This window comes from Vicia villosa, linkage group LG6 (assembly GCF_029867415.1).
Source record: "Vicia villosa cultivar HV-30 ecotype Madison, WI linkage group LG6, Vvil1.0, whole genome shotgun sequence".
In the NCBI taxonomy this organism is placed as follows: Eukaryota; Viridiplantae; Streptophyta; class Magnoliopsida; order Fabales; family Fabaceae; genus Vicia; species Vicia villosa.
The window spans coordinates 51,993,777-52,065,865 of NC_081185.1; the positions used below are offsets into that span (position 1 = coordinate 51,993,777).

General features: G+C 37.3%; 2 protein-coding genes across 2 annotated transcripts; both read right to left on the reverse strand.

The window, feature by feature from the left end:
• Positions 1-5,538: 5,538 nt before the first annotated feature.
• On the reverse strand, positions 5,539-16,376 carry LOC131613662 (uncharacterized; the record flags this gene model as incomplete). The annotated part of the gene is made up of 3 exons (XM_058885310.1): positions 16,083-16,376; positions 15,781-15,987; positions 5,539-6,450 (listed from the first exon to the last, which is right to left on the reverse strand). Coding segments are annotated over exons 1-3 (1,413 nt in total), but the record flags the coding sequence as incomplete, so codon positions are not given.
• A 257-nt stretch (positions 16,377-16,633) lies between these two features.
• LOC131613663 (uncharacterized) lies at positions 16,634-18,151 on the reverse strand. Its single transcript, XM_058885312.1, has 2 exons — positions 17,007-18,151; positions 16,634-16,754 (listed from the first exon to the last, which is right to left on the reverse strand). Exons 1-2 carry the CDS (start codon positions 18,149-18,151, stop codon positions 16,634-16,636), a joined length of 1,266 nt encoding a protein of 421 aa, XP_058741295.1.
• Between the last annotated feature and the right edge of the window lie 53,938 nt (positions 18,152-72,089).

Consider the following 72,089-nt stretch of genomic DNA (forward strand, 5'->3'; position numbering starts at 1 on the left):
TGTGCTTTGAAGGTGTCTCTTTCCTCTTTTAGCTGAACCCAAGATTTCTGCAGCTCTTCCAGGTCAGTTGGCATGTCCGGATGTAGAATAACTCGAGGTTCGTCTCCCTCGACTTCTGGCTCGATAGTCACAGGTAGAATAGAGGGATATGGTATGATGAACTTCTGAGCATGAGCACGCACCCATCTGAGGTATGGCTCCATATGAATAGAATTCCATTGCCCTAAAGTTTTTCTTTCTACTCTATAGACACTGCCCCACGCATGTATAAACCTTCGTCGATGTCTGTGGGAATCATCCTCGTAATCAAACACAATGCCACGGATAATCATGTTGTGAGGACCGTTTCTTCGTGCATATCCGAATTGGCTCAAAGCTAAAGAGGGGTTGTAGGTGATGCCTCCTTTGATGCCAAGGAGTGGCACATTAGGGTACTCTCCACAATGGTCAATGATAGTAATGTCTCTCTGAAAGAAGTTGTTCCACCGTATATCTGAATGAGACAAAGACATAATCCTACGAGACCATTGCATCCTTTGTTCATTTCTCAACACCGATCGGGGAAGGTGTAATGTGTAACACCCCTTTTCTAACCCCAAATATATCATACAATCAAACAGAGTAAGCATGCATAAAGGAAAAGGGCGTCACATGTTATTTTCAACCCAATGAAAACCTAAAACAAAACATCCAACATTCTTAATATGCAAAGATCATAATTGTAACACAATGTAAATCTCATACTTTCATACATATGCATAAACGCTTGCGGAAAAACAATTTAATTGCTATTAAAATTTCAATGAATATATCCCATACTATATTCATCTACCAAATTCGAATTAACATCAAATCCACAATTTTGGCTACATAGCCTTAAACAGCATATCCGAGATCTCAAACAAATACATCCGAAATATCCAACAAAACATAGAGAATAGCAATATCCAAACATAAGCATAAGTCTACATAAAATTCCCCCCAAGTGTTACATGATCAGAGCATATGACTCGCTACCTAATCCAATAACAAACTCAGGAGCTCCTCGGCTAAATCCTCGGACAAGCTACTACTTGTCGGAACCTGCACGTTATCAACGAAGGATAACATTCAAACAGAAGGGTGAGAATTCAACTTCTTATAGAAAACATAATAATGGGAAATGTAAACATAAACAAGCATACATTTTACTATTCATCACACTTCTCAATTAAGCAATTCACATATCATATACCAATCATCACTCCAAAATAAATCACATGTATACAAGACAATCACATAACACGCAATGTGACTCGAAATGCAACAAATGTGACTCAATGCATGTGGTACCCAATGTGAATCCAATGTTTCACCGCTTTCCGATTCAATGTTTAGAATCCAAGCCACGCTTCCGATCCGGACAAGATCAAAGCCAATACGCCTATCTCCAATTAAGGATCACGTCTTCTACGCCTATTTCCATTCAAGGATCAACGTCTCTTACCATGTGAACCCAAGTTTCACCGCTTCCACCATAAAGCCGACCATGCTATGAATGTATGTACAAATACCAACAATTTATGCAATTAAGATTATCTCATCAATCTTAACTTACCGCATATCACCATAATCCAACTCTATGAATTATCCTTCCATTGTACACAACATTCACAACACAAATAACAAATTCAACAAGGCATACAACCATCATGTATCCAATCACACACATCTTGATTACATCTACACAAAGTATTCCAACAATGGATATACATCACATACTAACATAACGCACATAAGATAATTACACATCATTCCATATAATAACGTCACAATTAATCACTCAAGTGCAATTAAATCCTATACTATCATATAGAATATCTCGGTAGCTTTCTAACGCTTCGAACGGCGCATAAAACGGAGCTACGGATCAAAAGTTATGGTCTTTCAAAGTTTGGAAAAAGTTATGTAAAACAGAGTTCGCGGCGCCAACAGGGATCGCGGCGCGAACTGAGCGAGTTCAAAAATCCCTGACTTTCTGCCAAGCAGTTCGCGGCGCGTACAAGGGGTCGCGGCGCGAACTGAGCAGATCCAGTTTTGCCCAAGTTTCTGCCAAGAGGTTCGCGGCGCGCACAAGGGATCGCGGCGCGAACTGGCGATTTCAGAAAACCCCAAAACCCAAAAACAGCATACGAAACTCATTCAAAACCTCTAAACTTAACCCAAATCAAATTGGAAACTTCACACATCACGAACAACTACAGATTACAGGATTTAAACACAAACACAACACATTTTATGGGTCTTATAACATCATACCATCATCAAACATCAACTAAGCACATTTCAAATCCTCAATTCATGTATTTGTTCATAAAACCTAACTTTTCTATGTTTCCATGAGATTGCAAAGATGAAGAGAAAATCACAATCAAACACATTACCCAATCATATAGCCTATAAGAACTTGTATTCAAACCCTTACCTCTTGAATTTCTCCTTCTAACTTCAAGAGATCTACAATCCTCTTCTCTTCTCTCTTCTACTCTTTTGCCTCTTTTCTCTCCTCTACTTTTCTTTCTATCTTTCTATCTAATTTAGGTTAACTCATAAAATTACCTTCTAACTCTCATTATCTCATTTGGGCTTAACCCACCTAATACTCTTTCTCACTCAACTAGGCCCATTTGGCTAATTCCAAATAAAATTCTACCATTTATTTAATTAGGTAAATAACATATTACCACAAAATCAAATAATTATTATTCAAACAATAATTAAATAAACACACAAACAATACCAATTATCAAATAATCCTAATTAATTAAAATATAATAAAAATAGGATGTTACAACTCTCCCCCACTTAAAAGATTTTCGGCCTCGAAAATTACCTCAAACAAACAACTCCGGATACGATTCCTTCATCTTATCCTCGAGTTCCCAAGTGATATTACCATTGGCGACTCCACCCCATACCACTTTCACCAAAGCAATCTCTTCACCTCTCGATCTTCAATTCGCATAGGTGATGTATCAACCGTCAAATTATCTCACACTTGAACATCATCTAATTGAACAACATGCGATGGATCCGGAATGTACCTCCTCAATTGAGACACATGGAACACATCGTGAAGATTAGAAAGAGACGGTGGCAATGCAATCCGATATGCCACTTCACCTACTCTCTCTGAAATCTGATAAGGACCAATGAAACGCGGCGTCAACTTACGCGACTTCAATGCTCTACCAACACCCGTTATTGGCGTAACTCGAAGAAATACATGATCATCTTTCTCAAACTCAAGAGCCTTCCTCCTCTTATCATGGTAACTCTTCTGACGACTTTGAGAAGTCTTCATCTTCTCTTGAATCATCTTAATCTTATCCGTAGTCTCTTGAATTAACTCGGGTCCAACCACAGCACTCTCTCCCGATTCATACCAACACAAAGGAGTTCTACACCTTCTGCCATAAAGAGCCTCAAAAGGTGCCATTCCAATACTCGAATGGAAACTGTTGTTATACGTAAACTCAACCAAAGGTAAGAAACTATCCCAATTTCCTCCTTGTTCCAAAACACAAGACCTCAAAAGATCTTCAAGCGACTGAATAGTTCTCTCTGATTGACCATCAGTTTGAGGATGATACGCCGAACTCAAACGCAACTTCGTACCCAAAGCACTTTGCAAACCCTCCCAAAATCTAGAAGTGAACCTTGGATCTCTATCCGAAACGATACTTGAAGGAATACCATGTAAGCACACAATCTTCTCAATGTATAACTTAGCAAGTCTCTCCATCGAATAGTCCATCCTCATCGGAATAAAATGAGCACATTTCGTCAATCTATCCACAACGACCCAAATTGCCTCGCAATTACTCGATGTCCTTGGCAAACCCGAAACAAAATCCATAGAGATACTATCCCATTTCCACTCGGGAATAGATAACGGTCGCATCAACCCAGACGGTTTTGATGTTCAATCTCCGACTTTTGACAAGTCAAACACGAATAAACATACTCCGCTATATCCTTCTTCATACCTTGCCACCAAAACATTTTCCTCAAGTCTTGATACATTTTAGTAGCACCGGGATGAATACTCAAACCACTTCTATGCCCTTCCTCAAGAATTCTCTTTCTCAAATCCATAATATCCGGAATACAAACTCGATCACGACATCTCACAATGCCATTCTCGTCAACCCGAAAATCACTACCTTTACCTTGGTTAATCAATGTAATAATGTCAACCAATCTTAAATCTGATTTCTGACCTTCTCTAATCTCATCAAGAACACCACTCGTAAGCTTTAACATACCAAGCTTAACACACGTAGTCGTCGCTTCACAAACCAAACTCAAATCCCTAAATTGCTCCAACAATTCCAATTCTCGAATCATCAACATAGACATGTGTAATGATTTCCTACTCAATGCATCGGCTACAACATTCGCTTTTCCAGGATGGTAGTTCAAACTAAAATCGTAATCCTTCAGGAATTCCAACCATCTTCGTTGCCTCATATTCAACTCTTTCTGATCAAACAAATACTTTAAACTCTTGTGATCACTGAAAGCGTCAAACCTTGAACCAAACAAATAATGCCTCCAAAGTTTCAACACAAACACAACGGCGGCCAACTCTAAATCATGTGTCGGATAATTCCTCTCATGAACTTTAGGTTGCCTTGAAGCATAAGCTACCACTTGCCCTTTTTGCATCAGAACGCCTCCCAAACCCAACAATGAAGCATCACAATACACCACAAACGGTTCAAACGGATCTGGCAAAATCAAAATAGAAGCAGAAGTCAACCTTCTCTTAAGCTCTTGAAAATTCGATTCACATTGCGAAGTCCAAATGAAAGCTTGTCCTTTCCTAGTCAACAACGTCAACGGCAAAGATAACTTAGAAAATCCTTCAATGAACTTCCTATAATAACTAGCCAAACCAAGAAAACTTCTAATCTCAGAAACAGACTTAGGAGCTTCCCATTGAGATATAGCCTCAATCTTCGACGGGTCAACAGAAATACCTCCACTAGAGATCACATGGCCAAGAAAACTCACTTCCTTTAACCAAAATTCGCACTTAGAAAGCTTAGCAAACAACTTCTTCTCCTTCAACACTGATAACACAATTCTCAAATGCTCAGCATGATCATCTTCACTCTTGGAATAGATTAAAATATCATCAATGAACACAACCACAAACTTATCCAGATAATCATGAAAAATCCTATTCATATACTCCATGAATACACCAGGTGCATTAGTCACACCAAACGGCATAACAGAATACTCATAATGACCATACCTTGTCCTAAAAGCAGTCTTCTGAATATCCTCCGCCTTCACACGAATCTGATGATACCCAGACCTCAAATCAATCTTGCTAAACACACAAGCTCCAACCAACTGATCCATCAAATCATCAATCCTTGGAAGTGGATACTTGTTCTTAATCGTCACTTTGTTCAATTGCCTATAATCAACACAAAGTCTCATAGAACCTTCCTTCTTCTTAACCAACAAAACAGGTGCACCCCACGGCGATACACTAGGACGAATAAACTTCTTCTCTAACAAATCCTCAAGTTGACTCTTCAACTCTTTCAACTCAAAAGCAGACATCCTATAAGGAGCCATCGATACAGGACTAGTTCCAGGAACTAAATCAATCGAAAACTCAACTTCACGTTCCGGCGGTAAATCACTTACATCTTCAGGAAATACCTCCGCAAAATCACAAACTATTGGCAATTCCTCAATGGTCCTTCTCTCATGCACATCTAAGGTTGCCAACAACATAAACAACTCAGCCCCATCTTGAACAGATTCACCAACTTGCTTCGCAGACAAAAACAAATCTTCCTTAACACTAATCTCACGAAAGATAACCGTCTTGTCAAAACAGTTGATATACACACGATTAAATTCCAACCAGTTCATACCCAAAATCACATCAAGTTGCTCTAACGGAAGACAGACCAAATCAATCCCAAAATCTCTACCAAAAATACTCAAAGGACAATTCAAACACACAAAAGAGGTAGAAACAGAACCCATAGCAGGTGTATCAATAACCATACTTCTACGCATATCAGATAACACAAGATTCAATCTCTTAGCACAATCCAAAGAAATGAAAGAATGTGTCGCACCGGTATCAATAATAGCAATCAAAGGTGTACCATTAATGAAGCACGTACCTTGGATTAGCCTATCATCGGTAGAAGCCTCCGCTCCAGACAATGCAAACACTTTCCCTTTCGCTTGTTCCTTCTTTGGCTTATCACATTTGGTGCTAATGTGACCTTGTTCACCACAATTGTAACAAGTCACACTCGAACCAACTCCACACTTGTTTGCCTTGTGACCAATCTTGCCACACTTGAAGCATGTCACAGAATCCTTACCACAATCAACAGCACGATGACCTTCACCACCACATTTGAAGCACTTAAGTGGAGTAGAAGTTCCTCCCCCACTTGACTTCTTGCCAAAACCAAATTGTTTCTTCTTATCATCATACGGTTTCCCACGAAATTGACCTTTCTTCTCATTCATAGTCTTGTAGTGAGAAGCACTCTCCCTACTATCCTCATCATAGATACGACTCTTGTTAACCAACTCCGTAAAACGAGTAATTTGTTGGTAACCAATCGCCTTCTTAATATCATGCCTCAAACCATTCACAAACTTCAAACACTTAGATCTCTCTGCATTCATAGTATTGTAGTGAGGACAATACTTGATAAGCTCTTGAAATCTAGCAGCATATACAGCAACAGTACCATTTCCTTGCTTCAACTCAAGGAATTCCACTTCTTTCTTTCCACGGCAATCTTCCGGAAAATAGTTTTCCAAAAGTGCATCGCGGAAAAGATCCCAAGTAACTTGAGTACCCTCCTCATCAAATCTCTGAGCCATATTGCCCCACCAATCTTCAGCTTCCTTTTCCAGCATGTGAGTACCAAACTGCACTCTCTGAGCATCGGTGCAATTCATGACCCGAAAAATCTTCTCAATCGCCTTCAACCAAGCTTGAGCTTTATCCGGTTCATGCTCTCCTTCAAAGGTAGGAGGATTGTTCCTCTGGAACTTCCCCAAAGCACGATACTCATCATCATCACCATTCCGATTTCCAGCATTAGCTTGAGGAATTTGACCAAGAGATCCATCCAACATCCTCAATGCATCAGCAATGGCATCATCGTTCCTTCCAGCAACCATCGTCCTACGACAACCAACAACCCAAACAAACAAAACAGTATCGATCGTGTCAGATACACAAATCTAATACAACGGAATTAAAGACATTAACGACTCTGACCAACTGGTCGACCATGCTCTGATACCACTAATGTAACACCCCTTTTCTAACCCCAAATATATCATACAATCAAACAGAGTAAGCATGCATAAAGGAAAAGGGCGTCACATGTTATTTTCAACACAATGAAAACCTAAAACAAAACATCCAACATTCTTAATATACAAAGATCATAATTGTAACACAATGTAAATCTCATACTTTCATACATATGCATAAACGCTTGCGGAAAAACAATTTAATTGCTATTAAAATTTCAATGAATATATCCCATACTATATTCATCTACCAAATTCGAATTAACATCAAATCCACAATTTTGGCTACATAGCCTTAAACAGCATATCCGAGATCTCAAACAAATACATCCGAAATATCCAACAAAACATAGAGAATAGCAATATCCAAACATAAGCATAAGTCTACATAAAATTCCCCCCAAGTGTTACATGATCAGAGCATATGACTCGCTACCTAATCCAATAACAAACTCAGGAGCTCCTCGGCTAAATCCTCGGACAAGCTACTACTTGTCGGAACCTGCACGTTATCAACGAAGGATAACATTCAAACAGAAGGGTGAGAATTCAACTTCTTATAGAAAACATAATAATGGGAAATGTAAACATAAACAAGCATACATTTTACTATTCATCACACTTCTCAATTAAGCAATTCACATATCATATACCAATCATCACTCCAAAATAAATCACATGTATACAAGACAATCACATAACACGCAATGTGACTCGAAATGCAACAAATGTGACTCAATGCATGTGGTACCCAATGTGAATCCAATGTTTCACCGCTTTCCGATTCAATGTTTAGAATCCAAGCCACGCTTCCGATCCGGACAAGATCAAAGCCAATACGCCTATCTCCAATTAAGGATCACGTCTTCTACGCCTATTTCCATTCAAGGATCAACGTCTCTTACCATGTGAACCCAAGTTTCACCGCTTCCACCATAAAGCCGACCATGCTATGAATGTATGTACAAATACCAACAATTTATGCAATTAAGATTATCTCATCAATCTTAACTTACCGCATATCACCATAATCCAACTCTATGAATTATCCTTCCATTGTACACAACATTCACAACACAAATAACAAATTCAACAAGGCATACAACCATCATGTATCCAATCACACACATCTTGATTACATCTACACAAAGTATTCCAACAATGGATATACATCACATACTAACATAACGCACATAAGATAATTACACATCATTCCATATAATAACGTCACAATTAATCACTCAAGTGCAATTAAATCCTATACTATCATATAGAATATCTCGGTAGCTTTCTAACGCTTCGAACGGCGCATAAAACGGAGCTACGGATCAAAAGTTATGGTCTTTCAAAGTTTGGAAAAAGTTATGTAAAACAGAGTTCGCGGCGCCAACAGGGATCGCGGCGCGAACTGAGCGAGTTCAAAAATCCCTGACTTTCTGCCAAGCAGTTCGCGGCGCGTACAAGGGGTCGCGGCGCGAACTGAGCAGATCCAGTTTTGCCCAAGTTTCTGCCAAGAGGTTCGCGGCGCGCACAAGGGATCGCGGCGCGAACTGGCGATTTCAGAAAACCCCAAAACCCAAAAACAGCATACGAAACTCATTCAAAACCTCTAAACTTAACCCAAATCAAATTGGAAACTTCACACATCACGAACAACTACAGATTACATGATTTAAACACAAACACAACACATTTTATGGGTCTTATAACATCATACCATCATCAAACATCAACTAAGCACATTTCAAATCCTCAATTCATGTATTTGTTCATAAAACCTAACTTTTCTATGTTTCCATGAGATTGCAAAGATGAAGAGAAAATCACAATCAAACACATTACCCAATCATATAGCCTATAAGAACTTGTATTCAAACCCTTACCTCTTGAATTTCTCCTTCTAACTTCAAGAAATCTACAATCCTCTTCTCTTCTCTCTTCTACTCTTTTGCCTCTTTTCTCTCCTCTACTTTTCTTTCTATCTTTCTATCTAATTTAGGTTAACTCATAAAATTACCTTCTAACTCTCATTATCTCATTTGGGCTTAACCCACCTAATACTCTTTCTTACTTAACTAGGCCCATTTGGCTAATTCCAAATAAAATTCTACCATTTATTTAATTAGGTAAATAACATATTACCACAAAATCAAATAATTATTATTCAAACAATAATTAAATAAACACACAAACAATACCAATTATCAAATAATCCTAATTAATTAAAATATAATAAAAATAGGATGTTACATAATGTAAACTATCTAGCCAGTAGTGGTACACAGCACATAAAAGTTCCTCGTTTCTTCATGGTACGAGTGTGTAAAGAATGTAGAATGTCTCCCAGTAATGTAGGTACCGGGTTACGGGTTATGAAAATGTTGATAATGTGCACACTTATGAACTGGTCGGGATTTGGGAATAAAACCAACCCATAAATCAAAAGAGCCACAACTTCCCCAAAAGCTAGGTAACTTCTGTTTTTCAGTAGTAATCGAGCCTTTTCCATTAAGAACTTAGCAAGCAAACCCTCAATTCCACTCTTTGTTTCCCAATTGGACTCAATTTCTGACTTTCGCAAATGTAAGGCACCAGCAATGATTTCAGGTTTTGGAATCTTTTCTAAACCAGTGAAAGGTAATTGATCTCGAACAGGTAATTCAATTAGTTCAGAAAACTCTTCCAAAGTGGGTACTAACTGGTAATCAGGAAATGTAAAACAATGATGTTCGGGATCAAAGAACTGGAACAGGACCCGTATCATGTCTTCTTCAAATTTTGAGGTAACCAAATGGAGTAGGTGACCGTGCTTTTCAGTGAATTGAGCATTCCTGGGAAATTCTGATATTAAGTCCTTAAGTTCAGATGGTACTGTTGAGATGTTGATTCGGATGTAATCTCTGGTAGCGGGAGCCATTACCTGTAACAACAGAACAAAGGTAAACTCTTCGATCCTTGAAATGATTAGTAAGAAAATGATATGCTTATGATGCTTATGATGTCAAACATGTGGCAAACACAAACAAATCAAACAAATAGCCTTAGGTTTAAAGGCTTGCATGAGGTTGATAGGTGATACCCTCCCCACTGAAGTTGAGTTGGTTAAAACCTGTCCTAGAATAGTATTTGGGTTCTATGATCCTTGGAGACAACATCTCAATATGGCGCTCGGATGGCCGATCAAAATATTTCTCGAGGATAACTAACTTCGATCAATTTCAAAGCTAGCCACTTAATAGGCCACAAGTCAAGTTCAACTAAAGGGTTCTAAGACAAATTAGTGTTTAATGACATTTCGGAAGCCTAACATACTCCTTGATCGTTTTCAAGGGACATCAGTATAAACCAAAGTGTCGCACTAACGGTGACTACTAGATCAACCGTATCGGTACATGCCGTACAGTTTCCTTGGTATATTGTCACATACTTAAGGTATCTCGAGATTCGGGTTAGAATCTTTCACACAAGCAAATACCCAAACAAACCTTTGAAAAAAATAGAACAATCAAGACAAGCAATTGAAAACATCGAAGTGATCTAAACTCTAAGGTAACCCCTTTTGAAAACATTTTGTTTTTAGAAAGTATTCTTTCCCAGCAGAGTCGCCAGTTCTGTCGCCCTCGGTTTTTTACCGTACCTCTCGGGGAGAGATACACGAACTGACTATTCTCTTTTTGCTTTTGTGTTTTTGAAAATCAGAGAGTCGCCACCGACTTTTATCTTATCCAATTAAGGAAAGGTTTATAAAAGAAACAGAAAAAGACCTTTAAGAAATTCTGGGTAAGTGGGTTGGTTATACAAAGGGAAGGTATTAGCACCCTTTGTATCCATGGTTATCCATGGGCTCTTAATTTGCTTAGCTCACTTGTTTTGAATTACTTTTCTCTTGCCTTGACATGCTTGTATGTGGTTTCAAATACTTTTTGCAAATTGACTTTGTAATGATCCTTGTGCGGATGTATACAAAGTGTATTATCTTTCGAAAGATGTTTTGAAAAAAAGAACGTTAACTTCGTAATGATCCTTGTTTGGATATATACCAAGTATTGTCTTTTTTTCTTGAAAGTTTTATTTTGAAAAACAACGGTATATGAGACATTTGTTTGTTTTGATTTGAGCAAGCAAATTAGGAGGTCTACCCTAAGTTATAAGGTCTTTTCCTATTTCCTTTAGAAAATTCTCCTTTCACCGGATGTAAACGAAAGTTCGATTTTGCATTTGAAACAGTAGAATTTGATTTTCATTTTGAAAAGAGTAAAAGAGGGATTACCCTAAGAGGTGCAAGTGTGATTGTGTTTTGATTCAGATATTTTATTTTTGAAGTTAGTGATCTAACGCTTCGGTTTTTATCTTTGACATACACGCAGTTTTATATGTACAGAAATTAAAATGCGGGAATGTAAAATGCGAAAAGTAAATCTACGCTATTACATCGTTTGTGCGGGAAATGTAAAATACGCTATTTACATGAGTTTGACAACCTATACACTTGATCTAGGAATTTAAATTGCAAGAAAATAAAAGAAATATTTTTGGATTTTTTGATGATTGATTTTAATTAGAATTAATGCATGATTAATTTAATTAAAATGAGGAAAAAAGGTAGAAATAAAATTTAAACCTAAAAATTAAATTTGAAATATGTTCAAAATGCTTGTCAATTAATTTTAAAAATAAAACTAATTTTTTTTGGATTTTTTGAAATTGATTTTGAAATTATTAAGTTAAATAATCATATAATTATACAAATAATTACACAAATAATTAAAACTTAAAGAGAAAATTATCCTAAATATGTACAAAATTAGCCTATAATATATAAACTATATTTAATATAAAGAACAATTTTTTATGATTTTTTGATTGGTTGAAATAATTAAAAAGCAAATATATAAATATATACTAATTAATTAAACAAAATATTTTAATATTTAAGAAAAAATAAAATATTTTATGTCAAAAAAAGTAATAGATTATTTTAGAAACCTAAAATTATTTTTGTTATATTTTTTGGATTTTTTAAACTATTTTTAATTAATTATTGAAAGAAAATTAAATAAAAATAGAAAAATATATTAATAGTAATCCTGTGTGGTAATTAAATGAGGTTTATGATATAGTGGCGCGTTTTGATGCGTTAAATGTGTAGCTGGCATGATCTGATGGTTCAGAATTTGAGGAACATGGCATGTACAGAACCTGCAAAGCACTGAATCAAAGGTCATTTTAAAAAACACGCGCGCGCCCTCCAGCCAATGGGAAGGAGCCACGCATCATCTTCTTCATCAGAACTACCCTTTTACACCTTTCATTTGCAGGTGGTGTAAAAACTCCAACCTATTACACCTGCAAAAAATAGCGAATACGAGCAAAACATGATATAAATTTGGCGCGATGCCATGGTTTAATTCATCTGGTCCATACGAATTCAATGGGACATGTTTGAACCTGTAATTTTGCCTAATTTGGAAAGCCCTAATTTTGAGATGAAGAACCCTAGAATGGTAGTTTCGTGTACAAGCCCCCAAACCTCAATTAAACTTCCAGAAATGATCAGAGCATCAAACTAAATTAAAATATATGTCTACATCTTGTTGAACATGCATGTATGATGAGATTTTTGCAAGTTGTAGTTCGAGCAAACCGTGAGCTATAGTGTTCGATTCTTGGAGTTTCAAAGCTTGAAACTGATTGGAAAAGGTTCAATGATGCTCAGAGATGATGTTTGAGTGTTTAGTTTGGATTAAAAACAACTTAAACTGAAAATTCGAATTTCAAGTTTCTTTGAAAATTTCAATTGGATTCAAGAGTGTTACAAGCAAGTGTCTGGTTCTAAATTCGTGTGTGTTACATTGATGAAGTGTTATACTTCATTTATAGGCAAAGAAAGTGCTTAAAAACTAAGCTAGGAAGCATTGATGATTTTGTTGAATTCTTGAATATTATAATATATGTAGCTTGGAATTCAAGCAACCATGGCTTGATTTTTCCACTCTCTTCTGCTGTACTAGCTTCTTGTGGCAGAGTTGAATGCTTCTTGATGGCCTTAGCTTAATATCCAAGCTACATAATATCATCCTTCCATTTCTTTTTTCAATTTAATCTTAAATGTGATAAAATTAAACCAAAAAGAAACAAAAATGCTATGGGCCTTGGCTTGGTCGTGGGAGGCCCTTCACATTATGGGGAACATGTTTGGATCATGAAAACTTGGCCCCTTTTGGAAAAAAAACATTTTTGATCAATGTTGATTTCATGCATTTTCCCAAAAAATGGCCAACTTCAACAAGGCATAAATCCCTCAATTTTTATCATATGAAGGAGTTCTTGTACTTTTTAGAAACCTCAGAGAGTCCTCTACCCAATGTCTTTGGTCTCACATCAAAATAATTTTCCATGCTCCTTGTGTGTCCCTTTGAAAAAAGTGACTTTTTGTTGACTTTGAAAATGACCTGTAATGTCTTGGTTCATATTTTTCAAATGGTGGATCTAATGACCATGGGACCAATCGCATTTGAAAGATAATTTTATTTCCTTAAAAATGAGCTTTGGTTTGAATTTTTTGGATGAAGGATGAGAGAGTTATGACCAGTCAAAGTTCAGTTGACTTTTTAGGAGAAAACCCTAATTTTGAAACTTAGGGTTTTGTTGATTTTTGATCTTTCCTTGATGAATTATGATCAACAAATGATCAAATGATGAATCTTTTGACAAAATGTGGATGTTGACAAAAGATTTCATTTTTGACTGTCTGTTGACTTTTTTGGTCAAACGGGTCGTCTGTTGACTGTTTGAGCTGTTGACTGTGCGTCTGAGCGAATTGAAGTTTGAAAATTTGTATGGTGGTACTTTGAGATATATGGAGGTCCATGAAATCCATTTGAGGTCTCAAAAAACTTGTTCTCCTGAAAAAAACAAAAACCCTAGTTAGGGACTGTTCGCGTAGGAGACAGTTAAGCGTACCTGATTTTTGTGCAGTGCTGAGTCTCTGCTAATCATGTGATATTCAGAAGACTTCTAGAACAAAAATCTTGGAATTTTGAAATGCAAAAGATTGATTTGATTGATGGTACAAAACACGGAGAATTGCATTGTCCGCGGTTTTGACTGTCTACTGACTATTCAGGCATTAACGTAGCAGTTAAAGTGAAACTTCAACAGTTAAAGTTAATTTTTTCTTTTTGTTTTTTTTATTGTGTTAATGGTGGAAATTTATTTACATGAGTTGTTAGAAAAACACAGACATAATAAATAAATAATATATAATGTATGCGAGCAAAATTACCGATAATAACCCTGAAAAACATTTAATGCACAGAAAAATAAATATTTAACTGGCAGAAAACACACAAAATATTATCTTAATAATTTAAACAACAGTATGACAGATAGTACGACTTTTAATATTGACAGTACAAACATTACATAATATAATGAACAGTACGACAAGTAAACGGTACATTATTTGAAAATAAGAGATACGACAAACTTTAAGAATGACGATTAATAACCCATGCTACAAATAATAACATATAGATGATTGGGAGTGTAAACAACCCAGGTCCACATTTTTCAGGACTATGCAGACAGAAGAAGGACATGATTACCACCACGACGGTGATGACCATAAGAAAACACGTTTCCATCCGCTTTGCCATTTTTGCCGGGGAAGAAGAGAGAATGAATATGAAGTAGAAATTTGAGAGATGAGTTAGAATTTAATGTGAGATTTTATGAAAAGAATGAGAGGTTTTTATAGAATGAAAAGAAGGATAGAGACGTTGGGGAATGAAGTGATTCCGTACAAAAAAGGAAAATTTGAGTGGAAGTAGGATTTGAAAGAAAGTGTATGGTAGGGTTTGAAAAGGGAGATGTATAGAATAAAGTTAGGATTTGATTTTGAAAGAAAGATATTTGAAAAGAAAGGTAAAGATTTTTGAAAATAATAGAATATAGTACAAAAATTAGTGGGAAACAAAAGTTAATAATAATTTACTTGTTACCAGTACAGTCTGAATCCCCGGACTCTGCGCCTGCAAAAGATTTAATTCTGTACCAATTACGTCAGTACTATTTATCTGTAAATAAATCTCAAAATAAATAGCGTGTGTGAAGTAATAAACAGTACTTGGCGTTTGCATAAAAATGAATTCAACAGCGAGCCAAAGTACCGTATAAAAAAAGTTCTAAAAACCAAGTATTCATAAATCAGGATATTTATGGAATAAAAATCCAAGATTATATGAAACTCCCAATTTTTAGACAGAAGTCTGTTGCCTTCTTTTTTGAAAAAGATGCGGGCAAATTTTGGGGTATAACAACCATATTATGGGATCTGATGTCAGTATCGAACATCCCAATATTCTTCAAAGTATGATGTGGTATAATGTTTATCGTCGCACCACAATCGACTAGCACTCTATTAATAGCCACGTCTTCGACTTTAGCCCTTATTAGTAAAGGCTCCAAATGGCCTCTCATTGCCATATCTGAACGTTCAAAGAACACATCTTGGTTCTCTATGGAACCATTGTTCATCACGAAATAACATGTTGGCCTGTGTAAGGCCATCTCTGCAGCAGTAGTTTCGTCGACATCTTCGACTTTAATCGAGACGTTGAAGTCCTGATGGAGAATTGAAACCATGTTATCCAGGATGTCGAGACTTTCCTCTGAGTCAGAAGCAAAGTCATCTGTCGCCTCGTACGATCTTTGGTCACAGGCTTACCAACAAACTCTTTGATTTGTTGCTTAACTGCTGAATCGACCTTTACTTCATAGCGCTTCTTCTTGTAGATTTGGTCATTTGCGGCCTGTCTGGCAGCAACAACAGCTTGCCTCTCAGCATGTTTTCTCCTCTGGAAACGCCTCCATTGGGTTCGACTCATGGGATTCTTACCCATGTAATTTTCAGATACATGGCTCTTCCTCTCAGAACGGATTTCTAGATGGTAATTCATTGGAGCTTTTCCCTTCCTATCCTTTTCAGCTTCGACAGCTTCAGGCCTCTCCATCGTCATCTGAGGCTTGATCCAGGTTCCTTTGGGCGCAGAAGCCGAAGGAACTGAGCTCTACCTCGCTCCAGCTGTAACCTTTCGAAATTTTCCGCAGCAACCCTGTCAGTTAAAGCCCTTCACCTATGACATAATCCCACTTGGTTATCTTTTCTCTTGCATCGAAACAGGAAATCCAGCAGATCTTCGTCAGGCCTGGGATACACGTAAGCAAGTCGAACCTGAGGACTTTCGCCAATGCTTTCTTCCAGCATATCTTATGGCAGTTCAGACAGCTCCACCAAAGCCTCTTCTTGCACAAGAGGATCGACGTCAATTTTCATCTTTCTAGCAGTGAATTTCAGTCGATCTTCCTGTAGCAATTTCTTGACCAGATCCCTGAAAAGAAAACATTAAGAGGTTGAATGCCTAAGATAATTATGATATTTTCAAAAAACTCTCTTTTGTCGCTGTTCTAATGGTGGAAACTTAGCATTTGGGGGTAATAAAATTTGACCATCTTTAACTAATACATCGAAAATCTACTTACATTTACTAATATCAAAAGTATAAGTTTTTGCAGGAAACTTCGAATTGTTGTCGACAGAGACATTCTTTCCTTTTGATGGAAATAGTGATTTACATTCTTACGTTGGCCCTGGTTTCATCTCAGCCAGATCAATCTCTGCCTCTGTCGGTGATATGTAGTCAGCCTCATATATGGGGTATGTGTCATCGTAATCGACATAGGCTACTTTTTCTTTCTTAGCCTTGGCCTTAGTATGCCTGACTTTTTCTAGTCGTAGGCGTTCGAGATGTCGAACCCTATCAGCCAACTGCGACATACTTTTAACAAAAGTTGGGTCAATTTTCTTCCTAATGGAATAGTCTAGACCTCCTGCAGCCATCTGAACCAGTTCATGTTCAGGTACCTGCATGAAACATTTCGCTTTAAATGACCTAAACCTATTCAGGTAGTCATCAATGGTCTCTGCAAACCTCCTTTTGATGCTCGACAATTCAACCTGACTAATTTTCGAATGCCCCTCATAAAACTGCTCATGGAAAAGTTTTTCCAATTTAGGCCATGAGTCAACAGAATTTGGAGGCAACGTGGTGAACCATGTAAATGCCGCCTTAGTGAGGGATGAGGGAAAATGTTTCACCCTGAGACTCTCATTGTTCGCCATGTCACCTGATTCAGTCAGATATTTGGCGATGTGCTCGATTGTCGATTTTCCTGTTTCTCCTCCGAACTTAGTATACATGGGTATTTTCCAGCCTCTGGGGTTTTCTGTCTGTACAATATACTCAGCCAACGGAGACAAGTATGTTGGCCTTTGTAGTGGAGTATTTATTCCATTTCTGGCCATAATTCTTTCAATAATCGTAGTCAGATTATTTTCTATTGCTGCCTCCTCCTGTTGATATTGTTCGACAAGCTGATCAGCGTCTTGTTGTCGACCTACCATCACTACTTGCTGGTGTCTTTCCCGTGTTCCATCTTGATTTGGACGCAGTCTGGGAATTTGACATTGTTGAATGGTTTCGTTCTCATCCTGGTCCACCCCCATTCGAACAGGTATGTATTCGTGCCTGTTTGCTCGCGGAGTCTGTCGACCAAGTGTTCGAGGTTCCCCCAAGAAATTACATAGGCGCGCCAATTGATCAACAACTTGCCTATTCGACTCAGCGGACTCCTGCATTATGGGATTGAAAACAGTGCCCATTTGATTAGTTAACATGTTGACAAAATCATGGTTGCTGTCATCCATCTGTTGTCGAAGCACCGCCATAGACGTATTTAACAAAGGCATCGCTCTGTTTTGATTTGTTCTATTTCCTGTGTTAGGTGCGAACCATTGTACAACCGAACTTACACTTTGAGTATTTCCTGCAGTTAACACCGCGTTCGACGTTTATTGACCCCCTGGAATTAAGGAATACGACTTTCCATAAAGAGGGTCTGCAGTACCAAAACGAGGCAAATTTGGCCTGAATCGTATGTTTGTTGTCATTCTCGATCCAGTACCCCTGGGTGGGGGCACAGACATATCAGCTACCACTGCTGTCGATGCTACATTTGACAATGGAGGATAAGGTTCGACTTGGGTAAGGATAGCATTCGATGACTCTAAAGACCATGGGGGAACTTCATCCACCTTGTTTGGGCTAGGAGGATTAGACATTTCGCGTTTGTGCCTTGAAACAAATTTGTTATCTTTTTTGGTGTATTTTCCACTTCTCAGTTTCATACACTCAACGAAAAAAACTTAGCACATTCATCCCACCAGGTGTGCCATTTTGTTTACTTTGGAAATTGGTAAACAACCGCTGGTCTTCCCAAAGCCTTAAAACTAAGGGTTACTTGCAAGATCGACCAGTTGATCTTAGGACAACGTGATAAAGTTTTGGGATTGTACCTGTTCTGTCGAGAGTGTTTGCCTAAGAAACAGTTTTCTAAGGCTAGAAACAAATACAATGGTTTTCCACACTGAATGTTAGATCTGACCGACAGATGACCCGTGACCGACGGAACCAAACCTAGACCTAAAGGATTTGGCAAAGTGTGAATGTTCTGGCTTTGACCTACTGGGGTAACTCGTGACCACCAGACAGCGTCGCTTCAGGGGTTGTTTTTAGGCGTAACAATCGGTCTCAGACTCTTTGGTAGAAATAAAAATAAAGATACAAAGTAAATGCTGATTAAAGAACATAACACAAATGAAAGCTTCGAAACATGCAATTAAAAAGTAAATGGTTTGCATTGAAAATAAAGATGGTGATTCACATACATCAAGACTCTTAGCAACTCTTTTTTCCTTAAGGCGGAAATTGGGCAGAGTATCAACAAGTAGTTTGATTGTAATAGTGAACACCTTTTTTCTACATTATTGTGACCTATTTATAGGATTTACAAAAGATAACTGCCTATCATGATCTACGGCTAAGATTTAAACTGAAAACAACTGCCTCATGGGATCCTTTCCTGCATTTGGCGCCTTTGATACACGATCTGGCTCAATAACCACCCACTAACATTTCAAATCTTGGAACTTCCCGCTTGGCTCCCTTTAGTAACCGTTTCTAGCCTTGACACGTCCTTTCTTATCGAAGGTCCTGTCTAATAATTTCTTAAGTATGAAACTCTCATCTTCGACCTTCGCCCTTTGCTTCGACCTTAGATGTCTTCGACATTCTTCAACTTCGACCTTTTACTCCAACTCTTGCTTGTGGGATTCTCTTCTTAAATGGAAGGGTCCCCAACTGAGGACACGTGTCCTTCCATCTCTTTGGATTTTTTTAGGCTAACAGGGTCATCACGAGGAGCATCCACATTGGGTCAAGAGCAACACACAAGTGAGAGAGACACCACATATTCATCCAAAATTTTAAGGTGATAAATGTATGGATCGTCTCACTTAAGTTTCCAACCTCTACTTTTCTAAGTAATATGAGACTTCCAACTCACACTTGTATCACAACAATATCCCCCTGAAGTGAGATTCCATCCACTATGGTTCCCCTCAAGCGGAAGCTCTTTCATCTACATACACTTGTACCACAGTTGCGGGTAGTACAACGGGACACGCCACCTGACCACAACCATGACAAGAAGACTTTCGATACAAGGAGTCAATCCCTTAGTTGAACCATTTATTTTGATACTATTAAGGGGTCGTCATGAGGAGCATCCACATTAGGTCAAGAGCGACATACAATAGAGAGAAACATCACATATTCACCAAAAATCTTAAGGTAATATGTGTATGGATCCTCTCACTGTTAAAGTGTTTAACCTCCACTTTTCTAAGCAATATGAGACTTCCAACTCACACTTGTATCACAACATATGAATCACACAAGTTTAAGTTGTTTAAAAATGTTTCTGAATCTCCTTAGACACCTCTAAAATTTTTGAAAAACATTATCTCTCTAAGTTTGTCAAGAATCCCTAACACTTCCTCTCTATCTTCAATTATAAAGTTATATATATTTTTATTTATAACAGTTGAAATCCAATATATACATAACATACCCAAACACTACCCATTTTGAAGGGGTTGCATGAACATTCAATGATTTATATTCGTCATATATAATATATAATAGTAAAAAGAATGTGAAGGGACTATATTGTAATTTAATATCCTCAGTATATAACTAAATATTGTAAATAAATTATTTATTTCAGATTTTTAAAATGATTTATATAGTATTATATATTTTTATAAATGAATTTAAATAAAAAATGGTTTAAATAAAAATGGATTTATAAATAAAATGATTTTTATAGTATGATAAATTTTTTTAACTTAAAAATTTAGAAATTTATTTAAATTTGAAACTACTTAAAAAATTTCATAAAAATTATTAATTTTTTTTTAAATTACAAGATTTTAACTATATTTTAAACTTCAATAATATATATTTATATTATATCAAAGTTAATTCTTTAATTTATAAGAAATAAATTTAAAAAGACTTTAATATTTGAGTGAAGACCCATTTTGGTCCCTCACAAATATTATACGAGTCAAATTAGTCCTTCACAATAAAATAAACTCAATTTAATCCCTTATAAAATTTAATCGGATCATATAAGTCCTTTTGTTAATATTTTTTTCAAACCAGTTTTTTTCTAGTTTTAAATCGTGTCTAGACTGCCACGTTGGATTTTATTTATTTTTCATTTTTTAAATACTAAATTGATTTTTATTTTTAATTTCATTTTTAAACAATTATAAATTAATAATATAAAAAAGCCAAAAAATTTTCTTATAAGGAGTTGAACTCAGGCCAATGCAGTTAATCTTAAACAATTCTAAATTTAAAATAAAAAATAATATGGTCTCGAACTTAAGTGTCTTCAGATTAAATGACAGTCAATTTAATACAATGGAAATTGATTTGTCTATTTGTAAATGATAGTCACTTTACTAACAATAGAAATTGATTTGTCTAGTTATTATTGATATTCACTTTACTAACTGTAAAAATTGATTTGTCTAGTTGTAAATGATAATCACTTTATTAACAATAGAAATTGATTTATCTAGTTGTAAATGATAGTTACTTTACTAACAATAGAAATTGATTTGTCTTGTTGTAAATAATAGTCACTTTACTAGCAATAGAAATTGATTTTTCTAATTGTAAATGATAGTCACTTTTATAACGATAGAAATTGATTTGTCTGGTTGTATAAGTAAAAATTATTTAACTTGAAGGGACTTGGATTCGAGACCTCGTAGGTAAAAATTTATGTGTAGAATCTATTAGTATTAGTAGAAATCATGGAAATTACTTGTTTAAAAATTACTTTTAAGAAATAATTTTGGCTTTTTTGATATTATTCATTGATAACTATTTAAAAATGAAATTATAAATAAAAATTAATTTAGTATTTAAAAAATAAAAAATTCAACGTGTCAGTCTAGTCACAATTTAAAAGTATGAAAAGAACTGGTTTAGAAGTAGGAAAAAAACGATTTGGGAAAAATATTAGCAGAAGGACTAATATGATCCGGTTAAATTTTGTAAGGGATTAACTTGGGTCAATTTTTTTGTGAGGGACTAATTTGACTCGTGTGATATTTGCGAAGGACCAAAATGGGTCTTCACTCTTAATATTTTTAAAATAGATTTATAAAAATTATTTTTAAAAATTACAAAAATTACTGCTACATGGCACTAATTTACCACTTAGCAATACTTACACGCACTCAAAATAAATTCCTGAGTTACTACATCTATTAAAATATTCCAACCATCGGAACGAGTACACACAAGTAGTTATAATCACACTCATCTGCCTCAATATACCATTGCTTACAAAATAGCTCAAACTTAGTCCCATTCTTCTCTAAGAATTAAATCAACTTCGTCCTTCATAGATTATAATTCCTCATTATATATGGAAATCTACAATAACACCTTACAACAACACAAAATTATTCTAGCATTATATAGTATCAACTCATCGTCTTAGCTTCACCGAATACATACTCGTCAACCACGTACAACCATAATAACATGCTCGTCATCTCGGCAATCATTCAAAAGAGTTCTAATTCTCCTGTACAACATCCTTACATTCACTAGATCCTAAATCCAACATATAGATCTATACATGTTCTTTACGTAGGCTCCCGACATATTAATTCATCACTGCCTACGAGTAGTACTCATAACACCACTCCATATCACACTTTCGATGTGCGACTCCGATTGCCCGTCTTAAGTCATCGTCCAATATGTTGCACTCTTTCATATTCACTTCTTCATAAGTTCACACAACATGGTGAGTGATTATTCTCACGGCTTAGTATTCATCACATCTTATACCATTAAGGTAACAAACAATCTCATCCTATCTATATGATTCCGTCTACTATCAACAAGAGATTAAGGGTGATCAAGTCCTCAATTTGTCAATAGATAGCCGACAACCATATTTAAGCATAAAATGTCGTTACTACATAATAATTTCCTTTTTCTAGAATATTCTTTCGAAGCTCAAAACATCAAGAACATAAACCCAATCACCAAACCTCATTATACCATTCTTGTCGATTCTGAACTCACCGTTTTTATCTTGGTAATTCAAAGTCAACTTATCGATCAACTCGACATCAGCTTTCTGACCTTCTCTAATCTTGTCAAGAATACCACTAGCCAACTTTAGCATACCCAATCTAACACTATTAGGAGTGCCTTCACATAACAACTCAAGTCTCTAAATTGTCCGATTAAATCCAACTCCTTCACCATTAGCACCGACATATTTAAAGACTTCCTACTCAACGCATTAGCACAACATTTTCCTTTCCAGGATGGTAGTTCAAACCAAAATCATAATCCTTAAAAATTCTTACCATCTCCGTTGTCTCATATTAAGGCCTTTCTAATCAAGGAGGTACTTGTGACTCTTATTATCTCTAAACACTTCGAATCTTGAACCATACAAATAACCTGCAAGACCGAGAAAACTACGAATCTCTGGCGTTGACTTCGGAGCTTCCCATTTAGATACCGCTTCTAAAGTTTATTTCACCTTTACTACTAATTCACTCCTCGCTAAAATCCATCGGCACTCAAATAATCTTTATTATCGAACATCTCATCAACTTTTTCATCAACAACATGTTCTACTCAACTTCGTTTTAAACAATCGCGGTTGTAGGCATTCCTATTCAACAAGTTTCACGTTTCCTTAACCGATTTCAGAATCTCTCCTCATAGGATCACTCTACTGTATTTATAACTCTCCCATAAGGTAGAATCCGACACTCGGAACTCAAGATATGAATTTTCCAATCGTTTTTTGAAATTGCAACACCGACGCCATGCAGCAGTAATTCAAACACACAATATTATAACATTGGACAACCTTCCATTCATGTTATAATCATTCATACACCTAATGTAATGCAACTATATGCATGTGGTACCAATCACGGGATGAACCCATCTCACCGATCCACCATTGTCAAGGATACGGCTACACCACTCACTAATTCCACACAATGGGAATTAGCTACCACTGATCCTCCATCGTCAAGGATCAGCCAACATAATGATTATGAATGCATGCATCATCTACGGTATGCTAACCATCAACATCAACCCAAATAAATTCATAATCGTCGTTAACAACACACATGGAATAATCAATTCACAACCAAATGATATTAATCACAACATAATATATTCTCAGCACCTCAATATATTATCACCACAGTAATACTGGTTAAGATGAACAACATCATCAAAACCAACTCACCGACATAACACCAAATAGTGAATTCATATTTTAACATCATTCAACAATCATGTAATACTTTCATCACACCAAACACAACATCAACATAGCAAATACATTGCCGCATACCACCGCATAAATGCATTTATCACTTATGCATACAAGTATAATTCACCACCAAAAATACCGGGTTTTTAAAATAAAATCAAGCTAGTGCTCTTTAATCTATTTTATTAGATACGGAATCAAATTATTGACTCGACGCCCAAAACGGCACCCAAAACGGACTTACGGTTCAAAAGATACGAATTTTTGAAAATAAATATTTTTCATAAAAGCTGCAGCGTAACGGGTTACGAAAATAGCGTAACGGGTTACGCCTGATAAAAATAATTTATTTTTTAAAAAGGCTTCAGCGTAACGGGTTACAGAAAAAGCGTAACGGGTTACGTAAAACAATTCTTTCAAAAACAGCTTCAGTGTAACCGGTTACAAGGATACCGTGACCGGTTACGCTTAACGTAACTCTATTCGTAATTATTTCTACGTGACCGTAACCGGTTACGAACAAAACCGTAACCGGTTACGAACTCGTAACCAGCCCAAAAACCCCATTTTTCACAATTGAAACCGGTTTCAAGCCCGACCGTAACCAGTTACATCAGCCTGCAACAGAAAAAGCACTTTTGACAGCAACTTATTTTCGTTCCAACACAAACTAAATCGAGTCATTTAGACTATGCACGAAAAACAGAATCAATTCACAGTTAATACATGTTATTTCATGCCTCAACAACACATGCAAACATAATCAAACATCACAAACATGCATTTACGCATAATTTATCAATTTGAACCTAAATGTCAAAACTCCAACCTAGAACATACTTCTCTATTGAGTCAATACCATACAAATCTTAATCCTATCATCTACAACCCGATAATAGAGGTTAATCGAAAGAGTCCCCCCTTACCTTAGCAAAGAATCTGGACTTTCCCCTCCTTCTCCATCAAACTGGTAAGCCTTTTTTCTCCAAATTCAGCAAGAATCTCCAATCTTCAAACTCGCTTATCTCCCTCATCAAGAACTTCCTGTTAGAACAAGATTTGTTCTGATCAATATTCTTAGTTTTGATGATAACAAGGATATGAATTTTGTGTGAGATAATGTGGTACTCTAATACATTACAATTTCCATTTCAGGAAATATATAAAGAGTATGCATAAATCAGCGCTCAGAAGCTTTGTCTCAGAAGGTTCAGCATGCAACATCAGAACATGGTCTGGCAAGACATCAGAAGATGGTCAAGGTAGAATCAGAACATGGGTCTATGGAAGCATCAGAAGAACTTGAGATCAGAAGCAGAAGCACTGAAGTTCTCATGGTATCACGCTCAGAAGCACTTCAAGGTCAGAAGACAAGAAGATGCTATGCACCAAGCGGTTTGACTCTGATGATATTCAAATATTATATTCACAAACATCAGATCAGAAGAAAGTACAAGTGGCAGGCTACGCTGACTGACAAAAGGAACGTTGGAAGCTATTAAAGGCAACGTCAGTAGACACAGCGTGAACAAGGCTCGAGGTAGTTGACAAAAGCGTGAAACATTAAATGCAATGCTGTACGGAATACGCAAAGCATTAAATGCACCCAACGGTCATCTTCTCAAGCGCCTATAAATATGAAGTTCTGATGAGAAGCAAGAATACAACAACTCTGAACCAAATTCTGTGAATATTAACTTGCTGAAACGCTGTTAAATTAAAAGCTCAGAAACTTCATCTTCATCAAATCTCACTACATTGCTGTTGTAATATATTAGTGAGATTAAGCTTAAACTTTAAGAGAAATATCACTGTTGTGATTATAGCTTTTCAGAAGCATTTGTAATACTCTTAGAATTGATTACATTAATTTGTAAGTAACTAGAGTGATCAAGTGTTGATCAGAATACTCTAGGAAGTCTTAGCTTGTGTCTAAGCAGTTGTATTTAGAGTGATCACGTGGTGGTCAGGATACTCTAAGAAAGTCTTAGCTTGTGTCTAAGCATTTGTTCCTAGAGTGATCAAGTTGTGATCAGGATACTCTAGAAGACTTAGTCGTGGGCTAAGTGGAAAACCATTGTAATCTGTTGCGATTAGTGGATTAAATCCTCAGGTGAGGTAAATCACTCCGTGGGGGTGGACTGGAGTAGTTTAGTTAACAACGAACCAGGATAAAAATAACTGTGCATATTGTTTTTATCGTTCAAGTTTTTAGAATACACTTATTCAAACACCCCCTTTCTAAGTGTTTTTCTATCCTTCAATTGGCATCAGAGCGCCGGTTCTAAGGTGCAAGCACTTAACCGTGTTTAGAAAAGATTCACGAAGAGAAAAACGCTTCAGTAAAAGATGGCTGGTGAAGTTCCAACAAATCCAGCTGCATCTACATCTGGCTCTGCTGAGCAATACAATGGTAACAATGGTTATACTAGACCACCAGTATTTGATGGTGAAAACTTTGAATACTGGAAAGATAAACTGGAAAGTTACTTTCTTGGTCTAGATGCTGATCTATGGGATCTTCTGTTGGATGGTTACAAACATCCTGTTAAAGCTACTGGTGTAAGGCTCACGAGAAGCGAAATGAATGATGATCAAAAGAAAGATTTCAAGAATCATCACAAATGCAGGACTGTTTTGCTGAATGCTATCTCTCATGCTGAGTATGAGAAGATATCTAACAGGGAAACGGCCCATGACATATATGAGTCCTTGAAGATGACTCATGAAGGAAATGCTCAAGTCAAGGAGACCAAAGCTCTTGCACTAATCCAGAAGTATGAAGCCTTCAAGATGGAGGATGATGAAGACATTGAAAAGATGTTTTCAAGATTTCAAACTCTGACTGCTGGATTGAGAGTTCTCGACAAAGGCTACACCAAGGCTGATCATGTAAAGAAGATCATCAGAAGTTTGCCCAGAAGATGGGGCCCAATGGTGACTGCATTCAAGATTGCGAAGAATCTGAATGAAGTTTCTTTGGAAGAGCTGATCAGTGCCCTGAGGAGTCATGAGATTGAACTTGACGCTAATGAACCTCAAAAGAAAGGTAAGTCAATTGCTTTAAAATCTAATGTTAAAAAATGCACTAACGCTTTTCAGGCTAGAGAAGAAGATCCTGAAGAATCAGAATCTAAAGAAGAAGATGAACTGTCCATGATCTCCAGAAGGGTGAACCAACTCTGGAAGAGCAAGCAAAGGAAGTTCAGAGGCTTCAGAAGTTCAAAGAGATTTGAACATGGAGAATCTTCTGGTGACAGAAGATCTGACAAGAAGAAGGCTGTCTGCTATGAGTGCAATGAGCCTGGACATTACAAGAACGAGTGTCCAAAACTTCAGAAGGAGAATCCCAAGAAGAAGTTTCATAAGAAGAAAGGTCTTATGGCAACATGGGATGATTCTGAATCAGAATCAGAATCAGACTCTGAAGGAGAGCAGGCCAACTTCGCGCTGATGGCTACAGAAGATGATGGATCAGAATCTACATCAGAATCAGATTCTGAAGAGGTATTTTCTAAACTATCTAGAGAAGAGTTATTTTCTAGCTTAACAGAACTTCTGGAACTCAAGGCTCATCTTAGTATCAAATACAAAAAGCTGAAAAAGCAGTTTGAATTTGAAACTAAGAAGCTGGAATTGGAAAATTCTGAACTGAAGGAAAAAGTTTTAAATCTATCCAAAGATAGTGGATCTCCTTCTAAAACAGAAAAATCCATTCCTAGCATGAATCATATTCTGAAAGAATATGACTCGAGCTTCAGAAAGTTATTATCTAGAAGTATTGGCAGAAGTCATCTTGCTTCTATGATATATGGTGTTTCTGGAAACAGAAGGTTTGGTTTTGGCTATGAGGGTGATACCTCACATAAATTTGAACCTATTGATGATCTGAAGATCACATACAAGCCATTGTATGATCAGTTCAAATATGGCCATGCACATGATATTAGGCTCACTTCACATGCACAGAAGTTTAACACTGTTCACACCAAGAAGCATGTGACACATCCTAAGAAATATCATGCTGACAAACCTAAAGAATATCATGTTGTTCCTCCTGTTAAATATTTTGCTAAACCCAAGTTCAATCAGAACTTGAGGAGAACTAACAAGAAAGGACCCAAGAAATTGTGGGTACCTAAGGAGAAGATAATTTCTGTTGCAGATATCCTTGGCGGCAAAGAGGACAGGAAGCAAAATGTCATGGTACCTGGACTCTGGGTGCTCGCGACACATGACAGGAAGAAGGTCTATGTTCCAAGACCTGGTGCTTAAATCTGCTGGAGAAGTGAAATTCGGAGGAGATCAGAAGGGCAAAATTATTGGCTCAGGAACTATAAAGTCTGGTAACTCTCCTTCTATTTCTAATGTTCTTCTAGTAGATGGATTAACGCATAACTTATTGTCCATAAGTCAATTAAGTGACAATGGTTATGATATGATCTTCAATCAAAAGTCTTGCAAGGCTGTAAGTCAGAAGGATGGCTCAATCCTATTTACAGGCAAGAGAAAGAACAACATTTATAAGACAGATCTTCAGGATCTTAAGAATCAGAAGGTGACTTGTCTTATGTTTGTTTCTGAAGAGCAATGGGTCTGGCACAGAAGATTAGGACATGCTAGTTTGAGAAAGATTTCTCAGATTAACAAACTAAATCTGGTCAGAGGACTCCCCAATCTGAAATTCAAATCAGATGCTCTTTGTGAAGCATGTCAGAAGGGCAAGTTCTCCAGACCTGCATTCAAGTCTAAGAATGTTGTTTCTTCCTCAAGGCCGTTAGAACTCTTACACATTGATCTGTTTGGCCCAGTCAAAACAGCATCTGTTAGAGGGAAGAAATATGGATTAGTCATCGTTGATGATTATAGCCGCTGGACATGGGTAAAGTTCTTGAAACACAAGGATGAGTCTCATTCAGTGTTCCTTGAATTCTGCACTCAGATTCAATCTGAGAAAGAGTGTAAAATCATAAAGGTCAGAAGTGATCATGGTGGCGAATTTGAGAATAGATTCTTTGAGGAGTTCTTCAAAGAAAATGGTATTGCCCATGATTTCTCTTGCCCCAGAACTCCACAGCAAAATGGAGTTGTAGAGCGAAAGAATAGGACTCTACAAGAAATGGCCAGAACCATGATCACTGAAACCAATATGGCTAAGCATTTCTGGGCAGAAGCAATAAACACTGCATGTTATATTCAGAATAGAATCTCTATAAGACCTATTCTAAATAAGACTCCTTATGAATTGTGGAAGAACAGAAAGCCCAACATTTCATATTTCCATCCTTTTGGATGTGTATGTTTTATTCTGAATACTAAAGATCATCTTGGTAAGTTTGATTCTAAAGCAATAGTGTTTCATTCTTGGTTATTCTGAATGCTCTAAAAACTACAGAATATACAATATTGAAACATTGATTGTAGAAGAATCAATCAATACCTGGTTTGATGATAAACTTGGTTCTGAAGAACCAAAGCAGCTTAAGAGCTTTGCAGATAAAGTCTGTCCTATCAGAAGCTGCAGAACCGAGAAGCAAATCTCCAGAAGCTGTGTATATCAGAAGTAATGAATCAGAAGATCATTCAGATTTACATTAGCACACTTCAGAAGAAGTGATTCCAGAAGAGAAAGTTGATCAAATCAGAAGCAGTGATCAAAATCAGCAGGCGTAAAGACTATTCAAATTTTTACAGCTGTCATCTATTATCTGATGGTAAACACGTGTTTGTACGGTTTGTACAAAGCGTGCAGTTGAAAAGACGCCGACCTAGGTAACTGTATTAAATCATTTCATTTACCACGTTCTCTCACCTAACGTCTCTCATCATTTAATGAAATTGATTTCTTTTGATTCTGGAACTGTTCATTTTTTTTATTCTCTATTTCAAATCCGTCTCTCTATATTCTTTTCAAATCGTATCATATATCCTTTTTCGCTCCCTGTTCTCTTTCTTCTTGCATACTCTCTTTTGAACCCTAACCGAAAACCCAGTTTTTTTTTCTTGTTCATCACATTTGTTCATTCTGCTTAAATGGCTGGCTCTTCTTCACAAAATGTTGATTCATCTACTCTTCTCCATATTCAAAATGAAGTAAATCAGGAACTCACTCCTGTTGTTGCATGCTCCATTCCAAAAGACAAACTAGAAGTTCTATGTGAACTTATGGTTGATTTTGATAATCTTGAAGAACATGAATTTCACCTCAAAGAAGATATCATTTTTCAAGGATGGACTTCGTTGTTTGCTGAGTTCTGTGGTCCTGTCTACCCGGATCTTGTCAAGGAATTCTGGATACATGCAGTGGTTGCTCCAAAATCAATATTATCCTTCGTCCATGGAAAGTTTGTGGTTGTAACTGAAAACATCTTAAGAGTGATGTTTGATCTGAAAAACCCTGAAGGGGCTTTTGAAATTGATCAAAGGGCAAACTGGGGAGATGTTTTGTCTACTCTCTATCCGGACGTTAATGAAACAAAAAGTGTCAAGGACTTGAGAGATCTCTTCAAAATCTGGACCAAGATTCTTCTTGGGTGTTTCTATCACAGGAAAGGGACACATGCCTCTGATTTCATCAACAATGAGCAGAGATACATTCTGTATTGCATTGCCACCAAGAAGAAGGTTGATGCCATTTACATTATCTTCAACCACATGTGGAAGGCCGTGAAGGAGTCCAGAAATGCCTTCAGAGAGAAAAATTGTACCACCATTCCGTTTGGCAGAATTATCACCAATCTTCTGGTTCATTCCAAGATTGTTGAGCAACTGCAAACTGAAGGCACTATCAAGAACCTTGCTGTCACAACTGGGGCCTGTCTGAATGCCTTCACCTTAAAGAAGATGAAAGTGATTAAGGCTATCAGTAAGACTCCCCAACCTCTTGCGGGAACAAGAATCAGAAGAGCACCAGTTCTAGCTGAATTTGAAACTTTCTTCAACAGTGAGGTACCTGAAGTCAGAACTAGGTATCTGAAGTCTCAAGAAGAAAATAAAAGTCTCAAAGATCAAGAGAAGGGTGCTCCAATCATAGTAAATCGCAAGAAGGAGGAAAGGACTAAAAGAAAGTTTGATCATCCTTCTGAAGAGGTCATTGCAAAGGTTGCTAAGGCTGTGTCTGTTGATTTTGAGAAGAAAAGGAAGGAAGCTAAGAAAAAGAAGAAGAAGTCAATCAACAATGCTGAGATTGTTGAAGCTGTTGAGAAGAAGAAAACCAGAAAAAGGAAGATGATTCTTCAAGAGTCAGATGAAGAAAATGCTGCTCAAGAGGCTGTGAATCAACAAGAAAGTCTGGCAAATGTTAGAAGGAAAGAGATATCTAAAGGCAAAGCAAAGATTGTTGAAGAGCCTAAGAATAAGAAACAAAAGAGGACTGAGGCTGTGGTCGAAGCTTTTCAGAGAGCATCCAAAGGTGTATGCATTTCTGAACCTGATTCTGCTCCTGCTGATTTTTCAGAAGTTACACCAATAGCGGTTGCCCCTACCCCTGAACCAGAAAAAGCCACATCAGAATCACCTGTATCTGTCCGTGTTCTTACACCTCCATCTTCTCCCACAACCAAACCAAATTCTCCTCCTCTTTCACCAATTCCAGATGCCTCCATCCCTTCTCCTTCACCCTTAACTAACTTTGTTTCTGACCAAGCTGCTGTTGATCATGTTCTAGATATACCACCAATTCAAACTCTCTTTCCACCACACACAAATATCTCCATCTCTCAACCTCCTCCCCATGCCACCTTTGAACCTATTCCTTCTACCTCTCTAAATAACCATAGTGACTCTATTCTTCCAACCTCTGCATCACATGAACAACTGCTCCGTGATTGCAACTACACTCCCAAGCCTCGTCCTGAAGCTGAAGTGGTAGTGTTAGATTCTGATACTGAAGCAGAATCTTCTTATAGGTTGAATAGAGAACCTCAACCGTACTTCATCCCCAACCCTGCCTTTTCAAAAAACCAATTAAAATCCCACCCCATCTACCCTATTGGTAAAATTTTTGAAAAAGTAAAGAGGAATCTCATAAGTATCTTTGATACTCTCAGAGTTGCTGAAAGTTTTGGCTTGAATGATGTTGCTATGCGGAACTTCTGGAGGATCTTACGCAGAGAATCAGATGCTCTGTTTTTAGAACTTCAGGAAGCCTGTATAGAAGCTGCCCCACGGCCTCGTGGAATTTTGAGAAGCTATGAAGACTTTTGGTTTGTTCGTCTCAGAGGAAGACATCTTTTAGAAGAGAAGCCCTTTTTGGATGAATTGGAACAAGCAAGGCTGGATGCTGCATTAGAAGCTAATCCATGCAGGGATATTGTTATTTGGATTCCTGATTATCCTGTTCTTCTTGGAGATTTCAAGACCCTCTTTGACTTTCTGAGGGAAAACCCTTCTAAGGAAGACCCAAGCTTGGTCATTCCAAAAGTTGTTGACCCACCAGAAGTTGAAGGTCCTTCTGCCCCCAGGAATCTTGCTGCCATTCTTCAGGCACTTGAGAATGGAGATTCTGAGATTCCAGCTGCAGATTATGGAGATGCTTCTATGCAAGAAGCAGATGTAGAAGATCATGTTGATAAAACCATTCCTGTTGAGGAAAATCCTGTAAATGATCTAACTATGGAAGCCACAGATCAGAATGCCATCCCTGTGGATAGAAGCTGTGAAGCTTCTTCTGATGAACCTTCCCGTCTTGCAAGGACTCTGGAAGTTCTTCAGAAGAACCAGGATGAGCAAAGCTCAGTCAATGCTGAGTTTAGAGCTTTCATAGAGAAGCAGAATGAGCACAACAATGGGGTTCAAAAGATGCTGGCCAAGATCTTGTCAAGGCTAGGGCCGTCTTAGATTGAGTCTATGCTGTTTTTTGTTTTTTGCTTTTGCTGCATCTGTTTTTGTGCATCTTGTCTTCCTTTTCTTCGTGTACTTCTGTACCTGTTGTTTGAACTTCAATGAAATCATCCTTTTTCCTCCGTGTGTTTCTTTTTGTTTGTATCTGAATCTTTTCTGTTTTTTGATGATATGACAAAAAGGGGGAGAAATATATGATAAATGATCTGATTAATATTATCAGTTACCGAGTAAAAAGGCTCCACATTTACTAACAGAACTTGCAAAGTTCTATGTTTTTAAGTTGTGTTGTTGCAGGAATCAAAGATTCAAGATCAACATTAGAAGCAACAAAATGAATCAAGCTCTTGGATTCTTGAAGCAAGCTGAGTGCTAGGAAGCTTCAGAATCAGAAGCAAGAAGGAAGAATGATCAGAAATTCTGATAATAGAATATGATCCAAATCATTGTCTATTTGCTCTGATACATTGTCTATTGGATCTGATAAATTCTATATGGCTTATATGGCTCTGATACATATTTTGTGTTCTGATACACATTTTATGTTCTAACTCATTCATGCTGACTTTTGTCGTTTAGTTTTGTTCTGTAACATTTCAGGATGTAGAGATGCTCTGATGATGCTCTGGTACATTCGACAATGTTCTGATACAATCTAGCATGAAGTGATGTAAGAAGAAATTCAAAGCTCTGAAGCTATCCGAGGGAAGCAGAAATCAGAAGCTGTGAATGTTCTAAAGATCCAGAAAACTCAAGTTCTGAAGCTGTCCTAAATGGAAGCATGAATCAGAAGCTATGAATGTTCTGAAGATCGAAGAAATTCAAGTTCTGAAGCTGTCCTAAATGGAAGCAGGAATCAGAAGCTGTGAATGTTTTGAAGATCAAAGAAATTCAAGTTCTGAAGCTGTCCTAAATGGAAGCAGGAATCAGAAGCTGTGAGTGTTCTAGGGATCTAAAGAAATTCAAGTTCTGAAGCTGTCCAATGGAAGCAGAAGTCAGAAGCTATGAATTATCAGAAGACAGAAGCTTATGTGATTGTCTCTACCGAAATAATCAGGGAAGTCTTTTATTATTAAAGTTCTTCGAGTATTTATTTCTGGGGGAGATTATTCATCTCAGGGGGAGATTGTTAATCTCAGGGGGAGACATATTCACATGCTTATGCTATAGCTGTGTAATTTGTCTTTAGCCGTCTGCTCTTTCTGATCGCAAATTCATATCATTTATATATGTTTTTGTCATCATCAAAAAGGGGGAGATTGTTAGAACAAGATTTGTTCTGATCAATATTCTTAGTTTTGATGATAACAAGGATATGAATTTTGTGTGAGATAATGTGGTACTCTAATACATTGCAATTTCCATTTCAGGAAATATATAAAGAGTATGCACAAATCAGCGCTCAGAAGCTTTGTCTCAGAAGGTTCAGCATGCAACATCAGAACATGGTCTGGCAAGACATCAGAAGATGGTCAAGGCAGAATCAGAACATGGGTCTATGGAAGCATCAGAAGAACTTGAGATCAGAAGCAGAAGAAGTGAAGTTCTCATGGTATCACGCTCAGAAGCACTTCAAGGTCAGAAGACAAGAAGATGCTATGCACCAAGCGGTTTGACTCTGATGATATTCAAATATTATATTCACAAACATCAGATCAGAAGAAAGTACAAGTGGCAGGCTACGCTGACTGACAAAAGGAACGTTGGAAGCTATTAAAGGCAACGTCAGTAGACATAGCGTGAACAAGGCTCGAGGTAGTTGACAAAAGCGTGAAACATTAAATGCAATGCTGTACGGAATAAGCAAAGCATTAAATGCACCCAACGGTCATCTTCTCAAGCGCCTATAAATATGAAGTTCTGATGAGAAGCAAGAATACAACAACTCTGAACCAAATTCTATGAATATTAACTTGCTGAAACGCTGTTAAATTAAAAGCTCAGAAACCTCATCTTCATCAAAGCTCACTACATTGCTGTTGTAATATATTAGTGAGATTAAGCTTAAACTTTAAGAGAAATATCACTGTTGTGATTATAGCTTTTCAGAAGCATTTGTAATACTCTTAGAATTGATTACATTAATTTGTAAGTAACTAGAGTGATCAAGTGTTGATCAGAATACTCTAGGAAGTCTTAGCTTGTGTCTAAGCAGTTGTATTTAGAGTGATCACGTGGTGGTCAGGATACTCTAAGAAAGTCTTAGCTTGTGTCTAAGCATTTGTTCCTAGAGTGATTAGGTTGTGATCAGGATACTCTAGAAGACTTAGTCGTGGGCTAAGTGGAAAACCATTGTAATCTGTTGCGATTAGTGGATTAAATCCTCAGGTGAGGTAAATCACTCCGTGGGGGTGGACTGGAGTAGTTTAGTTAACAACGAACCAGGATAAAAATAACTGTGCATATTGTTTTTATCGTTCAAGTTTTTAGACTACACTTATTCAAACCCCCCCTTTCTAAGTGTTTTTCTATCCTTCACTTCCATGACACGAATTACTATAACAAATCGAAGGAAATTTCGTGTAAAATCCGAATCTTCAATAATTACCTGATTTGGAGCTACGAGCAGAAAGTTATGACTCATTTTGCAAGGGTTGCACCATTAATACGAAAATCACTTTTGTATATGAGTTCTTCTTCTCTCCCTCTTAGGTTTTCCTCCTCTATTTCTCAATTTCCTCTTATTTCCTTGTTTTATGAAAACCTAACATAATTTAGTAACGGACTCAACAACTTAACACCCCTTCATTACTAAATACCACACTTGGCCCAAAGACCAATATTCCATAATTCCTCCAATTAGTTCAACGAAAATACTAAACAATTCCAAATAATAATTTAATTTCTGATTAAATTAAATTAGAAAATATGGGGCGTTAAATCAGAGACTATTTCACGAAGCTTGATTCCACCAGAAGAAGTCATCCTAGCAGCCACAGTCTTTGCAATCCACTTGGAGTTAGCAATGGTGTTATTTAAAACCCTACCACATGTGCGAGGGCCCAACCATTTCTTCATTCTATAAGTGTGTTTATTCCCCATTTTACTAACAAGAGCCAAAAACCCACAATTGCCCTTTCACACTACTCTAACTCTAACCTTGTCGTTTTTTACAAACTTTATCTCTCTTCCATTTAATACTGACCATTGCACTATAGCCTCCTTAAATTCATGCAGAGATAGAAACTCCAAACCAACTTTAAACTTGTTGTCTTTGTCTAGCTCCTCCATCTTAAACCTAGGATATTTAGGTCCTTTCTGTTGGTCTGATGCATCAGGATCAGTGCTCCCAAGATCATCACTTACATAATTGGTTTCAAGACCTTCATTACCAATACTAATCCCACTCGATGAACCTACATTGATGCCTCTAATCTTTGAAGGAGTATTCCTATGTTTCCTTGCTACCCTCTTGACCCTTTTAGTTGGTTTATCTACAACCTCAAATCCATCATCCATGCCAAGGGCCCTTTCATCCTCGCTATCCTCAAATGAAAAATCCTTATAATCACTATCTCACTATCTTCACCATCTTCATTATCTTCACTATCATCACCATCATTTGCAGCTTCAATATCAGCTTCAACATCAACATTATCAACTTCAATCTCATCCACATTATCAGTTTCAGCATTAACATTAGCATCATCAATATCATCCACATTATCATCCACCTTGTGCTCAACATATAAATTCACACTACAGCTAGTTTGAACAGCAACCTCATAGACCTCAGTAGCATCAACATCACTAACCATCCTTGAATGCTTACACGATAGAATTTTATACCACCATAGCCAATAATCAGTTGATTCCAAATTTCAAAGATCTTTCACAATACCAGTTGCTTCAAAGAAGCTCCATCTATCAGGGTCAATCTCTACTGACACTTTATCCTCACCTAAGTAGTATACCGCACCATCCCTACAAAACTTACCCCCATAATGAATATTCACTGTAAAAATCATACCTGGAAGATGAAATCGAGGTTGCTCAAACAAGATTGGCAGGTTTTCAATGGAGAAATGCCTTAGAGAAGTGCTCTATACATCATCTCCCTCCACTTTCACTGAGTTTTCATTGAGCAGCTTTCTAAGTAAGTATAAACCCTAATTGACAGGGACTAAATACCAAAAGTGGAGTGACTTTTTATTTACATAATTTGAGAATTAAATGTTATATCCACGTGTGTTACAAAAAATAATAAAACAATGTTTAAGGAGTATGCCAAGTCACCAACGTCTGCCACATAAGTTTTTTTTAACGTCTCACTAACAGAAGGGTCTAACGCCGAAGCGAATTGAACATATGATGACTTGGACCGAAAAAAAAAGATTCAGGGACTAAAATCAAAAACACGCTAACTTACAGGGACGAAATCCTTATTTAAGCCATAAAACAAATATGATCATTGTTGATTATTATCATCAATTATTAACTATTAAAACAAATATGATCATCAACTCAAAAATAGTAGAATAAAAAATAATGGTATGCAACAACACACTATAGATTTGAAAGTATCAGAATTAAATAATAGAAAAAAATTAATTAGGAACAAAAGTATAAATTAGCAGCAGGGCAAAAGTATATAAAGAAGAAGCGTGTGATACCATCCAAAAAGTGATGATATGAAATGCAGCAGAGAAATCAAATGGTATGAGAAGTGATGAAAGAGAGGAAATAATAAACAAAAGAAATAATTAAAGCTAGCATATGATATAAGTGGTAGGAGCTCAAGCAAGGCATCCACGTAGAGCTTTGTTGAGGCAGATGGGAAAAATTGGATTTTCAACAACTATGAAATTTCTTATATGATAGATATTTTAAATTTTTTATATTGTAATTTATAATTTATTTTTGTTCATAAAAATAATAAATAAATCGACAAATCATATTAAAGCAAATTCATGCATTCATACGTTGTTTAGTGATTAGAAAGAGATATACAATGATGGAAGAAAATACAATGGTATCATAAAAAAAATATAATTAAGATGTGTATTAGTTGGTGTTATGATCTGCTTTAAAATTTTAAGTTATTAACCTAAATTAGAATGTTAAGTTATTAACCTAAATTAGAGAGTCACCACCTATATTTATTCTATCCTAAAAATAAGAGAAAATATGGGAGAAAACCAAATGATGAGATAATTCTAGGTAAGTTGAGAATTTAGGATTAAGGGAAGGTGTTAGGCACCCTTAATCCTTCCTTAAGGTTTACAATGTCTCTTGTGTAATATTTAGGGTTAATAGTTTGTAGTTAATGTCATACCCCAAAATTTGCCCTACTCATTTCATCTTCAATAACTCAAGGTCACTCTCTCCTATTCAAAATTAGGGTTAACATTTTATCAAAGGAGTTTGAATCTCTGAGGCCTCAAATGGATCTCAAGGTGTCTCATGTGGCTCAAAGCATCTCCATGTCAAAAGTCAAGCTTCTATTCCAAAGACTGCTCACTCAATGGCTCAGATGACCCACAGTCGACTAGTTTAACCTAAAAAGTCAACTACTGTCAAAATACAGTCAAACTTCAAGACTTTTGGTCAACATCAAGTATTTGAGGTTGTATCCATCATTTGATCAAAGATTGATCATGATCCATTAATAAAAACTCAGAAATGAACAAATTCAAAAGGTTCAAATTAGGGTTTTTTATAGGAAAAGTCAACTCCACTTTGACTAGCCATAACTTTCATATGGAGTATCAAAAATTTCCCAACCAAAGCCTATTCTGAAGGAAATTGGATTCTCTACAACTTTGTCTCTCACAAGCCAAGGCCAGAAATGCTTCATTCAAGACATATGATCCAATACATTATAGGTCCTCCAAAAAGTCAACAAAAAACACCTTTTGGGTCAAAGCTCATAACATGAGCATGGAAGCTTTAATTAAGACGAAACCAAAAGGAGGTTTTAAAGGACTCTTTAAGCTTTCTAAAAAGACCTAGAATGCATTCATATGATAAGAAATGAGGGAGATATGATTGGTACAAATTGGTCGATTTTCAAGAAAAGTGTGAAAGCCTAAATGGTCAAATTCTGAGTTTTGAGTATTTGGTCTATAAATTTCCATTCTCCACGTGATTCCAAGCTCTAGAGAGGCCCATTAGTCATATAAATTTTATTTCATGATTTTTATTTTATTTATATTTGATTTTATCCATTTAAAATCAACTTAAATCAAAATAAAATCACATTTAAATGAGATAAATTTTTATGATTCATTCTCTAAATATTTAATCCAATCAAATCAATTCAATGGCCATGATCAAAGAGGAAATATGCATGGGATAACATAATGTCCAAAATAGAAAGATTTTATACAAAATCTTTTTCAATTTCCATGTCACTCATTTGATTGATCATTCTTCAAGTTTCAACCCTAATTATTTCCCCTATATATTACAAGACACACAATATAAAAGGGGGACGAGGAGTTGGTCTTAAAACTAGGGCAAACAAAAGAAAAAATATGCAGTAAAGTTGCAATTTTCGTTTCGCAAAGGGGATCACTCTCAAGGCCAACCAATGATCTTAATGGGTTCCTGAATGGATACAAGGTAAGAACACATCATTATGCAATCCCCATAACGTGTAAATTACGAGTTTCATCTTCATATTCACTCATTGTTCTTGAATTTTGTATCTGATGTTTGGTTGTGTTTCAATCGAATCTAATAGTTTGCTTGAGTTATTGACACGTTATAGAGTAAGTTTGGATCGTTTTTTGGAAGCTTGGGAGCCTGAAACGCGAGACACCATTCTTAGGGCATGAGGAAGGAGAACGTTCAGTTTCCTACTTACGATGGTTTTCTGACAAAACGAGCATCACCATTGAACTCAGGGGGAAATTTTACATGGGCCTGGGTTCGTCTTTGTCCTTGTTAACGTCTGTTTCGCAGGTTTCATGAGTGCAGATTATTTTGAAGGATAAACCGCAGGTAAAGGCGCAAGAGAAATTGCAGGCATTTCCGCAGGAAATGTGGAGAAGAAGATGAATAGTCCCTTGGACTTCTTGACCGTCGCGTGGCAGTATCTTGTTGGCCAGTCAACGAGGTTGTCCCTCTCTCTTCATTGGATTGGCTCAATGATTCCAGCAGCGGGCCCCACGCGCCATTTTGTCTTTGACCCTTTCATTTATTTTCTTGTTTGTTATATCTATCTTATTAGGTACATATTTAACAAATGACATGTGCATCTCATTTGGCCAAGTGAAGAAATTTGCATCCTTGAAAACCAGGGTTCGATCCCTGGTAGTGCACAATTATTTCTTGCATTTTCTTGTCCGTGGATCCCATGTAGCCAGGCACTGCATGCATACGATGCGCCTTCATCTCCCAACCATACGATCTCCTACAATCCGGATCTAACGCATCAAAAGCTGAGGGCGTACCATGGATGCTCACAGGTTTACTGCACATGATTACTGCCAGGTTTTATTTAATTATTTTTATATTTTTTTATAGAATTGTATAATTAACCTTGATTATTATTATTATGTATATAATTTAATTTGAAAATTAAGTTATATTATTAGGATTAGGCTTAGGATTATTTTCCCGATATGTTCGACTATTTCAATTTAATTTATTCAATCGGTTTAAACCATTACAAGATCCCAAGAACCCTAGAAATTTATAAATACATTAGGGTTGCCCAATCCCACTGGCCATTTGGCCAGGATGTTAGGATCTAATTTATTATTCGCTTCGATTAAATTAATTGATCGCGGTGGGTAATGATCAATTGTTTAATTAATTAAATTCAAATCATTTATTTAAAATACAAAGTTTATTTTGCTAAATGATTTTAACCATCTTAATTGTTACGATGATTAGCAATCCCTTTTAACTCGTTAGTGGTTTTAATCAAATCTATTGATTGCGATAACTAACGATAATCAATTCCCAAAAACAATTAAATAACTAATTTAAACACATCAGTTTGCTAACAGTGATAATCGAATCTATCGATTAGAATAATTAGCAATGCCTTTATCAATATGTTAATTATGGTGATCAAACCTATTGATCATCGCAACTAACGGTAACATATTAAATCAGGGTTGTACGTCAAATTCAAACACATTTAAAACACTCAAAAAACTCATATCTTCAATACTGCGATTTTCAAAACTACGATAAGGTAATTCAAAATACCTTGCGAACTTCGCATTTCAAAACTTCGATAAGGTAACTCAAAATACCTTCCAACCATATCATATCAAATTCTAAGGCGTACAACCCTGTCCCCGAACTACGTAGACTCTGATCCTCCATAAGGAGGTACGTAGGCACTTGGTAACAAGGCGAGTCCCCTTCCCCATAAATCTCATTTTTTCCCGATTCATTTCCTTAGCTATTAAACCTTAATAATTTTAGCCATAAAACTGTTACCTTAGATTCAAAGCCATAGGAAAGGGTTGAGGGTGCCTAACACCTTCCCTCGGCCTGATTATAATAATCTTACCCTGATCTCTATAACTTCGAGGGGTTTCCTATCCGCCCTGGTAGAATAGGTGGCGACTCTAAAACTTTAATTTTTAGGGAAGGTTGCTATAGCTGGCGACTCCACTGGGGATAACAGAATTGTAAATTATTATGCTCCTATAGGTTTTGGCAGGGTTTAGGTTTGGTTAATTTTTAGGTTTTTTGGCGAATTTTTTTTTAGGGTTTGCCTAATTTGCCATTTTAGGGTTTATGGTTATTTTTATAAATATTTAATTTGTATTTATTTATTTATTTTCCATTTCATTTATTTACCGCAATTCCATTTATTTACAGTAATTTAATTGAATAGTGTTTATTTAAATATTCGTTGTTTTACTGCATTTTTAAATTATAAACAGCCGGATTTTGAGGTTAGTTTTTAAATATTTAAATTTAATTTATTTATTTACAGTCTTAAATTACCGTAATTTTTTTTTACAGTAATTTAAATATTTATTTAATTTCTTGTTTGTCTTACTATATTTGTTGGGTTATATAAACTGTTGTTAAAACCTAAGTTTGGGAGTTATCCTTAAGACCAGGAAGGACCTGAATCGCCTACGAGTCTTATTGATAATTCCACTCAGAGTGGATTGAATATCCGGAAATGTCCAATACGAGGCTTGACTTTGTTGAGGGCGGGACTTGGTATTTGGCTGATCTCTCTGAGAACCTACCCCAAAAATTCGAACCTCATGGATAAAATGAGTTGTTCTAAAATCCAAAGAGACAAAAAGTCTCGGAGGCTACGAACGACCCCATGAGACCCTTGTTTAGAACATACCAATGGGAAGGGTAGCCTCCCTAAGCCGTCATGCCGAACCAATGAACCTAGGACTTTTGTGCTTTTGTGTTTGTTATATGTTTGCGATTTATATGCTACGAATATATGCGTTTTAATTTTTGCAGGCATCCCTACGTGTTCCCTGGTCTGCAGGGACTCTATTTCCAAGACCATGTCCTTCCCACGAAGGACATCTTCGTTCATGCATGTCAATTGGCCTCTCGATGGCCATGAGATCTAGTGACTGTCTTGAACGGTCACCCCATGCTTACATCTACGCATTCCCTAGCCTATAGGGATTCTATTGATGAAATCGCATCCTTTGTACGAAGGACATCTTCATTAGCATACGTCGATTGGCCTCACGATGGCCATGAGATCTAGTGACTGTCTTGAACGGTCACCCATGTTTGCTCCTACGCACTCCCTAGCCTGAAGGGATTTTCTTTTACGTCCATGTGTTTTTACAATGACCTCGTCCTTCCCCTAAAGGACGTCCTCATTAGCATACGTCGATTGGCCTCTCGATGGCCATGAGATCTAGTGACTATCTTGAACGGTTCACCCCATGCTTGCTCCGTGCACCCCCTAACTTGTAGGGTTTGGATTTCCATTCATACATCTTTCATCCCTAGCCAGTAGGGATTTCTCTTCATCCGATATCGTCCTTAGATAGGTTGTGTTCCGCATAGAGAACCTTCCCACAAGGGACAACTTCATTGGTACAAGTCGAACGGCCTCTCGATGGCCATGAGATTTGGTGACTATCTTGAACGGTCACCAGCCGCTACCTTCTACATACTCCCTAATCTAAGGGATTTCCATTGGCGTCTAGCTTGCAAGAATTTCGCTAGGGTCTAATGTCACCCCTAAATCTGATAGGCTATCCTTAGGATTATATATGTCACACGTCCGCATTGCATTACAAGGAGTTATAATACAAAAAAAAGGAGTCTTTCGCATACACGTGCATTTGCATTTTCATGCATTCATACATTTGCATTTACATTTGCATTTCTATCTTTGCCCGCATCCACACTAACCATGCTAGCCAGTTTCCTGAAACTCACAAAGAAATTAAAAGGATCATAAACTTGAAGGATAAATTAGTGAGAATGATCTTGGCCTTACTAAAGAAAAAAAAGGGGATGTCTTTCACCAGGCCAGCCGCATGTCCATGCCTTTTCGTAACAGGTTTGTACATACAACAAATGTTATCATCGAGTAAGGATTAGTTCAACAAAGAAGTTCCCCATAGATACACTTAAGAGGTATCTAGTCATAAAGGGGTTCATCTTAGAACATAGCAAAACTTAAAAGGACGCTCTACGATAACCTGGGGGGCAAAGATTAGTCCAACTGGGGCAATATCCTGAACAAAGAGGCATAACCACAATGAAGGGAAGGCAACATATGTAAACTCCACATTAAGGGGCAAAAGGGTCATAATTTTTCTTCATCAATCTACAAACTCTGAAGATTGCGAACAGTGTGATACTATCCTTAGAAAAAGCAAAAGAGGTTCAGTCCAAGGAAACTCGTGAAGTTATGATACGACGAAAACCCACCGCTAACAATTTATTCCCGACAGGTTTGACGTGCTCAAGGAAAGTTCGAGATTACCCTTTACTCCTACAAGTCTAAGAACTAAGGAGTAAAACATGGTTAACAGATCCACAAAAGAGATTGCCCCTAGGATCAATAGGTTTATCATTTCAAGTTGTAAGTTCTACGATCATAAGGTGTTATTTGGTGTAAAACATTATACCTTTCGAATAGTAATTCAATAAAATAATCATGCATGTTTTGAAATAAATTTGTTCGCTTCGCTCTTGCATTACTACGACCTTCCATTTTAAATTATCAATCCCAATTATTAACAAACTTGAGGGAGAATGACGAATACAAATAACTAAGTCTCGTTAAACGTATGCTTTCAAGGTAAGACCGAACCGACGATGTACAAGCATTGTTTCAATTCTCAAACAGTGGAGATATAAGGATGTTAATCCCTCGTCACCCCCTCGAGCCAGGAGTTGGAGTTTGTTTCTACTTTTCAAATAAACCTTGATTTCAACCAGGGGCAGGGTAGATTTCGATTAATTCAATGGTGTATTTTGGTTGTCAAGAGAAGTAATCAATGAAGCAAAAGTTCAAGCATAAGGATCAGGCAAAGCAAAGGTTCAAGCATATCTTCTTCCTCGAATGAGGGAGCAATGGAGATAACATTCACAATAATCTTCTTCCTCAATACATTGTTCAAGATCGAGGACGTATCAAAGTCGAAGCTTGCAAATCAAAGTCAACATGGCAGTCACGACACTCTGTATCCAAGGATCAAAATCTCAAAAAAGAGCATTCCAAAAAAAGGGAGGAAAACGCCCGCTAAGTCAAGATGGAAAATTCCATGAAAAAAAAACGACTTAGGCAAAAATTAGAGCACCCCGATGGATAAAACTCAAGGGAATTGGTTCATGTAAAAATAAGGGATAGAAAAAGAAAACAAAGGCGAAATACAAAGGATAATCTTGTGACTACTAAATCATCAAAGCTTCCCATCAATGCTTGGATCTCTGTAATATTTTTCATCGGTGCTTGGAGCTTCACTAATACTTCCGCTCAACATCAGAACTAAAACGATTCTCTTGCAAACAAAGCACAATCATTGGATTAGGAGAATTCTTAGGATTTGGAGAACATCAAGGAGAAAGGGGTGGGTTAAATAAATTTTGAGCCTTATATCCGTTGTTTCTTAAACCACGAACGAGGCCAAGTTACAACATTCAAAAGTCCTAATTGAGGCAAGGTTAACTATGAAAGCATATTAAGCATGATTTTGTTATACTGATTCCTAGGATTGTTAAAACTATTTCTAACCACTATGTTTCTTCAAACACTCATTTCTAATCATTCGGTCCAAATTCATAACAGACTTCGATTTCAAAACTTGCATACGCATTGCATTGGAGTTACTTCTCAAAGGGTACAACATCATCTACGAATATACACTTAGCATCTAGGAGATCTCGAAATTGGTTAATCAAGGGCGATCACTTCTGATAAAGACTCTTGAATGGGGAAACCACGTCCAGAGGGTTTTCCTAAACAGGGGCAAAATTTCAAGGATTACAGGGGCATGCAATCAAATATCCTATTTACTAGGGGCATTCTTCCTAAGGTCCAATCAACTTGGGTCACGTCTCGAAGCAATAATAATAAGGGGCACGTCAAACATGGGAGAAATTTAAAAGGATAGAACACCATGGATAACCCTCCATATCCTGGAAATCAAGGGCATACCCTTCAATCTAAACGTCGAAGCATATGACAAGGTTATGTTAGAACAAGATTTGCTCTGATCAATATTCTTAGTTTTGATGATAACAATGTATATGAATTTTGTATGAGATAATGGGGTACTCTAATCCTATGAAATTTCCATTTCAGGAATCACATAAAGAGTATGCACAAAATCAGCGCAAGAAGCACTGACTCAGAAGGTTCAGCATGCAACATCAGAACATGCTCTGGCAAGACATCAGAAGATGGTCAAGCAGAATCTGAACATGGTCTATGGAAGCATCAGAAGAACTTGAGATCAGAAGCAGAAGCACTGAAGTTCTCATGGTATCACGCTAAGAAGCACTTCAAGGTCAGAAGACAAGAAGATGCTCTGCACCAAGCTGTTTGACTCTGATGATATTCAAACGTTGTTTACACAAACATCAGATCAGAAGCAAGTACAAGATGGCAGGCTACGCTGACTGACAAAAGGAACGTTAGAAGCTATTAAAGGCAACGTCAGTAGACACAGCGAAAGCAAGGCTCGAGGTAGTTGACAAAAGAGTGAAACATTAAATGCAATGCTGTACAGATCACGCAACGCATTAAATGCTTCCAACGGTCATCTTCTCAAGCGCCTATAAATAGAAGTTCTGAAGAGAAGCTGAATACAACACTTTGCGCAAACTTACAAAAACGCTGTCAAATTCAAAAAGCTCTCTAACTTCATCTTCAACCTAAATACATTGCTGTTGTAATATCTTAGTTAGATTAAGCTTAAACTTAAGAGAAAAATCACAGTTGTGATAATAGCTTATTAAGAAGCATTGTAACTCTTATAAGAATTTTTTTACAATTATTTGTAAGAACTAGAGTGATCAGGTTGTGATCAGAATAATCTAGAAAGTCTTAGAGGGTATCTAAGCACTTTGTTCCTAGAGTGATCAGGTTGTGATCAGAATACTCTAGAAGACTTAGAAGTTATCTAAGTGGAAAACCATTGTAATCTTGTGTGATTAGTGGATTAAATCCTCAGACGAGGTAAATCACTCCAAGGGGGTGGACTGGAGTAGTTTAGTTAACAACGAACCAGGATAAAAATCATTGTGCAAATTGTTTTTATCTTACAAGTTTTAAAGCTACACTTATTCAACCCCCCCCCCCTTTCTAAGTGTTTTTCTATCCTTCAATTGGCATCAGAGCGACGGTTCTAAGGTGCAAGCACTTAACCGTGTTTAGAAAAGATTCAGGAAGAGAAAAACGCTTAAGTCAAGATGGCTGGTGAAGATCCAACAAATACATCTACATCTGGCTCTGCTGAGCAACATAATGGAAATGGTAACAATGGTTATACTAGACCACCAGTATTTGATGGTGAAAACTTTGAATATTGGAAAGATAAACTTGAAAGTTACTTTCTTGGTCTAGATGGTGACTTATGGGATCTTCTGATGGATGGTTACAAACATCCAGTGAAAGCTACTGGTGTAAAGCTTACAAGACAAGAGATGAATGATGATCAAAAGAAGCAATTCAAAAATCATCATAAGTATAGGAATGTTTTGCTGAATGCTATCTCTCATGCTGAATATGAGAAGATATCTAACAGGGAAACTGCCTATGACATATATGAATCATTGAAAATGACTCACGAGGGAAATGCCCAAGTCAAGGAGACTAAAGCTCTTACCTTGATCCAGAAATATGAAGCCTTCAAGATGGAGGATGATGAAAATATTGAGAAGATGTTCTCAAGATTTCAAACGCTAACTGCTGGATTGAGAGTTCTTGACAAGGGATACACAAGGGCTGATCATGTCAAGAAGATCATCAGAAGCTTGCCAAGAAGATGGGGTCCTATGGTGACTGCTTTCAAAATTGCCAAGAATCTGAATGAAGTCTCTCTTGAAGAACTGATCAGTGCTCTAAGGAGTCATGAAATTGAGCTGGATGCTAATGAACCTCAGAAGAAAGGTAAGTCTATTGCATTAAAATCTAATTATAAAAAATTCACTAACGCTTTTCAGGCTGAAGAAGAAGATTCTGAAGAATCAGAATCAGAAGAAGAAGATGAACTGTCCATGATCTCCAGAAGGGTAAACCAACTCTGGAAGAGCAAGCAAAGGAAGTTCAAAAACTTCAGAAGTTCAAAGAAGCCTAAAAGAGGAGAATCTTCTGGAGGCAGAAGATCTGACAAGAAGAAGGTCATTTGTTATGAGTGCAATGAGCCTGGACACTTCAAGAATGAATGTCCAAAACTTCAGAAGGAGAATCCCAAGAAGAAATTTCATAAGAAGAAAGGTCTTATGGAAACATGGGATGATTTAGAATCAGAATCAGAATCAGACTCTGAAGGAGAGCAGGCAAACCTTGCACTGATGGCCACAGTGGATGATGGATCAGAATCTACATCAGAATCAGATTCTGAAGAGGTATTTTCTGAACTATCTAGAGAAGAGTTAGTTTCCAGTTTAACAGAACTTCTGGAACTCAAGGCTCATCTTAGTATCAAATACAAAAATCTGAAAAAGCTATTTGATTCTAAAACTAAGAAGCTGGAAGTGGAAAATTCTGAACTGAAGGAAAAAGTTTTAAAATTATCCAAAGATATTGGATCTCCTTCTGAATCGGAAAAATCCATTCCTAGCCTCAATCATATTCTGAAAGAATATGACTCGAGCTTCAGAAAGTTTTTATCTAGAAGTATTGGCAGAAGTCATATTGCTTCTATGATATATGGTGTTTCTGGAAACAAAAGGATTGGTGTTGGCTATGAGGGTGATACCCCACACAAATTTGAACCTGTAGATGATATGAAAATCACATACAAGCCATTGTATGATCAGTTCAAATATGGCCACTCACATGATATTAGGATCACTTCACATGCCAAAAGCTTTCACGCTACACACACAAAGAAGCATGTGACACAACCTAGAAAATATCATGCTGCCAAACCTAAAGAATATCATGTTGTTCCTCCTGTTGTTTATTATGCTAAACCCAAGTTCAATCAGAACTTGAGGAAAACTAACAAGAAAGGACCCAAGAAATTGCGGGTACCTAAGGAGAAGATGATTTTTGTTGCAGATATCCTTGGCAGCACAGAAGACAAAGCACAAAATGTCATGGTACCTGGACTCTGGGTGCTCGCGATACATGACGGGAAGAAGGTCTATGTTCCAAGACCTGGTGCTTAACTCTGGTGGAGAAGTCAAGTTTGGAGGAGATCAGAAGGGCAAGATAATTGGCTCTGGAACCATAAGTATTGGTAACTCTCCTTCCATAACTAATGTACTTCTTGTAGAAGGATTAGCGCATAACTTATTGTCCATAAGTCAATTAAGTGACAATGGTTATGACATAATCTTCAATCAAAAGTCTTGCAAGGCTGTAAGTCAGAAGGATGGCTCAATCCTTTTTACAGGCAAGAGAAAGAACAACATTTATAAGATTGATCTTTCTGATCTTGAGAAGCAGAAGGTGACTTGCCTTATGTCTGTTTCTGAAGAGCAATGGGTCTGGCACAGAAGATTAGGACATGCTAGTTTGAGAAAGATTTCTCAGATTAACAAACTAAATTTGGTCAGAGGACTCCCAAATCTGAAATACAAATCAGATGCTCTTTGTGAAGCATGTCAGAAGGGCAAGTTCTCCAAACCTGCATTCAAGTCTTAGAATGTTGTCTCTTCCTCTAGGCCGTTAGAACTTCTACACATTGATCTGTTTGGACTAGTCAAAACAGCATCTGTCAGAGGGAAGAAATATGGATTAGTCATCATAGATGATTATAGCCGCTGGACATGGGTAAAGTTCTTAAAACACAAGGATGAGTCTCATTCAGTGTTTTTTGAATTCTGCACTCAGATTCAATCTGAGAAGGAGTGCAAAATCATAAAGGTCAGAAGTTATCATGGTGGTGAATTTGAGAACATATTCTTTGATGAGTTCTTCAAAGAAAATGGTATTGCCCATGATTTCTCTTGCCCTAGAACTCCACAGCAAAATGGATTTGTAGAGCGAAAGAATAGGACTCTACAAGAAATGGCCAGAACCATGATCAATGAAACCAATATGGCTAAGCACTTCTGGGCAGAAGCAATAAATACTGCATGTTATATTCAGAATAGAATCTCTATAAGACCTATTCTAAATAAGACTCCTTATGAATTGTGGAAGAACATAAAGCCCAACATTTCATATTTTCATCCTTTTGGATGTGTTTGTTTCATTCTGAATACTAAAGATCATCTTGGTAAGTTTGATTCTAAGGCACAAAAATGTTTCCTTCTTGGATATTCTGAACGCTCTAAAGGCTACAGAGTATACAATACTGAAACATTGGTTGTAGAAGAATCAATCAATATTAGATTTGATGATAAGCTTGGTCTTGAAAAGCCAAAGCAGTTTGAGAATTTAGCAGATATAGATATTGATATATTAGAAGCTGAAGAACCAAGAAGCAAAGTTTCAGAAGCTGGAAGTCTCAGAAACAAAGGATCAGAAGATCAAGTTGCTGCATCTTTAGAGAATCTCAGAATTTCTGAAGAGCCAACAGTCAGAAGATCTTCTAGACTCACCTCAGCTCATTCAGAAGATGTGATTCTTGGAAAGAAAGATGTTCCTATCAGAACAAGAGCATTCCTTAAGAACAATGCAGAATGTCAATTAGGTCTTGTTTCTTTGATCGAGCCAACTTCTGTTGATCAAGCTCTAGAAGATCCAGACTGGATAATTGCCATGCAAGAAGAACTAAATCTGTTTACAAGGAATGATGTATGGGATCTTGTTCCTAGACCAAAAGGATTCAATATCATTGGTACAAAGTGGGTTTTCAGAAACAAGCTAAGTGAGAAGGGAGAAGTGGTAAGAAACAAAGCCAGACTGGTGGCTCAGGGTTATAGTCAGTAAGAAGGTATTGACTATACAGAAACCTTTGCACCAGTGGCCAGGTTAGAATCTATTCGCTTACTAATTTCTTTTGCCACTCAGCATAACATCACTCTGTATCAGATGGATGTTAGGAGTGCCTTCTTAAATGGCTATATAGATGAGGAAGTCTATGTCCACCAACCTCCTGGTTTTGAAGACTCCAAGTCTCCAGAACATGTTTTCAAACTAAAGAAATCATTGTAGGGGTTGAAGCAAGCTTCTAGAGCTTGGTATGAAAGATTAAGTTCTTTCCTTCTGAGCAATGGTTTCACTAGAGGACAAGTGGATACGACTCTCTTCTGTAAAACATCTAAGAAGGAATTTTAATTTGTCAAATTTATGTTGATGATATTATTTTTGGAACATCTAATGCTACACTTGGAAAGGAGTTTAATAAGTCTATGCAGACTGAATTTGAAATGAGTATGATGGGAGAACTCAAGTATTTTCTTGGGATTCAAATCAATCAAACTTCTGATGGAACATATGTTCATCAAACGAAGTATGTGAAAGAACTTCTGAAGAAGTTTAATCTTTCTGAAAGCAAAGAAGTCAAAACTCCTATGCATCCAACGTGTGTCCTAGGTAAGGATGAGGTAAGTAAGAAGGTAGATCAGAAGTTGTACAGAGGTATGATTGGATCTCTTCTATATTTAATTGCTTCTAGACCTGGCATTTTATTCAGTGTTTGTTTGTGCGCTAGATTCCAATCAGATCCTAGAGAATCTCACTTAACTGCTGTTAAGAGAATTCTGAGGTATCTGAAAGGTACTACTAATGTTGGTTTAGTCTACAGAAGATCTAAAGAATACAACTTAGTAGGATTTTGTGATGCTGACTATGCTGGAGATAGAATTGAAAGGAAGAGTACTTCTGGAAGTTGTCAATTTCTTGGAAGTCACCTGATCTCCTGGTACAGCAAGAAGCAAGTTACCATTGCCCTCTCAACAACAGAAGCAGAATATGTTGCTGCTGCTGGTTGTAGCACACAAATGCTCTGGATGAAGAGTCAGCTAGAAGATTATCAAATATATGAGAGTAACATTCCTATCTTCTGTGATAATACTTCTCCCATATGTTTATCTAAGAATCCTATCTTACATTCCAAAGTTAAACATATTGAGATTAAACATCATTTCATTAGGGACTATGTTCAGAAGGGTGTCCTTTCTTTAAACTTTGTGGATACAGACCATCAATGGGCTGATATCTTTACAAAACCCCTTGCTGAAGATAGGTTTAAGTTCATTCTGAAGAATATCAGTATGGATTTATGCCCAGAATGAGAAGATGAGAAGTTCTTACACATGGTTAAGTTCTGAAATGTGTTAGGATTATGTTTTTATAAGAAGTTCTGATAGTGATCAATTAGAAGTTCTGATTCTGTTATTACTAACGTTTCATTATCTAAGTTGATTCAGAATCTCTTTTAAAGTAAAACAGCTGTCACCAGTTTTCCAAAAAAATGAACACGTGTTCACTATTTTTGGACAAGCATGCGTGCAGTTGAGGAGACGCCGCCCTAGGTAACTGTGCAAATCATGTCAATTTCTCACTTTGTCTCTCCTAACGTCATATCTCATTAAATGCAAATTGATGTCATGTTTTTCTGTAATCATTTCGTTTAAAACATATTGCATTTTTTTTAATCCATCCTTTTATATACCCATCTTCACATTCATTTCATCTTTTTACTTTCTCTCTTCATTCATCCCTCTCTTTCTTTTCTCATCCATTGCATAAACCCTAGTTCGTAACCGAATCCCAGTTTTTCACCATGAATCCTTCTTCAAGTTCCTCAAGCCCAGCAGAAATGTCTTCTGCTCATCTTATTTTTTGCAAGCATGGTTATGCTCCTTTAAAGACCTGTTCCATTCCTTCATCTGAAATGGAAGTTTTATGTGAATCTTCAGTAGATTTTGAAAATCTAAGATTACATGGTTTCAACACCAATGCTAAGACAATGGCACAAGGCTGGTCAAACTACCTTGATAGATTGGTTGGACCAATTTATCCTGCATTAGTGAAAGATTTCTAGGCTCATGCAACGGTTACCCCAACTGCAATCATCTCCTTCGTGTTAGGGCATGAAGTTGTGATAACTGAGAAATTGATAAGGAAGTTGTACAATCTGGATGATGAAGAAGGAAGCACTGGTCCTCTTCATGGCAGAGTTTGTTGGTCAACAGTTGAGAGACAAATATCTAATGCTACTGGTATTTCATCTCATCAAACTGGTGTGCTGAAGCCGTTCTACCAAGTTTGGGCTGAGATTATTCTAGGATCTCTTCATCATAGAAGGAGATCGTTTTCCTCATCATACCTTAGTCCGGATCATAAATTTGCTCTCTTATGCATTGGAAGAGGAATTGAAGTCAACATCTCCAATATTCTTTTTCAAAATTTAAAGACTTATATTGAAGAGTCAAGAGATGAAGAACGCAAGAAGTCTCCTCACCTTCCAAGAAATGTTGTTCCCTTCGCCAGAATGATTTCAGACATTCTGATTGAAAGTGACTTGCTGGATTCCCTAAGAACTATTGGAACGTCCAAGTTCTTTGGTGTCAATCAAGGGCATGTTATTAATGGTTTTTATCTACAAAGGTTGGAACTCATTGAGAAGGTAATTTCTGTTCCAGTAATATTTCCAGATATTTTGACCAGAAGGATTCCTGTTGAAGGTTTTGCTTCCTTGTTCAAAGAAGAACTTAACAAGGCTGTTAAGCGTTATTTGGAAGCTTCTGTAAGAGCTCAATCTTCTGCTGATCCTGCATGGATTCGTGGAAGAGTTCTTCCTTCTCTGGCTGACTTACAGAAGAAGGATCAGAAGAAGAAAGAAGCAAGGCTAAAGAGAAAGGCTCAAGAAGAAGAGGCCAAGCAAGCCAAGAAGCAGAGGATCACCTATGATCCTGACAAAGTCAATACCCCAGAATATCAACAGAAGTGCCTCAGGGATTCTTTTCGTGCTAAAAGAACTGGCAGTTCCTCCAGGCAAATATTCTCACCTCCTTCTGAACCTCAAACTTCTCTCCCCATTCCAAACAGTATCCAACCTCCTCCTTCTGAACCTCACAACACTTTCACCATACCAAATCCTCCCCAACCATCTCTTTCTACACCTGTTTTGAACCCTACCCCACTAAATGTTTGTCCCCCAACACCTTCTGATATCCCATCCTCATCAAACCTCCCCACAGATATCCCATCATCGTCAACCACAGCATCTACACCTTCTCTATCCCATCCCTTACCTTCCTAAAAATCCAACCCATACTGCCTTCTTTACCCTGACTACAAATTCACCTTCAACCCTCCTAAACCTGAACCTCATATCTTCCTTGATCTGTTCAAACATGAATTTGTCTGTAGGCTGGATCTCTTGAGAGATGCCTTCTTCAATGACCTTGATGATGTTTCTACTCGAAATCTTTGGAGAAGCTTTCGACAGGATTTTCAGGTTGAAGCTATGAAAGTCCAGAAGAGACTAGTGGCTGTTGCACCTGGTTATGCTGGATATCGTCTAGAAGTTGATGATGGTGTATACTATCATCCCATCAGAAACAGGAGAGTTCTTGAAGAGAGGATGTATGTAGATGAGCTGGATGGCAATCCTTGCAGAGATATTGTGGTTTGGAGACCTAAGTATCCAGTTTTGACTAGAGACTTCAAGTGGCTATTTGACTTTCTGAGGGAGAATCCTTCTGAGAAGTGCCCCAATATGGTCATTCCAGAAGTTGTTGATCCACCAGAAGTTCCTGCCCCTTTTGCTCCTAGGAATCTTGCTGCCATTCTTCAAGCACTTGAGAATGGAGATTCTGATCTTCCTGCTCCTGAGTATGAAGAAGATGCTTCTAGGGAAGAAGCTGATGCTGAGATTCATCCTGCTGGGAATATTCTTGCTGAGGAAAATCATGATGTTGATCTCACGATGGATGCTGCTGTTGAGAATGCTGTCCCTCTGAACAGAAGTTGTGAAGCTTCTTCTGGTGAACCCTCTCTTCTGGTGAAGACTCTAGAGGTTATTCAGAAGAATCAAGCTGATCTGGCTTCTCGCATGGACAAGCAAGATGATATCAACGATGAGTTTCGCTCATTCATGGTGAAGCAGGCTGAGAGCAATGCTGGGATTCATGACATGCTGGCCAAGATTATGTCTAAGCTTGGCTCGTCGTAGTCGTTTGTGTCTTAGTTGTCTCTTTCTTTTTGCGTCTGCTTTGTGCATCTATCTTCTCACCCCTTATATCTTCTGACTATTTTAAATGAATGAAATCCTTTATCCTTCTCTCATATTGTCTATTTTTCATCTGAATCTTTTGTGTTTTTTGATGTTATGACAAAAAGGGGGAGAAAATGTGATAAATGATCTGATTTATATTATTAGTTGCTGGGAGTAAGTCTCCACATTTCTAACAGAATTTGCAAGTTCTATGTCTTTGCGTGTTTTGCAGGATTGAATACATTCTAAAAAGCTCAACATGAGAAGCAAAGACATGAGGAAAAGCAATTCTACAGAGAAACAAGCTCATGGAAATTGAAGCAAGCTGAGTGTTGTGAAGCTTCAAGATCAGAAGCAAGAAGGAAGAATGTTATGATATTCTGATGATAGAGTATGCTCTAACACATTCTTATTCCTTATATGTTCTGATGCATGTTTTTGTTTTTTAATATGCTCTGAAACATTATTATTTATGCTCTGATACATATTATATGTTCTGATACATATTTTATGTTCTGATTCATTCATGCTCTGACTTTTGTCGTTTAGTTTGTTCTGTAACATTTCAGGATGTAGAGATGCTCTGATGATGCTCTGGTACATTCAACAATGTCTAGCATGCAATGATTCAAGAAGAAATTCAAAGCTCTGAAGCTGTCCTATGGAAGCAAGAAGCAGAAGCTATGAATGTTTTGAAAATCTAAGCATATGTGATCGTCTCAACTGAAATGGAAAATACTCAAGGAAGTCCTCTATTTATAAATTCTTCCAATATTTATTTCAGGGGGAGATTATTTATCTCAGGGGGAGATTGTTAATCTCATGGGGAGACATATTCACACACTATGTTTATATGCTTATGCTATAGTTGTGTAATTGTCTTTAGCCGTCTGATATTCTGATTGCAAATTCATATCATTTATATATGTTTTTGTCATCATCAAAAAGGGGGAGATTGTTAGAACAAGATTTGTTCTGATCAATATTCTTAGTTTTGATGATAACAATGTATATGAATTTTGTATGAGATAATGTGGTACTCTAATCCTATGCAATTTCCATTTCAGGAATCACATAAAGAGTATGCACAAAATCAGCGCAAGAAGCACTGACTCAGAAGGTTCAGCATGCAAGATCAGAACATGCTCTGGCAAGACATCAGAAGATGGTCAAGCAGAATCAGAACATGGTCTATGGAAGCATCAGAAGAACTTGAGATCAGAAGCAGAAGCACTGAAGTTCTCATGGTATCATGCTAAGAAGCACTTCAAGGTCAGAAGACAAGAAGATGCTCTGCACCAAGCTGTTTGACTTTGATGATATTCAAACGTTGTTTACACAAACATCAGATCAGAAGCAAGTACAAGATGGTAGGCTACGCTGACTGACAAAAGGAACGTTAGAAGCTATTAAAGGCAACGTCAGTAGACACATCAAAAGCAAGGCTCGAGGTAGTTGACAAAAGAGTGAAACATTAAATGCAATGCTGTACGGATCACGCAACGCATTAAATGCTCCCAACGGTCATCTTCTCATGCGCCTATAAATAGAAGTTCTGAAGAGAAGCTGAATACAACACTTTTCGCAAACTTACAGAAACGCTATCAAATTCAAAAAGCTCTCTAACTTCATCTTCAACCTCACTACATTGCTGTTGTAATATCTTAGTGAGATTAAGCTTAAACATAAGAGAAAAATCACAGTTGTGATAATAGCTTATTAAGAAGCATTGTAACTCTTATAAGAATTTGTTTACATTTATTTGTAAGAACTAGAGTGATCAGGTTGTGATCAGAATACTCTAGAAAGTCTTAGAGGGTATCTAAGCACTTTGTTCCTAGAGTGATCAGGTTGTGATCAGAATACTCTAGAAGACTTAGAAGTTATCTAAGTGGAAAACCATTGTAATCTTGTGTGATTAGTGGATTAAATCCTCAGGTGAGGTAAATCACTCCAAGGGGGTGGACTGGAGTAGTTTAGTTAACAACGAACCAGGATAAAGATCATTGTGCAAATTGTTTTTATCTTACAAGTTTTAAAGCTACACTTATTCAAACCCCCCCCCCCTTTCTAAGTGTTTTTCTATCCTTCAGGTTATTCCCCGGGGCACTTCCCACATGACTAAGAGATCATAAGCATCTTTTCCCAGGAAAATATTGGGGCAATTGATATCAAATCCATAAGACGCACAACAAAAGGAAAAGACATAATTTGCAACCTCGAACCAATCCTTCTCCCAACTACGATCTTCAAAGTTAAAAAAAACAGGTATTGGGAAATCGCGCTAGCATCCAACAACCTTACAACATTAATGAACTATATACGCTTTGTTTATCAACGACCTATCACTAGAGCATCATGCAAATACATATGAGTCATGCATTACATACATTGGTTGATACATTACACCATACCTTTTTTAGGTATTCTTCTTTAAGACAAATCTTACGATCCTTTCTAGGAATCTTTTCAGGAACCTATCCTGATGGTCTTCTTTAAGACATTCCTTTCCAAGAACCTTTTTAGGTAGTCTTTTTTAAGACATTTTTCAGCCTTTCTAGGCAGTCTTCTTTAAGATATTCTTTATCCTTTGCGAAAAAAAACCTTTTCAGGTAGTCTTCTTTAAGGCATTCCTTATCTTTTCTAAGAACCTTTTCAGGTAGTCTTCTTTATGACAAGTTTTCATATCCATTCCAAAAACCTTTTCAGGTAGTCCTATAGAAGACATTGTTTCGTTCCACTCGTTACATCAATCAGCATATGCATAAGCATTATCTACATACATAAACATTACCTAGTCAGTATAAGCATAGTCGCTGCATGGTTTAAACCAATTCAATGGATTATAAGGAGAAAAAGTCTGGGGATTTGCATCAGCATACATACATACGCATTAGCATATACATATCATCTAGCGGGTTCACGTACTACAAAAGCCCAGTTTCCGACCCCCGAGTCGTGAGTTTCCAATCCTCGCAGTTTGATAGGTGTGTTTGCCGACCCTCGAGTCGTGAGTTTCCAACCCTCGTGTTGTGATAGTTTTGTTTTCTGACCCTCGAGTCGTGAGTTTCCAACCCTCGTGTTGTGATTGGTTTGTTTTCCGACCCTCGAGTCGTGAGTTTCTAAACATATCGTTTCCTTTTCGACCCTCGAGTCGTGAATATTTGACATGCTATTTTTTCCGACCCTCGAGTCGTTAGTTTCCAACCCTCGTGTTGTGATTGGTTTGTTTCCGACCCTCGAGTCGTGAGTTTCTAAACATATCGTTTCCTTTTCGACCCTCGAGTCGTGAATATTTGACATGCTATTTTTTCCGACCCTCGAGTCGTGAGTCTCCAAGCAAATGAATCTTTTTCATACAGGCAAACAATCTTCTATGCAGGTAAGTTTGTCCGAACCGGGGCTAGTGGATCCCATTGGTGCAGGTGGGCTTGCTAGATCTATAGAAAGTGATCCTTTTGGGGATTAATCAAAACTACGATAGTAAGCAGGTATGGCTAACCGCGACTACTTACTAGAACTATAGTAAGTGGGTCATACCATCTACGGTAAACTTACTACAACTACGATAGTAAGTAGGTATGGCTAACTGCGACGACTTACTAGAACTATAGTAAGTGGGTCATACCATCTACGATAAACTTGCTTAAACTACGATAGTAAGCAGGTATGGCTAACTGCGACGACTTACTAGAACAATAGTAAGTGGGCCACACCATCTACAATAAGCTTACTCCAACTACGATAGTAAGTAGGTATGGCTAACCGCGACGACTTACCAGAGCTATGGTAAGTGGGCCACACCATCTACGATAAACTTACTCCAACTACGATAGTAAGCAGGTATGGCTAACTGCGACGACTTACTAGAACGATAGTAAGTGGGTCATACCATCTACGATAAGCTTACACAAACTACGATAGTAAGTAGGTATGGCTAACCGCGACAACTTACTAGAGCTATAGTAAGTGGGCCATACCATCTACGATAAACTTACTCCAACTATGATAGGGAGTGGGTATACCAACTGCGACGACTTACTAGAACTATAGTAAGTGGGTTACCTACAAACTGCAAAAACCTTGCTAGCACTATAGCAAGTTAACTATCTTCTACACAACAAACGGCGAACCCTCGCCATTGCTAGCTACGGTTATTCATCACGTTAGTCCCTCGGCAGTGATCTTCTTCAAAAACTTCACCAACAAACAAAGGTTTTATTTTTTTTTTCCAAACTTACTAACATACTTCAGCTAACATAGCTAATGGTCATGCATCATTCAATTACATACTTCATTCATACGTAATGCATATACATACATCGCACTCATTTATTTTGAGAAGCTCACCGCATCATACATCGCATGCATCATAACATTGCATAAAATTCAGGTTTCCTTTTCAGGCCATGCCACAATCAAAATACCGTGGTTCCTTCCAAAAAAAAATTTTGCTTTACATTCAAAAAAAGAGGGGTATTTACCTTGGATGGCATCTTTAAGCCCATCTCCCATGGAACTTTTTCCCAACAAATGCAAATTTCAGGGCATTTCAGTGTTCAATCATCTTCTACCTTTAGATCACGATAGGCAGACGTGCCTATCTGACTCTTCAGGTTTAAGAAGATTGAACAGGGGCAGCTGTCATACCCCAAAATTTGCCCTCCTCATTTCATCTTCAATAACTCAAGGTCACTCTCTCCTATTCAAAATTAGGGTTAACATTTTATCAAAGGAGTTTGAATATCTGGGGCCTCAAATGGATCTCAAGGTGTCTCATGTGGCTCAATGTATCTCCATGTCAAAAGCCAAGTTTCTATTCCAAAGACTGCTCACCCAATGGCTCAGATGACCCACAGTCGACTAGTGTAACCTAAAAAGTCAACTACCGTCAAAATACAGTCAAACTTCAAGACTTTTGGTCAACATCAAGTATTTGAGGTTATATCCATCATTTGATCAAAGATTGATCATGATCCATTAATAAAAACTCAGAAATGAACAAATTCAAAAGGTTCAAATTAGGGTTTTTTATAGGAAAAGTCAACTCAACTTTGACTGGCCATAACTTTCACATGGAGAACGTTCGGTTTCCTACTTACGATGGTTTTCTGACAAAACGAGCATCACCATTGAACTCAGGGGGCAATTTTACAAGGGTCTGGGTTCGTCTTTGTCCTTGTTAACGTCTGTTTCGCATGTTTCATGAGTGCAGAATATTTTGAAGCATAAACCGCAGGTAAAGGCGCAAGAGAAATCATAGGCATTTCCGCCGGAAATATGGAGAAGAAGATGAATAGTCCCTTGGACTTCTTGACCGTCGCGTGGCAGTATCTTGGTGGCCAGTCAACGAGGTTGTCCCTCTCTCTTCATTGGATTGGCTCAATGATTCCAGCAGCGGGCCCCACGCGCCATTTTGTCTCTGACCTTTTCATTTATTTTCTTGTTTGTTATATCTATCTTATTAGGTACATATTTAACAAATGACATGTGCAGCTCATTTGGCCATGTGAAGAGATTTGCATCCTTGAGAACCAGGGTTCGATCCTTGGTAGTGCACAATTATTTCTTGCATTTTCTTGTCCGTGGATCCCATGTAGCCAGGCACTGCATGCATACGATGCGCCTTCATCTCCCAACCATACGATCTCCTACAATCCGGATCTAACGCATCAAAAGCTGAGGGCGTACCATGGATGCTCACAGGCTTACTGCACAGGATTACTGCCAGGTTTTATTTAATTATTTTTATATTGTTTATAGAATTGTATAATTAACCTTGATTATTGTTATTATGTATATAATTTAATCTGAAAATTAAGTTATATTATTAGGATTAGGCTTAGGATTATTTTCCCGATATGTTTGACTATTTCGATTTAATTTATTCAATCGGTTTAAACCATTACAAGATCCCAAGAACCCTAGAAATTTATAAATACATTAGGGTTTGCCCAATCCCACTGGCCATTTGGCCAGGATGTTAGGATTTAATTTATTATTCGCTTTGATTAAAATAATTGATCGCGGTTGTTGTGAATTCGATGCCAAGAACAAAGTATAATGTCAGGGAAGAGTAAAGAACAAGGAAGAAGAAGAACACAAGAATTGGTTATAACTGATATTCTTTTACTTTCTCTTAAAACAAAATTACAAGTTTACAAGAATAACAAATAACCTCTCTCACCCTAAATTAGGATTTGCAGCTTAGCAATGATGAGAGACTAGTATGCTATTTATAATAAACCTAACATACTAACTAATGGGCTTTTGCCACAAGGCCCATTACACAAGCCAACTTAATAAACAAGCTAACTTAACAAATTAGGGTTTAAATACTAAAACCTAATTTAACATGCTAACAACCCTAGCATCTTCGACACAAGCATGTGAACAACCTTCGACTTCATGCTTAATCCTGTCGAACCAAGAAGCTACCCTTCGGCCATACTAGAGTTCGATCCAATATCTCACAAATCTCCACCTTGGATCTAACTCTACAACATCAAGGGAACAAACTAGCTTTCTTCATGCAGCTTTATCAACTGCATACAATGGAAAAACTTGCAACTCGGCAATGTCTTGGTGATCATATCAGCAGCATTGTCTTCAGTCGAAACCTTCAGCACTTGGACTTCTCCACGCTCGATTACTCCTCTGACAAAATGCAGCCTCACATCAATGTGCTTAGTTCGCTCATGATAGGCTGAATTCTTCGACAGGTGTATTGCACTTTGACTATCACATTTAACAGTGATACCTTGACCTTGAAGTTTCAGCTCCTTTGCAAAACCTTCAAGCCACAATGCTTCTTTCACAGCTTCAGTGAGAGCAATATATTCCGCTTCAGTGGTTGATAGAGCAACAACCTTCTGAAGAGTTGCTTTCCAACTAATTGCTGTGCCAAACATAGTGAAAACATATCCAGAAATAGACTTTCTAGAATCCATACAACCTGCATAATCAGAGTCGACATATCCTTCGATTGCTGCTTTACTATCTTCACCCAAGGCTCCACCATAAATTAAGACTCTGTTCAGAGATCCATTTATGTACCTTAAAATCCACTTCAATGCTTGCCAGTGAGCCTTTCCAGGATTCGCCATGTACCTGCTTACAAGACTTACTGCGTAGGCTATGTCGGGTCTAGTACAGACCATAGCATACATCAAAGAACCAACTATATTAGCATATGGGATGCTATTCATATAGGCTCTTTCGACATCAGTACTGGGACACTGATCAATACTCAGCTTGAATTGAGGGTTTGTTGGAGTCACAACTGGCTTCGAATTCGACATACCAAACTTTTCAAGAATCTTCCGTAGATATGCCTCTTGAGATAAGCATATCTTCGACTTCTTTCTATCTATCTGAATGTCAATTCCAAGAATCCTGGAAGCAGCTCCCAGATCCTTCATATCGAACTCCTTATTGAGTTCAGCTTTCACCCTCATCACATCTTCAACACTGTTGCTTGCTATGAGAATATCATCCACATAAAGCAACAAAATAACAAATGAATTACCAGGTCGAAATCTGAAGTAAACGTAGTGGTCGAACTGACTTCTAATGAAACTTATGCGTGCCATGAACTTGTCAAATCTCCTATTCCACTGTCGAGGAGATTGTTTCAGCCCATACAAAGATCTCTTTAACTTGCACACATAATCTTCCTTCCCCTTTTCGACATACCCTTCAGGTTGCCTCATTAGGATCGTTTCATCTAGATCACCATACAAGAACGCAGTCTTCACATCCATCTGCTCCAGTACAAGATCGAACTGTGCCACCATGGCAAGCAACATTCGAATGGACCTATGCTTCACAACAGGAGAAAACACATCATTGAAGTCGACACCTTCTTTCTGAGTGAAACCCCTTGCATCTAACCTTGCCTTGTATCTTTTCGACGTCACTCCTTCAATTTCTTCCTTAACTTTGAAAATCCATTTACAGCTGACTAACCTTGCCCCAGCAGGTTTCTTGATCAGTTCCCAAGTATGATTATCATGAAGAGATTTCATCTCATCATCCATGGCCTTCAGCCATTCAGTCTTATTTCGACTCCTCATAACTTCCTTATAGTCTCTAGGTTCTTCGTCTAGAACCTCACTTGCAGAGATTAAGGCATAAGCTATAAGATCTGCATATCCAAGTCTCTGAGGTGGCTTGATGACTCTTCTCGACCTATCTCTTGATAATAGGTAGTCATCGTCAGTTTCCTCAACTTCAGCATCTTCTGCTTCTTCTTCGACTTCATCTGGGATATGCAATTCAGCATCAACATGCTCCACCTCAACAGGAATCTCTACCTATTCCACCTCTTCGTCAGATGTTTCTGTACTTCGACCAACATCATCAGTTTTCTTAAAAGCCATTTCAGCTTCATTGAAAACTACATCTCGACTGATGATACACCTCCTGTGAACTGGCTCTAGGCACCATAGCCTATAAGCTTTGACTCCTTCAGGGTATCCCATGAACATGCATTTCAGAGCTCTAGGTTCGACCTTGTCTTGCCTAATGTGAGCATAGGCTACGCAGCCAAATACTCTCAGTTTGTCGAGATCTGGTGGATGTCCCGACCAAACTTCTTCAGGTGTCTTCATATCTAACGCTGTCGAAGGACATCTGTTTATCAGATATGTTGCTGTCGAAACAGCCTCAGCCCAGAACACCTTCTTTAGTCCAGCACTAGTCAACATGCATCTGACTCTCTCCAAAATAGTTCGATTAAACCTTTCAGCCAAACCATTTTGCTGTGGAGTACCTGCAGTAGTTCTGTGCCTTGCAATACCAGAGGCAGCACAAAAACTGTCGAATGCCTCATTGCAAAATTCAAGGCCATTGTCGGTTCTCAACCTCTTGACCTTCCTGCCAGTCTGATTTTCAACCAGAGTCTTCCAACTTTTGAAATTCTCAAAAGTTTCATCCTTAGTCTTCTGGATGAATACCCATAATTTTCTGGAATAATCATCTACTATGGATAGAAAATACCTTGATCCTGAATGTGATGCACACCTTGCAGGCCCCCAAAGATCAGTATGGGTGTAATCAAGGGATCTATGTGTTCTTTGTTTGCCTTTGTTGAAATTCACTCTGCAAGATTTTCCAAGTACACAGGGTTCACAAAACTTCAGCTTTTCGACTTTGTCTCCACCAAGCAGATTTTGTTTCCCTAATTCGACCAGACCCCTTTCACTGACATGGCCCAATCTCATGTGCCAGATTTCTGTCTTCGACAAAGGTTTCGTGGATGCAACATTTGTCGAACCACTTACAACTTCAGCCTCAAGGGTATACAAGCCTTATTTCTTCACGCCTCTCAAGACTTCCTTCGAACCCTTCATGACTCTTATGATACTTTTCTCTCCTTGGAAAACATATCCTTTCTTGTCGAATTCACCAAGAGAAAGTAGATTTCTCTTCAAATCAGGAACATACCTGACTTCAGTCAACAACCTTATTGACTCATCATGGAGTTTGAACCTCACAGATCCAACACCTGCAATCTTGCAAGCCTTGTTGTTTCCCAGCAATACTGATCCACCATCTTGATCACATAATTCCTTGAACAAGTCTTTGTTTGGAGTCATGTGCCAAGTGCAACCTGAATCCATAATCCACTCTCTTCTCGAGTCACTGCTTGAAACCACAAGAACATCAGATGATTCGAAATCATCTTGAACAATGGCTGCATTGCCATTATCCTTACCTCCATGATCTTTCAGGCGTTCAGGGCACACCTTTCTTGTGTGACCCTCCTTCTTACAATGATAGCATCGAATGGCAGATGCTTCGCCACTGTAAGACTTCGACTGGCTTTTGCCCTTCTTGTCGAACTTACCATTCTTTCGCAAGAATTTTCCTTTAACGGCCAAACCTTCACCAACAGTCGAAGGTTTATGCTCCTTTCGTTCATTCAGGTCCTTTGAATATAGGGCTGATTGAACTTCTTCAAAGGTCAGGGACTCCCTTCCATACAAGAGAGTTTCTTTGAAGTGAGCATGTGATCGAGGCAAAGCGCACAATAGTAACAGCGCTTGATCTTCATCATCAATCTTTACATCGATATTTTCAAGATCAAGAATAAGCTTGTTGAACATATCCAACTGCTCAGCCATCACTTTGTCTTCAACCATCTTGAATGAATACAAAGCCTGCTTCAGGTAGAGTCGATTTACCAGCGATTTGATCATATACAAACTTTCAAGTTTCGCCCATAACCCTGATGCCGTCGTCTCCTTTGATACCTGTCGTAGAACCTTATCACCAAGGCTCAACAGAATTGCGCTGTGTTCTTTCTCGATCATAGTTGTCTTCTCCGCTGCCGTTAATGCAGCATTCATGGCTGCCTCTCCCTTCAACGCTTCCAAACAACCCTGCTGAACCAGTAGGGCTTTCATCTTCAAGCGCCACAGACCGAAATCATTCACTCCGGTGAACTTTTCAATCTCATACTTTGTTGAAGGCATATTCTCAACGCTCACCGCACCAATTTATTGTGAATTCGATGCCAAGAACAAAGTATAATGTCAGGGAAGAGTAAAGAACAAGGAAGAAGAAGAACACAAGAATTGGTTATTACTGCTATTCTTTTACTTTCTCTTAAAACAAGATTACAAGTTTACAAGAATAATAAATAACCTCTCTCACCCTAAATTAGGATTTGCAGCTTAGCAATGATGAGAGACTAGTATGCTATTTATAATAAACCTAACATACTAACTAATGGGCTTTTGCCACAAGGCCCATTACACAAGCAAACTTAATAAACAAGCTAACTTAACAAATTAGGGTTTAAATACTAAAACCTAATTTAACATGCTAACAACCCTAGCATCTTCGACACAAGCATGTGAACAACCTTCGACTTCATGCTTAATCCTGTCGAACCAAGAAGCTACCCTTCGGCCATACTAGAGTTCGATCCAATATCTCACAGCGGTGGGTAATGATCAATTGTTTAATTAATTAAATTCAAATCATTTATTTAAAATACAAAGTTTATTTTGCTAAATGGTTTTAACCATCTTATTGGTTACGATGATTAGCAATCCTTTTAACTCGTTAGTGGTTTTAATCAAATCTATTGATTGCGATAACTAACGATAATCAATTCCCAAAAACAATTAAATAACTAATTAAAACACATCAATTTGCTAACAGTGATAATCGAATCTATCGATTAGAATAATTAGCAATGCCTTTATTAATATGTTAATTATGGTGATCAAACCTATTGATCATCGCAACTAACGGTAACATATTAAATCAGAGTTGTACGCCAAATTCAAACACATTTAAAACACTCAAAAAACTCATCTCTTCAATACTGCGATTTTCAAAACTACGATAAGGTAATTCAAAATACCTTGCGAACTTCGCATTTCAAAACTTCGATAAGGTAACTCAAAATACCTTCCAACCATATCATATCAAATTCTAAGGCGTACAACCCTGTCCCCGAACTACGTAGACTCTGATCCTCCATAAGGAGGTACGTATGCACTTGGTAACAAGGCGAGTCCCCTTCCTCATAAATCTCATTTTTTTCCCGATTCATTTCCTTAGCTATTAAACCTTAATAATTTTAGCCATAAAACTGTTACCTTAGATTCAAAGCCATAGGAAAGGGTTGAGGGTGCCTAACACCTTCCCTCGGCCTGATTATAATAATCTTACTCCGATCTCTATAACTTCGAGGGGTTTCCTATCCGCCCTGCTGGAATAGGTGGTGACTCTAAAACTTTAATTTTTAGGGCAGGTTGCTACAGTTAAAGTTCACAGTAAATAGTAGGGTAAAGAATAAGATATTAAACCTACAAACAAACTAAGTTTTAGAAAAATGGGACTCGTTTCGGTTGCACAAATACCTACGCACCTCCTTATTGGAGGATCAGAGTCAACGTAGTTCAGAGATTTGTAAGTGTTTTTTTATGAAATTATATGTATTTATTTAGGGTTAATAGTAATTCACCCCTGTAATACCGAATTTTTCTTTTCCCCCATCTCTACCTTTTGACAACGTTTTTTTCAAAAAAACCGTTGTCAAAACCTGCCTTTAGCAACGGTGGGAGGTAAACCAAACCACGTTCATATTACAGGGGAGTAAACTACTATTAACACATTTATTTATATTCGAATTGTTGTGGTGTTTTTTAAAAATATATCGTATTTCGTGGTTTTCATAGTCAAAATGAAAACAATATATAACCTATGTTTTTTGTATTTTTGTATTTAAATAATTATGTTGAATTGAATTAGAAAGTTAAGTGTTTTTAGGAAATAGAAGTTTGAAAATAAAAAGGTATATAATTTTATGAATAAAAAAATTATTTAGTAAAGTGAAAATTATTATAAAATGTTTTTACAAGTTGGAATTACAATAACGTTTATAAAATAGGAGGTTAATAAAGTATGTAATTATAAAGGCTTCTAAGAGTTGTAATAAAATAAAAAATTTAATATGTTAATAAAATAAATTAATGTTAGATTTAAAATTTTTCATTAACTAATTATTAAATTATTCATGTAAATTGAATCTATTTATTAAACCAAACAAAATAAATTAGAAAAGTTAATTGAATGTTAGATAAAAATTATTACGTCAAATAAGGTATATACGATATTATTGGTTATATTACTTATTTTAATATTTTATAAAAAAGAGAAGTTAGAGAATATTAAGTAAATTTAATAATTATATTATTACTGAGATTATTTAATAAATAAGAAATAGATTATAAAATTTGATTAAAAAATAAAGGGGGTGTGTGTGTTTTTTTTTTTACGTTTTTGTGTTTATTATTAATTTTTGGGGGTGTTAATATTACGGACCCAGCCCAATAAACTCTTAGGTCCATTGGACATGGTACGGGTTGGTTCACGGTGTTACGGTGGATTGCAAGGTCTTGATTGTTCGATCCAAATCTAATGGTCCACAAGTTGTGATCTGGGACGTAGATCTAGAATTGGAAGATCCAAGGGTCTACGTGTTTGGTTGACCGAGAGAGCATGGTAAGGGCGTATACGGAATTTAATTCTCGTATCAACCATGTGGCCATTAGAAGGCCACATGGTGCATTTGGTCAAGATACGTTCGTGAGATGCTTCAAAGGATTGTAGTCTCAGAATTTTCCGGGAGGCCCCTTGTAATCCATGGTGTCCCGGATCTTGTCTTCCTTCTTTTTGCCGGTACCCCCGACGAGAACCCTCTTCTTGTCTGTTGCTCTTGGTATTCTCCTCGTGTCGGGAATCTCGGGCTGCACAAGCGGCCTTTTTTTTCACATATTGAATATAAGCTTGCGCTTTAAGGAAGAAGGCATTTAGTGTGGCGGGCGTCTCTATGCCCACGGCTTTGGCGAAGTCAGAATGAGGGCGGAGGCCCTGTTATAGCAAGTACTTCTTCATATCAGCCATGGTTGAGACCTGCACGACTTCTTTATTGAACCTTTAATATAGGCTCTGAATGGCTCGTCTTTGCCTTGGATGATGGCTTCCAAGGAGGCTTCGGACTTGGGATGCCTGCGTAATGCCGTGAAATATCGAGAGAATAATTTATCGAGGCCATTCTAGGACGTAATAGATTCGTCTAGAAGGCTCTTATACCATTCCATTGCGCCTTTGCACAGGGTGGTCGGGAATAGTTGGAATTTTTGGTGCCTGAGACCCCACGGTAGTCGAGAAGAGCATTTATATTCTCAATGTGCTCGTCCGGGTTCGATGTGCCATCATATATACCCAGGGTAGGGGGATTTTCTAATCCGGAGGGTAGGGATATGTCCAGCATTGCTCGGGATAGAGACAGGGAAGGGCTATAGCTCCGCCTTTGATGTCGATGATGATTTGTGGGATGAGGGGAAGGCATTCATTCCTTTGTCCGAGGTGACGGAGTGCGCCGATGTGAATGGTACTCCTCTTTACTTTTCTTGGCAACGGTGGAATGGTGCTCGCGTCGGGGCAGAGAATGGTGACGTTTCTTGGTTGCCAGGGTGTCTTGCTCAGGACGAGAATGTCCGCGAGGAGGAGTCCTAGCACGGTGCTTCTGCTCCAATGCCCCAATCCGATTGTTCTGCAGGCGGATCAAGGTATTAGTCTGGTTCAAGGCTGCGAATATGGCAGCCATGGCGGGGTCAGTGTTGGATGGTGTTGTGATCAGAGAAGTGTCCCCGGGGAGAGGATCTAGGCGATTCTTGCTGCTAGAATTCCCTTGGTGGAAAGTAGAAGAATTTCAGACATCTTCCGAGGAGGGAGTTGCAGTGAGGCCATCGCGGAGCTGAGAGACGTCATTGTTGGGGGGGAGCAATTAAGATAATTTGTTTAATAATTCATTTACTTGAATTGGTAGTAGAATTTACTTCTCCTTGAAATAAGCTTTTACAATATCCGTTTAGATATTCATATTATAGATAAAAAAAATAAAATTAGGTTTGAGCAATAATTAATTTAAAATTATCTATTTAATCATAAAAATGGATTACCTAAATTATATTCAAAATTTATTTTGATATTTTTTGGTCATATATATATATATATATATATATATATATATATATATATATATATATATATATATATATATTGATGGGTTGTTTACGTATAGCCTAAATATAAAACTGCAAGTGCACAGTCTATCAAAGTAGTATATAAGATTATCGAACCACAGAGACCAATCGTCAATCTATCAACTCTATTGTTAAGGTGCTTATCTAAGGTGAACAAGAATATTTGATGTGAGTGCAGTGCAAGAAAGTAAATAGATAAAGTAAATAGCAGATAAAACAACAGGTTCGAATGTAATTCACGTAAATCAGACAATGGTCCAGTCATGTATAGATGGAATTACTTATGGGGAAATATTTTCTACTTATAGCAAAGAACAATTTAACAGGAACTTGTAGCTTTTGCATACTAAGGTCCGAGTTTACTCTTTAAATTAAATTCCTTTATTGTCACATATAAAGGGTGCCTTCCGCGTTAAAGATGCAAACCTATTTTTAAGAAATTAGTTATTTTAACTTAGTAGAAAAGTAATTTTGACTTGGAAAGATTAACTTAAAGAGACTCTTGGCTTTTGGCCAAGGGTCAGATTTTAAACCTACAAACGCGTTCAAAACTAATTTCAAAATCGTTTTCTAAAAAGTGTTAAAGATTCCTATTTAACCAATCAAACTGCTTTCGCCCTTTTTGTTTGGTTAAATACTAATTAAGTCATATCATAAGTATGGACGGCTTTCGATCTTACCCAATAAACAATTAAACATAGTTGACTTAAGTTAAAAGCAAAACATCCCCAAAGTGTTTTCACTAGCATGACATTTGGAACACGATCGTCACTACGATCCTTACATCCTAACCTTTATAAATTAGCCAGACATAGTAATAAATGCGAGCCTATAAAATGTGTAGGCTATGATAAGAGCAAGTAAGTAAATTGTGCGAGTCTATAAAACGTGTAGACTATGGTAAGAGCATTTAGAGTCTATAAAACATGTATACTATGGTAAGAGCATTTAAAGTCTATAAAACATGTAGACTATGGTAAGAGCATTTAAATTAAATAGAACCTTCTCCAAGAGGAGACTTTAAATCTGGTACAAGATGCGGAAATGTAAATGATCCAAACTAGATACAAGAACAATTGTCATAACCCTCCGAGGTGGAGGATTATAACTTTTAGATGGTGAAATATATGGCTTAGATTTCATTAAGTTTGGATGCCTCGAAATGTCATGAAAGGATGGTATTTATAGAGTTAAATGGTGGAAGTTACTTCATGTGAGAAATAGTGGAAGTAGTGGGAATTTGGAGAAGTAGTGGGAAGTTGGAGAGGTAGTGGGAAGTTGGAGAAGTAGTGGGAAGTTGGAGAAGTAATGGGAAGACAAGGGAAGTTGGAGTAGTGTATTTTTACATGATTGCCCTTCAACTTCTTTTGAGCGGGAAACAAAACGTGAACACCGCGCCCGCGGTGGGGGGGGGGGGCGCCCGCGGCCTTTGGAATTTGAGAAGATTGTGGGATCGTGGCGGTTTGAGGATCAATTGAGAAGCACCGCGCCCGCGGCCCTTGCACCGCGCCCGCGGCCTTCATATTTTCCATGGTTGTAGATCTTTTCGTTAGCTTTCCAACGCTTTGAACGGGGGTCATTCCGACTTACGGTTTAGGAGTTATGGCCAAAACAGTCGGACAACGTATCGCGTGCAAATTACTTCATTTCTTTCGTTTTTTCGTCTGTTTTGCTTCGTTTTTTCGTCTGTTTTGCTTCGTTTCTTCGCACACGCCTCTAAAAGGGCATGGAACCTGAAAACAAAGAAAACAAGGGCATAATACAAGAAAACAATAATAAAAACTAGGGAAAACATGTGATATTCGAGCCAAAAACATAGTGCGATTTAGTGTGATCATATATATATATATATATATATATATATATATATATATATATATATATATATATATATATATATATATATATATATATAGATGCTAGATTTTTTTGGTTGGGAAGATTTTTTTAATAATAATTTTTATTTGGAGATTTATAATAGTGGTAATTGAATATTATTGTTATTATTGTTATTATTATTTTCTTTTATTATTATTAGCTAAATATTATTTTATTATATATTATTTATATTAATATTATTAATGGTGTTGGTAAATATTATATTATTGTTATTGTTATTGTTATTATTATTATTATCATTATTATTATTTATTATTAACGTATGGTCAAATTAGTAAAAAAAAATAGAATTAAAGTCTGTGTTTAGAATTGCTATCAAGATGACATGTGGCTAGGGTTGTCATCAAGACAATTTTGGATTTGTATATACTAGAATGTGACCCGCGCGATGCGCTTGTCAACCATAGAATGTTTATTTATTTGTTGTTTTGTTTTAAATTGAAGTTTCTGTGCAATAAATACTAAAATTTTTAATAATTAATACATTTAATATATTATCAATCAAATAAAATATAAAATAATAATTCAATTTCATGTAATAAATTATTTATTATAAAAATTTTTTGTTATAAATATGAAAAAGAAATTAAAGGGTGAACTTTGAATTCTCTATGAATATACATTTAGGGTGGCAAAACAGGTTGTGGTCCGTCAGGCCCTCCTGCGCATCCGCCATAAAATGGAGGGCTGTGTTGGAATTTTGGGCCCGGCTCCCACTAATGTCTACCCCACCAAAACTCATCGTCCATCAATACTCGCCTTCCAAAATCCGCCGTCCGCCAAAACCTGCTCTGCCTATTTGTTTAGCATGTCCCGCCTTAAACTCGCCCTTTTTTAGTTAATTTTAGTAATTCCATTTTTTTATGGTTTTACTTTATACATTTACTTGTGAATATATACAACA

What these genes read in the sequence shown, in the direction of transcription:
- LOC131613663 (XM_058885312.1), bottom strand. Translation starts at nt 18,151, where the DNA reads ATGGCGGTGCTTCGACAACAGATGGATGACAGCAACCATGATTTTGTC. An exon ending in GAGATGAAACCAGGGCCAAC is followed by an intron (nt 16,755 to 17,006) that starts GTAAGAATGTAA and finishes TTTTCTTTTCAG; the next exon opens with GGATCTGGTCAAGAAATTGC.